Source organism: Wolffia australiana, chromosome 1, assembly GCF_029677425.1.
Source record: "Wolffia australiana isolate 7733 chromosome 1, ASM2967742v1".
In the NCBI taxonomy this organism is placed as follows: Eukaryota; Viridiplantae; Streptophyta; class Magnoliopsida; order Alismatales; family Araceae; genus Wolffia; species Wolffia australiana.
The window spans coordinates 26,080,599-26,143,451 of record NC_135835.1 but is presented as its reverse complement, the minus strand read 5'-3'; the positions used below and the strand labels follow the sequence as shown (position 1 = coordinate 26,143,451).

Sequence of the window (62,853 nt, the reverse complement as noted above, 5' to 3'; positions counted from 1 at the left end):
CTACGAACATGTGGATAAAAAATTTCACTTTGAATTCCAGACATGGTGTTTCACGATCAGTATTGGAAATGAACAGAGAAGTGGTCAATGTGTGAAACCAAATATTGGATTACTTCAGTGCAGCAAAGGCGCTGACATCGAGTAGGCTCCTATGCCGCTAGCTATGCCCAGCTCAGTCACCGGATAGGCGGAGGTTCTGAATCCTTTATAAAAGATGATGAGATTTTAATATGTCTAACTCTTGTTTGCATGCCCTTAGTTAAACGCCTTTTGAATGAAATTTTAACTCCTCGCATCCTCATAGTTTATCTAAGTTTATGCATTAAAGTTACTTGATATATGAGATTAGATGTGTTTCCAACCAGTTTTTATAATATTAAGACAATTCCTTGTGTTACTCATGCCAATCAAAACTGGGAATCCAAATCCTTTCCTAAGGATTAAGCAAAATTGTCTCACTCATGTTACTCATGACCTACTATGTGTCTCACTAATTTTCCACTTAACACCTGGAAAAGTTAGAAATACTTTCAAAATTGTTTAAGATAAATAAATATAATTTTATCTTCCCACGAGGATGAATGTTTTCGTATAGATAGAAAGCAGATTTAGAGACTAAAAATGAGTGCCAAATTCTATCTTCTCAAAGGAGTAGGTGATAAACCCAAAATGAGGCATGCAATTGTACATATTTTAAAGACATTTTGGCATCACTCTGCTAATATTACCTTCATCTTTACAAAACTTTTATCTCATACATTAAATGGAGCATTTGGTAAACAATACATTTTAATGTAATTTTTGCATGATTTGGAAGTCCAATTATTTTCATAGAAAAAATGTGTTAAAAATATATTTAATTGAATGAGTTTAATGTTCACTCTAGTATGTAGGTTTATTTTTTGCAGGAATGAAGTGAAAGTTGATGGAAGTAGTAAATGAGGGAATTTTTTAAAAATGGTTTTTCTGAAGTGCTAAACAGCCGAACCACACAGAGCACTAATTCTCAAGCCATCCGCATATGGACGAGTGATAACACCCAAAATTTGGTCTTTATTTCATGTTATTAGCACAATTTTATGCACTAAAAGAGCATAAAATGGGGTTGATATCATATATTTACATTAAAATATTGTGTTCAAGTGATTTTTGATTTTTCCCTAATTTTCTGTTAATTCTATGAATTTTAAAGGATTTATTGGAGCTCGAAATAACTATTTTTGAATGAAAATGGCAATTTTAATATTTAATTTCGAGATTTATCAGCATGGGGATGAATGAGTGAATTTTCTAGAATTTTCTAGAGTTTTTTACGAATTTTTAGGATTTTTCTGAGATTTATTTGAAGAGGAAATGTATTTATTCTAAGGAAAAAAAGTATATTTATAAGAGAAAAAAAAGTATTTATATCATTTTCGAACTTTGAAGGGCGATTTTTGCCAATGAGACGGAGGAGATTCGACGTGTCGAGGATTGCGTGGATACGTCTAGAGGTTTCATACTTGAGCAACTCGACTCGTCTCGCTCTGGGATCGAAGAAATCATGGATGTAATCTGTGCAAAGGTACTTCGTTTCAATAGTCTTAATGATGTCGTTTGATTCACAAATATCTTTCGCTGCATATTATTTCGATTTCTTCATCCACATCTAGGCCTCTAGAACCCAACAATATATAGCAGTTATTTATGTAGCATTTTTTGATATGGGATATATGTAACATTTGTTTTAAAGATTCGCACTGGATCGGCCGAACAAAAATTAGAAACAAGAATTAGAAATGAGATCTTCTTCGATCTATTATTTTTTCTTTATTTCTTTCTTTTAGGCTTTTGATTGGTCACGATCACTGATGAGGATGGCAGGACCCTCAACGAGCGAATAAAAATCACAGAAAGGGGTGACAAGGCCAACTGACGAGGATGCCAATGTAGTTGGGGGTACACCAAACTTCAAGGATTTAATTGCAGTTGTTGGACTCCATAAGATGTAGATCATATGACCAAGGGCAGTTCTGTCCATCTCTGCCCTTGGCCATCGACATCATCGGCCAGACAATGATTTTCGGCCATGGGGGACCTCGATAAGCTATCCAACGGCTCCTGGAGAACCCAAGGCCACTCCATCCTATCCACGACCGTTGAAGCTCATCTCAGAGACTAAAAAGGGGCCTCGACCCTAATTCTTTTATCGTCTCAGAGACTTAAAAGCTCATGACGAAAGAGACCCTTCCAACGGCGCAAGTGAGAGGAGTGTGGCACCCATCTAATTGTTTACAATGATTGGGATGGCACTAGAAGAGCTCTAGGACACACTAAACACGTACCAGCACGGAGAAGAGTGACAGAGATATACACCAAAGTCAGGGGGCGGTGAATGGTGCCCCATCGTCCACCGCTCAAATCAGAGCATTATGGTACAAGTTTCTCCGTGAATCTTTGTCTTAATCCTATATAAGTTCTCTTAACCTTCCGCTCTATATCCAATTAAATAAACTCTTATAAACTACATAGTACATACTCTCAAACCTACCTCTCTTACTCCAAAAGTCTAACATATATATATATATGCTTTGACTTTCTCTCCTCCATTAGTTTATATCTTAATAAATAATCCTTCATTTTCCCTATCTATCATAATTCTTATCCCTTTCTTCTTAATTCTTCTCCTTACTTTTTAATAAAATAAATACTCCTATTAATTAACTTCTCACATCTTTCTAAAAGAAAACAATCTCATTCCCTATTTAACTAAATATTAACATCCATAATTATTATATACATGTATTATCTTACATATAACTTTCTATTAATTAGATAAATAGTCTTCCTATCTTCTATGAAGAGTAGCATTTTATTATTATCTCTATCTTACTCATCTTATACACTTATTCCAGTACCTACATTAACATCATCCTTAATTATAACACCATCAATTCTATTCATTACCCTACTTTCTTTTCTCTAATATCTATAAATAGATATAAATTATATCCTATATTATCTCTTTCTTTCTCTAGTTCTTCGTCTTACCATTTACTATTCCTTATTATTGCATTCTTCATTATCATCCATTTAATACTTCCTCCCACATATTTATTACTTTTATTCTGCTATTTTCACTATCTTTATTGGTATTACTTCCATTACTCAACTAAAACTAATATATTTAACTACCCTTAATTATCATCTAAAATTCTCCATCACCCTAACTCAAATATTAGATCAACTTCTAAAAGATAGTCTCTGGGGAGATGACCACAAACTCATTATAAAAATTTACTTTAGTTTTTGTTTTAGCAAATTTTTTTGATTTAGTCAAATTAAAATTACAATGATAGTAACATTAACGTTGTACTTTTATCAGTAAGGAGATAAAGTGAGGAAAAGATAGACTATTGTGAATAATTTTTTTGATAATCCCATTTTCAATTATTCATCATACTAAAAAATTATATATAAGATAAGAAATTACTATTTTGGTAAAAAATTTCTCTCTCACAAGGGTCGTGAAACATGTAAGATTTAGAACCATTCTTATTGATCAATAAGAATGTTGAAAGCAAGTGCATGAGTTCTCTTTGCCAAAATTTTTTCAACATATGATAAAATGGTTCTAGACGAGTGTACCTAACACAATGGAGAAAAAAAGTCATTTTGATAACTTGATTAGAGGCACACAATTTTCTTGGAAATTTCCATGCCATTAAATGGTTAGGTCAACTCTAGGTCATCATATTTTGACTTGGTCAACACATCCAATGTGTCATTGTTTACCTTCAATGTCAGAGTCTAAAAATCAATGGATAAGTTTGAACTTGAATTGATAATATTATTGATGGAAATATATGTCGCCATCAAGTCAAGCACACATTCCATATCTCGTTCCATGTTTATTTGTAGAACATATTCATTATAGTATGAATATGTGTGATGCTTATAATGAAGTACATGAATACATGATCAGACTTAGTGAATTATGATGAGATCGTAATACGGAGATCACTAGTCTTTAAGCACGTACTATGAATATTCTTATTCAAAGGATAATTGAGAAGGACATCAACGTACATGTTGCTTATGTGCCTCGATTCATCCATGGAAAGCATGATTTCATGGATGCGTAAGTGTGTTAATCGATCTTTGAAAACATACATCAAATGTACCTTGTGGGGAACTTGTTTCACCCTTGACTTTGTCGCTCTGAGATTGCTCTGAAGCTGTTCACGTTCCCCACTTCTAGAAGTTTCCACACAGTCACTTGGCGCTTAGATCTCCACCTCTTATTCTTCAACTCTCTTTGAAACTCTTTAAGATGTTCTCACCATGAAGACATTCTCCTCACTTGAGTGGAGAAGATAGCGGAGAAAGGGGAGGGGCTCTCAAATCTGGCTTGCCAAGCTGCTTGAAATGAGAGCCCTTTCCCTAGCTATATTTTATTTAAGTTTTTATCAAAACCCTACAAAGTAAAATACATCCACCAATGCCCTTATGACCTTATGTGTGTGACCCTCTAGGCCCATGTATCATTCTAGTTAATAACTTTAGTAACCCAATAACAGCTATTGTCGAACCTTATTAATTAACTATAAAAACATAAAGATTAATTAACTAAGAATTGATTCAATCCAGTTGATAGGTTAAGTTTCCAACCCTTGGGGTGCCATGCTACACCTCGTGCTCTAGAAGATACCCAGTAGTGTTTGAACTCTTTCATGTAACTTTTACCACCGTCGATTACTGTTGGGGTTCCAGACTCTTGAACAACTTAGGATATGGTTTATCTCAAACCCTAATCCATCATTCAATTAGTATCGATGAGTAACATGCATTACTAGTAAAAATATTCTGCTATATACTCACTACCCAGGCATGGATTAGCTTGAGTCAATCTCCTCTTATACCGAGGGTGGATGATCCTGTCTTGACTACTCAATCGTCTCTGTAAGCTTCTTACTGCATCCGAGATATGACTTGTTTCAATCCCATGATTAGAGACTCGTAAGTTATAGTCAAAATGTAGTTGTCCATTCATGAGGTCATTGGTGTCTCAAGTCAGTGGGTCACTTATACAACCGGGACATGAATCAAATGTTGGGTTCTAGAAGCCTAGATGTGGATGAAGAAATCGAAACAATATGCAGCGAAAGACATTTGTGAATCAAACGATATCATTAATAATATTGAAACGAAGTACCTTTGCACGGATTACATCCATGATTTCTTCGATCCCAGAGTGAGACGAGTCGAGTTGCTCAAGTATGAAACCTCTAGACGTATCCACGCAATCCTCGACACGTCGAATCTCCTCCGTCTCATTGACGAGGCCCGTTCTACCTCTGTCATTGTCGTTATGCTGTTCTGATCGCGTCGTGCATGGAGAGGGGTGTGGGGAGAGCGGAGAAGAAGGGGACCGCCCATGAACAATTCTGGCCTGGGTGAATTTCGTTCATGGCCTTCCCCTATTTATACTAAGTGGGTATTTTTTCATAAAAAATTCCAAAACTTAAGCATATCTTCCGACGTCAAAAGACCATTTATGTGTCACCTTCTAGGCCCATGTGTCAGTTTAGTTAACAACTCTACCGTCCCGTTAACCTTTATTGGCCTTCCAAATTAATTAACTAAATCATCATATAGATTAATTAACGTCAGATCGGATTTAACCCAATCGATAGGTCGAGTCTCGAACATGTGGGGTGCCAAGCTACACTTCGTGTTCTAGAAGATACAAAGGAGTGTATATCAACTCACTCATGGAACATGTTCGTCATCAGTTACCCTGTCCGTATAGTCCCCTACACACTCCTAGGATGACTTAGGATATGGTTAACTGTCAAACCCTGATCGATCATCCGAGTTAATATTGATGCATTCGGAAATCATCGGAGAACTCTCCTACGATATTTCACTGCCTTAGCCAACGACTTCATCGCATCGCCTTCCTTGAGCTGTCACCTCTTATACCGAGGGTGGACGATCCCATCTTGACCACTCAATTGTCTTCTTGAACTTCTTGATACACCCGAACTAAGAGTATTTAAAATACCATGATTAGGGACGCGTAGGTCATATTCAAAGTACCATTGTCCGTCCACAAGACCCATTTGGTGTCTCAGGTCTAAGGACCACTTACACAACCATGACGTGAATCAACCTGATTGACAGTTCGGTATAATATCATTCAGGGATTCGTACGGATCAATTCAGTGAACTCCTTCCACTAAAGAGCACCCACTATCTATCCTTAGTGTCTCCACACTAATGACTACGGGACCGGCCATACTCATCATACGAGTGAGGCTAGATAGTAATATTCTATCTGTATACTTTGATGTCCTTCTCGCGTATTCTTTGAATAGGAATGTTTATAACATATGCTTAAAGACTATTCATCTCTGTATTACGATCTCATAATAATTCACTAAGTCTGATCATGTATTCACGGACTTCATTATAAGCATCACACGTGCACTATAATGAATACGATGTATCAATGAAAATGGAACGAGATATGGAATGGGTGATTGGCTTTCCAGCCACATATATTTCCATCACTACATGCGTACTTCGCGCAGTTGGCGCACATGCCTCTATGGAAAATGCCAAATACTAAAGGGCCTTACAGCACCCTTAAGTATGTGGCATTTTCCATAGAGGCATGTGCGCCAATTGCGTGAAGTACGCAGGTACTAAGTCAGATATCGCTCACTAGATATTCGTATTCGCCCCAACCAGTGCCAGAACAAGCGGTTTAGGCAAAGATTAACATCAATTGTCATAAAAATTCAAAAAAATATGTAAAAAACTTTGATCCCATAAAACCAAAGAACCTGGAAGATCAAACGACAAGACTGGAACTTTCTCTCTCTCACTCTCTCACCCTTATCTATCTATCTTGATTTCTCCACATCTCTCTCCATATATCTCTCAATCTATATCTCAATTTATCTTTACATACATGTATATATCTCTCTCTATCTATATATGTACATATATATCTTTCTCGACATATTTCTCCATCTATCTAGATATATATCTCTCTATCTTTCTTTCTACCTATTCATCAAATTCTCTATACATCTATCTGTCTATATATAGATAGATCTTTCTCGACATATATCTCCATCTATCTAGATATCTATCTCTCTATGTTTATATCTATTAATCTATATGTCTATACATAACTATCTATATTTATTTCTCTCTATCTATTATATATTTATCTACGTTTCTCTCTCTCTTTATCTATCTATATATATCAGGATATCTTGATACCTCTCTCTATCCCTATTTCTATCCCCTTTTCTCTAGATCAAAGTTTTTTAAGTTCAAGAAAATGACATGGAAATAGATTTAAAGAAAGAGAGAGAGGAGGCAGATGGGTGATTATGATTTGACTTCTCAGACCCATAAAAAGATGGTCGATACAGAGGGAGACAAGTAGAGATAGTCTCCCAAATTTAGAAAAAACTTCTACCTAGAAAAGAGAGATATATATATATATATATTGAAAGAGATAGACACAAAGAAAGAGAGAGACATGTAGATATCTAAATAGGTAGATAGATACAAAAAAGAGAGATATATTAAGATATAGATATATAGATAGAGAGAAAGATAAATAGATAGATAGACAAATACATATCTGATAGAGAGAGATAGATAAATAGACAGATAGATAGATAGTGGGATAGATAGATAGATAAATATATAGATAGATAGACAAATACAGATCTGATAGAGAGAGATAGATAAATAGACAGATAGATAGATAGAGGGATAGACATATAGACAGATAGACAGACAAATATCTGATAGGGAGAGATAGATAAATAGACAGATAGATAGACAGATTGAGAGATAGATAAACATATAGATATAAATAGAGAGAGATAAACAGATAGATAAATAGATAGAGAGAGATTGATAAACAGATAGATACATAGACAGAGAGATAGATATACAGAGATAGCGATCTATCAATTTATGTATCCTGTCTAACTAGATATCTGTGTATTTCTCTCTCTCTCTCTCTCTCTCTCTCTCTCTCTCTCTAGGTAGAAGTTTTTCATAAGTTGAGCAGACTCTCTATTTCTCCCTCTACATCGAGTCATCGACCAAGTTTTTCCGGGTCCGAAGACTGAAAACATACAGACCCTTCTGCCTTCTCTCTCTCTCTCTCTCTCTCTCTCTCTCTCTCTCTTCTTTCTCTCTCTAGGAGGGTGAGGGTGGGTAAGGGCGATGGGGGTGGCGAGGGCGCTGTACAGGAGGCTGTCGGCGCTGGGGGGCGCGCCGGCGGGGAGCGTGGGGGGGGCCATGGACGAATGGGTTAATCAGGGCATGCGCCTCCGACCCGTCAATCTCCTCAACTACGTCCGAGAGCTCCGCAACTACAAGCGCTTCGCCCAGGCCCTCGAGGTCCCCTTCTCTCTCTTCTTTCTCGCTCTTATTCCTTCATTCTCTCTCTCTCTCTTTCTTATTCCTCTCTCCCTCTCTTATTCCTCTCTTCTCCCTCTCTCTCTCTCTTATTCCGGCCTATCTCTCTTCTTTATTTCTCTCCCTCTCTCTCTATCTTTCCCCTCTCTTCTCCCTCTCTTATTCCGGCCTATCTCTCTCTTCTTTCTTTGTCTCCCTCTCTCTCTTATCTTTTCCCTCTCCTATTCCTCTCTTCTCCCTCTCGCTCTTATTCCGGCCTATCTCTCTCTTCTTTCTTTCTCTCCCTCTCTCTCTTATCTTTTCCCTCTCCTATTCCTCTCTTCTCCCTCTCCCTCGCTCTTATTCCGGCCTATCTCTCTCTTCTTTCTTTCTCTCCCTCTCTCTCCACCTTTTCCCTCTCTTCTCCCTCTCCTATTCCTCTTTTCTCCCTCTCTCTTTCTCTCTCTTATTCCGGCCTATCTCTCTCTTCTTTCTTTCTCTCCCCCTCTCTCTCTATCTTTTCCCCCTCTTCTCCCTCTCTCTCTTATTCCGGCCTATCTCTCTCTTCTTTCTTTCTCTCCCTCTCTCTCTAACTTTTCCCTCTTTTATTCCTCTTTTCTCCCTCTCTCTCTCTCTCTTATTCCGGCCTATCTCTCCCTCTCTCTCTATCTTTCCCCTCTCTTCTCCCTCTCTTATTCCTCTCTTCTCCCTCTCTCTCTATCTTTCCCCTCTCTTCTCCCTCTCTCTCTATCTTTTCCCTCTTTTATTCCTCTTTTCTCCCTCTCTCTCTCTCTCTCTTATTCCGGCCTATCTCTCCCTCTCTCTCTATCTTTCCCCTCTCTTCTCCCTCTCTCTCTATCTTTTCCCTCTCTTCTCCCTCTCTCTCTTTCTTATTCCGGCCTATCTCTCTCTTCTTTCTTTCTCTCCCTCTCTCTCTATCTTTTCCCTCTCTTCTCCCTCTCTCTCTCTCTTATTCCGGCCTATCTCTCCCTCTCCCTCTATCTTCTCCCTCTCTTATTCCTCTTTTCTCCCTCTCTTATTCCTCTCGTCTCCCTCTCTCTCTCTCTTATTCCGGCCTATCTCTCTTCTTTATTTCTCTCCCTCTCTCTCTATCTTTTTCCTCTCTCTTCTTTCGCTCTCTTTTTTCTCCCTTCTTTCCCTCCTCTTCTCTCTCTCTCTCTATCTACTTCCTCTCCCTTCTTTCCCTCTCTATCTTCTTCCCCTATCTTCTCTCTCTGTCCTATTCCTCTCTCTTCTTTCTCTCTCTCTATCTTCTTCACCTATCTTCTTTCTCTCCATCCTATTCCTCTCTCTATCTTCTTCCTCTCTCCTTTTTCTCTCTGTCCTATTTCTCTCTCTGCTTCCTCTCTCTATCTTCTTTCTCTCTCTCCTTTTCTCTCTATCTTCTTCCTCCCTCTTCTTTTTCTCCATCCTCTTCCTCTCTATCTTCTTTCTCTCTCCTTGTCTCTATCTTCCTCCCTCATCTTTCTCTCTATCCAACTTCCTCTCTCTATCTTCAATTTTTTTCTTTCTCTGTCTCTATCCTCTCTCTATCTTCACTTTCTTTCTTTCTTTCTCTCTCCCTATCCTCTTCCTCTCTCTATCTTCAATTTCTTTCTCTCTCTCTCTCTCTATTCTCTTCCTCTCTCTATCTTCAATTTCTTTCTCTCTCTCTCTCTATCCTCTTCCTCTCTCTATCTTCAATTTCTTTCTTTCTTTCTCTCTCTCTCTCTCTCTATCCTCTTCCTCTCTCTTTATCCTCTACCTTTCTCTATCTTCAATTTCTTTCTTTCTCTCTCTCTATCCTCTTCCTCTCTTTATCTTCAATTTCTTTCTTTCTTTCTCTCTCTCTACTCTCTTCCTCTCTCTATCTTCAATTTCTTTCTTTCTTTCTCTATCTCTACTCTCTTCCTCTCTCTCTTTCTTATCCTTTCCCTCTTCCATTTTCCTCTCCCTCTCCTCTCTCACTCCATCTGGGTATTCTGAAAATTCGACCTTTCGACCCTGGTTCTCTTCTACTGGTCTAATCATTTTGAAAAGGGAATTTAGCACCCTGCAGGCTAGAACTTTCAAAGTTTGGCAGATACATGCCAAACTTTGAATTTGACATCCTACAGTCCAGATATTTTTAAACTGTCAGATCTAGGACGCGCCCGCTTACGTGGACACCGCCTGCCTGCCAGGTGGAATCCGGAGAGTCCACGTAAGACGGGATTCCACCTGGAAGCCAGGCGGTGTCCACGTCAGATACCCGATTTCTTACGGGGATCGAAGGGAGAAGGGAAAGGGGAAGGGGAAAGGCCTCCGGCGGGGAAGATTTCTGAGGCTGCCGGATTCGGGCGAAGATTTCGGGCGAGGATTCAATAGCTTTAACCGGAAGAGGGGTCGATGGGGAGCCGAAGGTTGGTTTTTTTCTTTATTTTTAGGTTTTTTTCTTCAGATTTTGAGGTAGGCTGTCCGGGGGGCCGTCGGAGGCCACGCAGGACGCCGGGAGACCTCCGGCGGCCACCGGAGACCACCTCTAGGTGATCTCCCGGCAGCATGGCCTCCGATGGCCTCCGGAGGCCATGCAAGGAGGCCCCCGGTGGCCGTCGGCTGCCTGCATGGCCTCCTACGGTTAAAGCTCAATCCTCTCCTCTCCAATCCTCAACCTTTCTTCTTATTCTCTTCTCGTCTTCCCATTTCTTCTTCTCTTCTGTTTTCAATTTTTCTCCTCTTTTTCTTCTTGCTTCGTCTTCTTCTCTTTTCTTCTAAATTTCTGCTCTCCTCTAATCTTCTTCCCTCCTCTTCATTCCTGGTGTGGGACGTCTCCGGAAAGGCCTCCGGCAGCCTCAGAAATCTTCCCCGCCGGAGGCCTTTCCCCTTCCCCTTTCCCTTCTCCCTTCGATCCCCGTAAGAAATTGGGTATCTGACGTGGACACCGCCTGGCTTCCAGGTGGAATCCCGTCTTACGTGGACTCTCCGGATTCCACCTGGCAGGCAGGCGGTGTCCACGTAAGCGGGCGCGTCCTAGATCTGACAGTTTAAAAATATCTGGACTGTAGGATGTCAAATTCAAAGTTTGGCATGTATCTGCCAAACTTTGAAAGTTCTAGCCTGCAGGGTGCTAAATTCCCTTTTGAAAATGAGAAAATTACCTTGTCAAATATTTTTTTAACAAAAATTATTTCTAAATATTCTGAAAACTCGATTTTTGAACCCTTGTTCTTTTCTACTTCTCTAATCATTTTTAAAAATGAGAAAAGAAACTTGACAAATATTAAACAAACTCTTTCTGAATATTCTGGAAAATCGACTTTCGAATCCGGATTCTATTCTACTTCTCTCATCATTTTTTAAAATGAGCAAAATAACTTGACAAACATTTAAAAAAAAACTCTTTCTGAATGTCCTGAAAATTCGACATTTGAATCCAGATTCTTTTCTACTTCTCGAATCATTTTTAAAAATGAGAAAATAAAATAGAAAAATAGTATAAAAAAGTATTTCTGAGTATTCTGAAAAGTCGACTTTTGAACTCGGATCCTTTTCTACTTCTCTAATCATTTTTTAAAATGAGAAAAGTAACTTGAGAAATATTAAAAAAACTTTTTGAATATTCTGAAAATTCGACTTTTAGATCCGGATTCTTTTCTACTTCTCACATCATTTTTTAAAATGAGCAAAATAACTTGACAAACATTTTTTTTGAAACTCTTTCTGAATAGTCTGAAATTTCGACTTTTGGACCTGGGTATCCTGAAAATCTGAATATTCTAATATAAAAAATCATAGATGAGAAAATAAACCTAACAAATATTAAAAAAAACAATCTTTTATGGGAATACTGAAAATTTTGACCCCTGTTCTTCCTCTTCCTGCAGTTGATGGAATGGATGGACACCAAAGGCATCCACATGACACAGAGCAACCATGCAATTCGCATTGATCTACTGTCAAAAACAACAGGCATAGATTCTGCAGAAGGGTACTTCTCCAATTTGCCAGAATCAGCAAAAAACTATCTCACCTATGGATCCCTTCTCAACTGCTACTGCAAACAAAAAAAGGTAGAAAAAGCAACAAATCTCTATGAAAACATGAAAATTCTAGGATTTGATTCCAACACTTTAGTCTATAACAACCTTGGGAGCCTCTATCTGAAGTTGGAACAGCCACAGAAGATCCCCCCACTCATAGAACAGATGAAAGCCAAGAACATCCCTCTTGACACTTTCACCCACTGCATCTTGATGAATGCTTTCGCTCGTCTCGGAGACGTCGGCGCCGCGGAAAACGTAGTCTCCGAGATGGGCCGGGACACTGGGGGAGCTCCGCTTCCCTGGCCTGTTTACAGCAACTTGGCTTCCATTTACATCTCAGCTGGGCTGACCCTGAAGGCTGAGTCAGCCCTAAAAATGCTGGAGATGGCTATTGATAGAAAAGATAGAAATTCCTTGCATTTCCTCATCAGCTTGCATGCCCAAATGGGAAATGTTTCAGAAGTCAATAGAGTGTGGAGGTTGATGAAGGGCATCTTCCCAAAGACTACAAACTTGAGTTATTTAGTTGTGTTGCAGGCTCTGGATAGGCTTGATGATGTGGGATCCATGAAAATATGTTATGAAGAATGGCAAGATCAGACTATGCATCATGATATAAGGCTGACCAATGTGATGATTGGGGTGTATCTTAGGAAGAACATGGTTGGAGATGCGTTGTATTTATGGGAAGCTGCATCTAGAAAAGGGTCAGAGCCAAATATCAAAACTTTTGACTTGTTTGTTGATTACTACCTGAAGAATCAGGAGATGGAGCAGGCTGTGAAGTGCGTGTTGACCGCTGCGAAGAAGACCAAAATGGAGTGGAGAATGGATGAGAAAAAAGTTGGTATTTTTCTAAAATACTTTGAGGATAAGAAGGATCTGGAAGGTTATAGAAGATTTCAGGATGCCTTGAGGAAGCTTACCCATAGTTGACATTGATCCAAGTTTGTCTGAGAATGGCTGAAGTTCTTCAATATAGTTGTGTATTCTCATCTCCCAGACATGTTTAATGCCCAAATGAAAGTATATTTAATGCCCAAATGAAAGGTAATCTCTGCTGTCATTGACCTGAATCCGACTGTTTGAGAGAGGAACAGTGATAGCTAGAGATCTGGTTTAATGAGGTCGAATCATAAAACTTTGACTGACTAGTTTTATTTTATTGAGTTATTTTTTTTCACTTTAATTGTGATACAAATCTCAAGAATGTTGCTTAGAAAAACAAAAAACGAGTAGCTTGAATAGATGCCAATGTCTCCAAAGAAGATTACAATACTCTCGAAATCCCAGAAGATTCAGAAGAACTAAAGAAAAAGAAAGTCGATGGAAGGTGACTTCGGCCGCATCGGCTCCCTCCCCGCCCCCGGTGGAGAATCTCTCGCCAGTCTCTCGTCTGTTTTCTGCTTCCTTCCTTTCTGCTTAAACGCCTTTATTTATATGGCGTTTTTTCCCGCCCAAAGTTTGTTACGCCTTTCTCCCTTGTTTCTTGTAGACGCGAGGGAGATTCGTAACATTACTCCCCTCCTCGACAGCCCAATTGTCCTCAATTAGAAAATTTGGAAATTGTTTTTGAATTACTTGTAGGTCTTCCCATGTAGCTTCATGATGAGGTAGATTCTTCCACTTGATTAAGAGTTGCATGCCATCCTGGTTGAAGCGGTAGGATTTGACTGATTCTGGATATACCTGCCATTCCCACTCGTCAGTTAGATTAGTTGGAATTTGTCAACGGGAGGACCTTTTGTTTAAATTCTCTTGTATTGTCTATCTATGTAATAGGCCCCACTGTGGGCCCATAAGCCCAATGTATGTTGTCTTCCCGTGGACCCATGTTATAAAGGGTACACAGGAAAAAACCCTAAGTGAAAGTGAATCTCGTTTTTCCTTCTCCTCTCTTTTCTCTCTTCCTCGACCTAGGGTTTGGTCAAAGGAAGTTCCACATGGTATCAGAGCTAAGGTTGTGAGATCGAGCAGGCAGTGTCTGGGCTCTAGCTCGGGTCGTGAGGTCGTGGGATCGAGGAGAACGAGGACCTGGGGTCGTGGTGCTTCTGTGGCCGCTCGGTGTGAGAGAAGCGTCTTGGTGTGGCCTCTTCACATGCAGAAGTGCACAGTAGGCGTGGAGCGTTCCTCTGGTGTGGTGTGAGCATTCTTCTGGAGCAGTGAACATCAGGCGTGGTGTGGTGTGGTTCCAGTGAGCGTGAACCGGAATCTTCTCGTTCAGAAGTGCTGTGCATTGCTGTGGAGTCCTCCTTGGCTTGCTTGTGAAGTGCGGTGGTGACCTATTGGTCAGTTGAAGATGACTAATGAAGCGGTGTCGACAGCAGCAAGTGGAGCTCATGGCGATTTGAGGGATTCTCACAGTCTTTTGCCCTCTGTAATTCCTCCTGTGGCAGAGTCGCTGAGATATAATGGGAGGAATTTTGCACAGTGGGGCCAGTTGGTGGAGCTCACCCTGATTGGGCGAGAGTTGAATGATCATCTAAGTGCAGAAATGGATCCATCAAATCCTTCGTATAAGTCCTGGAAGCGAGATGATGCTATCGTCCATGTGTTGCTGCTCAGCAGTATGACCAAAGATCAACTCCCCAGGATGGCATTCTTGAAGACCGCCAAGCAAATTTGGGAGTATGTTGAGAAGAATGCTCTAAAGAAGAGTAATCTTTGGAGGACGTATGAACTTGTGATTAGAGCTTGGAATCTGCGGCAGGGAGATAGAAGTGTAACTGACTATGTTAATGAGCTGCAGACCATTTGGTTGGAGTTGGATCACTATCGTCCAATTCGTAATCCAGACGAATGGGAATATACTCTTCGAGATAGAATGTTCAAGTTTCTGATGGGTCTCAACCCTGAGTATGAGTCGGTACGAAGCCAAATTCTAAATCGAGAAAAGATTCCTGATCTGGAACAGGCTATCTACCTTATATTGGAAGAAGAAGGTCGTCTGCAAGTTGTTAGCAGTACCCTTAAGGAGGAGGCAAGTTTGGGAATGATAGCCAAGGTGAAGAACCAGAGGACTGGAGAAGCAGATCTTCAAAGTGCAGATAAGGTTACTGGGCAAGATGCACATGAGACATATCAAAATCGTAAAAGTCAAGGAAGTAGAGACAATAAAAGCTCCATTGTGTGTCATTATTGTAAACGGCGAGGCCACACCAAGGACAAGTGCTGGGATTTGTATGGGCGACCTCCCAGAGCTCAAGCTCACTCTGCACATACTGGAGTAAGTGATCCAGAAGAAGCTGAACCCGTTGAACAAGGGAATGTAAAATGCATGGGGAAGTCCAACACGGAGGAGGTTATTCATCTCAGAGAGGAGCTGGAGAAGCTGAAGGCCCTACTCAGCTCCTCGGCCATGACCAGTACTCTCACCAGGCCAGGTAATTCATTTTCTCCATAAAATTTAATTTACAGAGATTGGATCCTTGATTCTGGAGCAACGGACCATATGACTCCGTACAAGGCCAAATTCTGCACATACTCCCCTTGTGACAGAGGAAAGAAGGTATTCACTGCAGGAGGAGCAGCGTTACCCGTCATCGGTGTTGGTAATGTGAAATTTGAAAGTGTGGGAATCATTCGAGATGTGCTTCATGTGCCTGATTTAAGGGCTCAATTAATGTCACCCCAGCGTTTAGCTCACGATACTGGATGCACACTATTTTTTGATAATACTGGGTGTTTTGTTTATGATAAGGCAAGGAACCGGAGGATTTCACCCTTTGAAGAACGAAATGGACTCATCTACGTCAAGGACGGGTGGAAGGCAGCGATGACGGTGGATGCTCAGATACTTGAAGAGAAGCGGAGCAAACAACTTGAAGAATTTAAATTGTTGCACTTTCGATTGGGACATCCAACTTTTATATTGATGGAAAAAATGTTTCCTTACTTTGCTAAAGACCTTGAAATATCTACAATTGTGTGTGACTCTTGTCAATGTGCTACGCACAAGCGATCATCTTATAACAGAACCAGTGAAAGAAGTGGAGTGGCTTTCTCTCTTATTCATTGTGATGTGTGGGGGCCATCACCTGTTGTATCTTTGACAGGAGCAAGATGGTTTCTTATCCTGGTCGATGACTATACCAGGTTGACTTGGGAGCATCTCCTTAAACAGAAGTCAGATGTGACTAAAGTTGTTAAAGACTTCTACATGCGCATTCAAACTCAGTTCGGTGTGTGTGCAGAAATTCAGGACAGATAATGCGACAGATTTCTTCAACACTACTTTGTCGTCTTTCTTTTCAGAACATGGAATTGTACATGAGTCATCGTGTGTATATACACCACAGCAAAATGGAGTTGCAGAGAGAAAGATTGGCCATGTGGTGAGTACAGCTCGCACACTCCTCCATCAAAATATGCCCAAACACTACTGGGGTGAAGCTATACTGACTGCAGTACACTTAATTAATCGGCTACCATCGAGGATACTGAACTATGATAGTCCGGTGGAGATTCTTTCTCAACATGTCCCACATGTTGATTTAAAGACAAAACTAAAACCCAGAGTATTTGGCTGCACAGCCTTCGTTCATGTACACAGTCCGGTGGATAAGCTCAGTCCACGGGCAGTTAGGTGTGTATTTGTTGGATACTCTCAAGAAAAGAAGGGGTATAAATGCTACGATCCTAAGTCAAGGAGGTTTTATATATCAGCAGATGTTACATTTGATGAGAAGCATGCATTTTTTCTTGGTGAAACACCAGAAAATATTCAAGCTGTGTTTCCTGCAGATGTGCCTGCTACAATCGCCAGCACTGTCCCAGCATTATGAAGTACTAGAGTCTAGATGTCCATCAAATGATACGAATTTGAATGACGCTGGTGATGACAATAGAGCATCTGGGGAAGAGGCAAGGCCAAGTGAAGATGAAGAAGCTTACCAAGGTGAACAAGGAGTAATCTCACAGAACGAAGAAGCAACTCATGATGATGAGCACCGTATAACCGAAGAAGTGATTTCACCAATCCAAGATGATGAGTTTGGGTGGCCTATTGCACTCAGGAAAGGGAAGCGGCCATGTACTCAGGGGGTGAAATATCCCATGTCCAACTTTGTGACATATGACCATACCTCTAATGAGTATCAAACTTTCCTAACTAAGATTGACTCTATCACTATTCCAAAGAATGTTAGAGAAGCCCTAGCAGATGACAGATGGGTGGAAGCAATGAACATTGAAATGGAAGCTCTTATGAAGAATTGTACGTGGGACATTGTTAATCTACCAAAAGGTAAAAAACCAGTTGGATGCCGATGGGTGTACACTGTGAAGTTTAAAGCTGATGGATCTGTTGAAAGATATAAAGCAAGGTTAGTGGCCAAGGGGTATACACAATGCTATGGAATTGATTATGAAGAAACATTTGCACCGGTGGCCAAGTTGACCACGGTACGTATACTGACTGCAGTGTCGGCAAGTCTGGGATGGAAATTACATCAGTATGATGTTAAAAATGCATTTCTACATGGGGAGTTGGAGGAGGAAATTTACATGCAGCTACCTCCTGGATACTATTCTAATGTATCTTGTGACAAAGTCTGCAGGTTGAAGAAAACATTGTATGGTCTTAAGCAGTCTCCACGGGCGTGGTTTGGCAAATTTTCACAAAGCTTGAAGCACATGGGCTATTTTCAAAGTCACGGTGACCACACTCTATTTGTGAAGCAATCATCTTCTGGGCAGGTAGCAATTTTATTGGTGTATGTGGACGATATCATTATTACAGGTGATGATGTTGAAGAAATTAAGTCACTGGGTATACGTTTGGCTGAGGTGTTTGAAATTAAGGCTTTAGGGCAGCTAAGGTATTTCCTGGGCATTGAAGTGGGCTTACTCGAAGGAGGGAATATTTATCTCACAACGCAAGTATATTATGGATCTTCTACATGAAACAGGAATGAGCAATTGTAAGACGGCTGCAACACCTCTTGAACCTAATATTAAATTGGGTTTGTGTGAAGAGTCTGCCCCAGTCAGTAAAGAGAGATATCAGCGCTTGATTGGAAGACTTATATATCTCAACCATACCAGGCCAGATGTTGCTTTTGCAGTCGGTCTCCTCAGTCAGTTTATGCATAGTCCTCGTGAGCCTCACATGCAAGCTGCTTACAGGGTGCTGTCATATTTGAAAGGCACAGCAGGCCATGGCTTATTGTACACAAGGGGTAGTGACCTTAGTTTGTCTATTTATACAGACTCAGACTATGGCGGATCACTTTCTGATCGTCGGTCAACAACAGCGTATTGTACATTCCTTGGAGGAAATCTAGTCACATGGAAGAGTAAGAAACAACATGTGATTGCACTATCCAGTGCAGAAGCCGAATTCAAGGCCCTTGCTAAAGGTATCTGTGAAGGTATATGGCTCCAGATTATCCTTGAGGACCTTCGGTTACGAAAACGCACAGCAGATCCTCCAATTCTACTCTACTGTGACAGTCAATCAGTGATTAATATTGCTCACAATCCAGTTCAACATGATAGAACGAAGCATGTCGAGATTAATCGTCACTTTATCAGAGAGAAGATTGACCAGAAGCTAATCAAGCTGGAGTATGTGCCAACAGCCGATCAAGTGGCGGACCTCCTTACAAAAAGTGTCCCAGGAAGAATTTTTCAAAAGCTCCTATCCAAGCTGGGTGTTAGAAGTATCTACCTACCAGCTTGAGGCGGGGTGTCAACGGGAGGACCTTTTGTTTAAATTCTCTTGTATTGTCTATCTATGTAATGGGCCCCACTGTGGGCCCATAAGCCCAATGTATGTTGTCTTCCCGTGGACCCATGTTATAAAGGGTACACAGGAAAAAACTTTAAGTGAAAGTGAATCTCGTTTTTCATTCTCCTCTCTTTTCTCTCTTCCTCGACCTAGGGTTTGGTCAAAGGAAGTTCCACAGAATTAAGGGAGAAACGAGATTGTCACCAATTGCTTTGCGGAGGTTTGAGACATGAAACACATGATGAATTGTAGTAGTAGAGGGTAAATCCAATTTGTAAGCGACGGGGCCTATTTTTGCAGTTATAGTGAAGGGACTGAAGAATTTTGGAGCTAATTTTTCGGAAGTTCTTTTTGCAATTGACTTCATGCGATAAGGGTGTATTTTGATGTAGACTTTGTCACTGATTTCAAACTCAACATCACGGCGATGTTTGTCCGCATTTTCCTTCATGATAGATTGAGACTTGTATAAATTTATCTTGATGCAGTCTAAGATCATATCACGTTCTGATAGTAATCTGTCCAGAGAGTCGTTGGGTGAAGGTTCAGTGCCATATCTGACTAATGGTGGCGGGTCTCTGCCATATACCACATTGAAAGGAGTGGTCTTGATAGATGAGTGAAATGAGGAATTATAGCTAAACTCTGCCCATGGTAGCCACTTGGACCATTGTTTTGGGCATTCAGAAGAAAAACAACGGAGATAACACTCCAATCCCCTGTTGGAGACTTCTGTTTGGCCATCAGTTTCTGGATGATATGACGAACTCATCTTCAATTTTGTCCCTTGTGCTTTATGTAATTCCTTCCAAAATGAGCTTGTGAAAACACTTCCTCGATCTGAAACTATAGATCTTGGAATGCCATGAAGTCGGACGATTTCTCTGATAAAAACTTCTACAATTCCCTGAGCTGAAAAGGGATGTTTCAGTGCAATATAATGACAATATTTACTCAAACGGTCGACCACTACCATGATTGCAATGTAACCGTTTGAAGTAGGTAGTCCTTCGATAAAATCTAGAGATATATCTTCCCAGATTTTGTCTGGTAGAGGTTGTAAGAGTCCTGCAGGGCTGAGATTAGATGCCTTGTTTCGTTGGCAAATCTGACATTTAGAGACATACTTCTTGATCTGTTTCTTCATCCCTGCCCAGATGAGTTGCAATGAAGTTCTTTTATATGTTTTCTGAAAACCTCCATGGCCCCCTATCTTAGCATCATGGAATTCATTTAAGATAAGAGGGATGAGAATTGAATTTCCGGGAATGACCAGCTCCTTTTTGTAGAAAAGGAGATCTTGTTGTAGAGTATAATGTTGATGTGTGGATTTATTCAGGCAAATATCTTCTATAATTTTGCTAAACTGAGTGTCAGCTGAGACTTCGCTTACGAGGATTGGTTTGTCCAACCAGTGAAGAGTGGATAGAGAGTAGCAATTGGAATCTTCAGGCTTAGTTGCTTGGGCTTCAATATCATTCATGGAGCGAGATAAGGAGTCAGCGACAATGTTGTTCTTCCCTGCCTTATACTTGATGTCAAAATCATACCCCAAAAGCTTGGCCATCCATTTGTGATATTGCTGAGGGATCTCCTGCTGCTCATTTAGAAATTTAAGACTGAATTGATCAGTGAAAATCGTAAATTTTTGAAAAAGAAGATAATGCTTCCACTTCTGAACAGAAAGTACGACGGCCATCATTTCTCTTTCATAAGCTGACTTTAATCTTCCTTGGTATGATAGTGTTTTGCTGAAGTACGCTATAGGATGTCCCTCTTGAGATAGTATAGCTCCTATGCCAAGATTTGAAGCATCTGTCTCCACTGTGAATGGTTTGGAGAAATTTGGTAGTTTAAGGATTGGAGTTGTGGACATAGCTTGTTTTAGTACTTCAAATGCTTTAGTGGCTTCTTCAGTCCATCTGAAAGAATTTTTCTTGAGTAATGAAGTAAGAGGTTGGGCTTTAGAAGCATACTGAGCAACGAATCGTCGATAGTAATTTGTGAGGCCAAGAAATCCCCGAAGCTGTTTTGGAGTTTTTGGAATTGGCCATTGAATAATACTCTGTATCTTGTCATTATCGGTTGCGACCCCTCTTTCTGATATTTGATGTCCAAGATAACTGATTTGACGTTGGCTCATGTGGCATTTCTTTGAGTTGACCCAGAGTTGGTGTTGTTTAAGAGTTTGAATGATCATGTGTAAATGTTGCACATGCTGTTGTCGTGTCTGACTGAATATCAGAATATCATCAAAGAAAACGAGAACAAATTTACGCATATAGGGTTGAAAAATAGAATTCATGAGTGCCTGGAACGTGGCTGGTGCATTAGTCAACCCAAATGGCATTACCGTAAACTCATAATGACCCTGATGAGTCTTAAAGCAGTTTTGTGAATGTCCTCCTCGTGCATACGAATTTGGTAGTATCCCGATTTGAGATCTAATTTGGTAAAGATAGTTGCTCCATGTAACTCCTCTAGTAGTTCTTCCACAATGGGAATTGGGTATCTATTGGGAATCGTCATCTTATTTAAGGCCCTGTAGTCCACACACATTCTCCACCCTCCCTCTTTCTTTTTAACCATCAGTGCTGGACTCGAAAAAGGACTGCTGGATGGACAAATGAATTCCGAGTCAAGTAATTCCTGGGTCAGGTGTTCTATTTCGTTTTTGTGGAGATGTGAATATCGATAAGGCCTCAAATTTATGGGTTTTGAGTGAGGAAATAGGAAAATCTTGTGATCAAACGAACGTTTCGGTGGTAAATTTAATGTGGGTGTAAAAACAGAAGGATATAAAATGGAAAAATTATGATCCGCAAAGTTGAGTTGAAGTTGAAATACCATAGGATTGTCTGGATTGGAAGCTCTGTAGAGTTCTCTAAATTGTCTCTTGCTTTGCAACAAGACCTGTGCTGAAGGTGCATATGAATCAACCTTTGCGGTAAGATCTGAATCTGCCTTAAGCGTGTGCAGCCGTCCTTGATACAAAATTTTGAGAGCTAGTAAGTTGAAATTTCCGTAAAACCACTCCAATGATTTCAGCCATGGTATTCCCAAAATCATTTCAACACTCCTCATAGGAATGGGGATGAAATCCTGGACAAATTCTAGTCCTTGAATATATATAGGGACGAGGTCACATATTCCTGGAGATGGTTGCATTGCCCCGTTAGCTAGCATAATGGCAAATTTACTTCTTCCCGCAATAGGAATGGCAAGTTTTGTAGTCAAATCTTGATGAATGAAATTATGTGTAGCTCCCGTATCTATAAGGATTCTTACTTGATGACCGAAAGTACTACCCCATAGTTTAAGAATATCCTGAGCGTTGTTGTTGTCAATGAGATTTTGAGAAGCTTGAGCCGAGAAATTTTCCCCTTCGATAATAATATCATCATCTGTTTGCATAAAGTCCCCTTCAGTTTCTGCAGCTTCGTTGTCTTGGTCCCCTTCTTGTACCATAATGAGATTGAGATCTCTCTTACACCGATGTCCTGGTGTAATCTCTCGTTACAATAAAAACAGAGGCCTTTAGATTTACGTAACTGAAACTCTCCTTCTGTAAGCCTGAGATTGCGCCTTTTGTTGAGTTGATTCTGATTTGATGATTGCGCACCCTGATTGGAAAGATTCATCTGTAAACTTTGATTTCTTGATGTCATATTCAGACGATTTGTGGGAGCCGTTTCCGCTTGTCTTACATAAGGTGGTGTTACTCTCTGATTTATATTCCCAGACGTGTGTGTAATTGGGTAAATATTGACGTCCTGCCGTGTATTCCATAATACGTCGAGATCTTTTTCAGCCTGAATCGATAAATCCATCATTTCTTGAAGACAAAAGGGTCGATATCTTCGTACTTCTGTGTAGATATCCGGTTTTAATCCCTGTAGATATGCCATTTCTTTGATCTTGGGCTCAATGTACGGTAGCTGTGCCAGTAGACGTTCAAATTCTGCTCTATAATCATGGACAGACCCACTTTGGGTCACTTCCATTAATTCTTGATACAAACTATCATCTGAAAGTCCATATCTATTAGAGAACTTTTGTTTGAAATCTCCCCAATCCCAAAATCCTACTTCTTTCTCCGTGTATATGAACCAATTTTGGGCTGAATTATCCAGATGTATAGAGATAAGCTGCAAGTTATCATGCGGAAAAATCGCTCTACGCATGTAATCCATCCGTCCGCGTTTTCCCCCTGGAAATAAGGTAGATCTCCTCGTTTGTAAGGGGGGTCTTCTAACCTCATTTCTGGATGATGAATTCCTGGTTGCCTCCGAGGTTGTCTGGCAGCTGCTTCTTCCTCCTTTGCTCCAGAACGTTGGTGGTCCTCCTTTGAAACTCCAGATCCGGTTGATCCGCCCTAAGATCTTGATCCATACTTCAGCAATTAGGTCGAGAATCGAGTGCTCTGATACCAGTGATACAAATCTCAAGAATGTTGCTTAGAAAAACAAAAAACGAGTAGCTTGAATAGATGCCAATGTCTCCAAAGAAGATTACAATACTCTCGAAATCCCAGAAGATTCAGAAGAACTAAAGAAAAATAAAATCGATGGAAGGTGACTTCGGCCGCATCGGCTCCCTCCCCGCCCCTGGTGGAGAATCTCTCGCCAGTCTCTCGTCTGTTTTCTGCTTCCTTCCTTTCTGCTTAAACGCCTTTATTTATATGGCGTTTTTTCCCGCCCAAAGTTTGTTACGCCTTTCTTCCTCGTTTCTTGTAGACGCGAGGGAGATTCGTAACAAATTGATAGTTTAGAGTTCTCTTGATCCATACAAATACAGTCCATCGTTTTTGCATTGAATACGGATGCTGTTGTGAACTAATCCTCATGATCGAAAAAATCATTTTTAGTAATTTACCGTGGAGTTTCTACTATTTTCGACAACATGGTAAGAAAAAAGAAAAAAAAACATGAGATGTTCAAAGAAAAATAACAAATAATAGCCATGCATGAAGAATGGAATTGAATGACAGTCGCTTCATTGATCAAACCAATTGAAACTGTCAAATTAACTTTTACAACAGAGTTTGCAGATTCTACGAAATACGCATTTTCCTTCACAACATTGTATGAAGAAAAGAAAATAAGAACTAACTAGATCATCCCCATAGCTTATAACAGCCCTCAAATGCTCCAAAAGAGCTCTTGTACCAGCATTGGGGCCATAAAAAACTGGAGGAAAAATTTAGGCGATGGGCAAGGAAGAACACCAAAGCAATTTGCAGATCAGAAGATGAACAGGACCCGGATTCTGTTTCTCCTGATAAAAACTATTTTATTTCAGGAGCGTGAAGCCATGTCTGAAAAAATTTGAAGATTGAAGTCAATTTTATTTCTTAAAGAAGATGGATGTTGCCCCCAAATGGTCAAAATATTTAGGAACTCAATCAGCAAGCTAAGGACAAGGATTCAGAGGCGGGGACGTAGATCAACTGAAGAAATTCAAGATCAACACGTTTCTTCAAGTATTTGTCGGCGATGAAGCTTATAAAAGTCAATAAACGAGGTCACAATAAAAATTGCCTCAAAAAACCCATCTGCGATCGCCAAATTGTGCAGAAAAATTCGGGATCTTATTACAAATCAAGAAGAATTCGCGCGAAATCAAATCCACCGAACAATTCGACAATTGAAACAAGAAACTTACCGGCAAAACCGTCCGACGCAGGAATCAGCTTCGAGCGCCGGGAAAAAAAAAGGATTAGGCATACGACTTCCCCTAGCCCAAAGCCTAACCACAAACCAGAGCCTTCTCAAGAGAATCACCGTCGCAGCAATCAACACTATCCATAGCAACAAATTCATCAATCTGACCGCATAATCGTTCTCAAACGAGAAATTATGAAACTTCGCCCCCGTCATCTTCTTGCAATCCAATTCCCAGAGCAGAATCCTCCCATAGAAATCTAGAGAGAGAAAGAGCAACGACTGAATGAGCATCGTTCATCTGGAACAGGATGAAATCTTATATTTATACGGTTGAGTTTTTAAAATTATAATTATTATTATGGTTATTATTCATTGCGATGCAAATCATAAAAAATAATTTATGAGAGCCTTCCATAAGTAGACTAATTAAACCCTTGAAAATGATGTAATTTACTTAAATAATAATGATGGGCACAGAAAGTGAGAGAGAAGAGCTTTTTTAAAAGGGTTAATAGCACTGTATGTCCTAAACTTTTTCGAAAATCTGAGATATAACCCAAACTTTTTTTGGCACGGTATATCCCAAACCCTCTAAGTGGATTTCGACATATCCCGTTTATGATGTGGAATCCACCGTGGCTGCCAGGTGGATTTCTGGCGGAATCCACCTGGTAGCCACGGTGGATTTCACGTCATAAACGGGATATGTCGAAATCCACTTAGAGGGTTCGGGATATGCCATGCCAAAAAAAATGTTTGCGTTATATCTCAGATTTTCGAAAAAGTTTGGGACATACCGTGCTATTAACCCTTTTTAAAATACAAGCATTTGCGTTTACTGAGAAATGTAATATCTCCTAAATTAATTATTTTACTATCGAGATTTAATCAAACAGTGGATTGGATACAAAGAAAGATACGCATTTTATTTATTTTTATAATGTTGAGTTATCAAAATTTTAAATCATATTATGGTTATTATCCATCGCGATATAAGTAAAATAAATAAATTTAGGAGATCCTGTCAGAAGCTGATCAATTAAACCCTTGAAAATGATGTAGCTCTAGTGATTAATGTTATCAAAATTTAATCAATAAGTTAAAAAAGAATTTGCTTAAATAATAATTATGGACTGAGAGAGAGGGGAAATTATAATTAAATACTGTTGCATTTTTCGAAATAGCCGTATAGGTTTACTGAAAGAGGTAATTTTAATGATTTAAAATATTTAATCAATAACTTAATAAAGAGTGAAAATAGATTTATTTTTATCTGATTGGGTTTTTGAAAAAATTAGGTTTGCTGAAAGAGGTAATATTCTGGTTTATAATAAGTGATCTTAGTGATTATATTTATTTCCATATGGTCGAGTTTTATGCTGGTTAATATTCTGGTATTATTATTAGGTGATAAGGTTAATTCTGGTTATTATTTATTGCGATATTTTATTTTCTAACTATTATTTCAGTAGTCCTTATAAAGTCAACGCTAGACATCTGTAGGCCCAATCGTATCTGTGGAAGCCTGTTTGAAGGTGACACGTGTAAATATTTTCCCTTTATAATAAATGCTAGAATCTTAAAAATTGAATGGTTGGGAATTTATAGGCATATGTGTTGACTGGTGAATTAATGTCCCTGAAAATGGTTAATGACACCCTGAAACTTAATTTTCACTTAAAAACATCTCACTGTGGTTCAAATCATTGGGGATGATTTTTAATTAATAAATGATAGCGAAATTTGAGTAGTTGGCTCTAGAAAATTTGAAACAGTGGCAAAATATCTATTGTACTTTATAGTGAATAGGTTATTTTCAATTTTTCTTCTTTTCTACAAAATATCTTAAAAAACAAAAAAGTGCAAATAACAGTGCGCATTGTAACTGCATTCCAAGTGGAACTTTATTCCGTATTTGAATATGTTTTATTTGAGGACAACCATATTATTGGAGTCCAACTGAATATTTTTAATTATTTTAAACTGTTAAAATAATATATTGTGAATCGAGTTGATTTAGAATCTAAAGGAAAATAACTTATAGTTTGAGTTTTTTAAAATATTTCGTTTTATTTCTTATAATGCTTGAATGTATTTATGCGTACAATAATCAGTTGTGTATCTTATGTTATTTATAAATAAAAACTAAGTTAAAAATATCAGTGGACATTTATACAAATGTTATATGTGGACATTCAAATTATTGAGCATGTTTGGGGGACCAATTTTCAACAAGAAAAAAAATTCAAGTTGAGTCAGCAACTACAAAAAATGAAAGTGACATCAATAATTTTGAGTTACTGTGCTGCTTATTATCCATTTTTCACTAATTCAGTTTCTATTTTTAATATAGTAGCTGAAATACATTTATAAAGCACATTCATACACCGTGATTCTTGTTTTTTGACTCAGTGTATGCATAAATTAGATCAACGTTGCATGACATATGGGTATGAAAGTAACAACTTTTGAAAGAAAAAATCAGCCGAGCCAAGCACAATAATTCTGAGAAAATGATATTATGCTGACAATTTATCAGCACGTTCAATTTATGGTCTCGGTTATTTTCCTCAATGTGGCCAGATGAAGATAATAATAGTTTGAGGTAAAAAACAGGTTTTTATACCAACTTAGAGGATTTCAGTCATTTACCAAAAACATATAAATTGATTTGTGTCACTCAAACTTTTGAGCGTCAATGTTATTTTCCATGTTTTTTTATCCTGCACAATAAACTGTAATTGTAAAAGTTATTCCCAAATGGAGGTTCGCATACCACATAAAAACGTTCTTACCTATAATTAATAAGATTAGTGAAATGCTGTCTGCTGGACTGATAACTCTGAGCAGATTATACACATTATGGTTTTTATCATACTATTGAAGTATAATGTTATGTAGTCAACAAATGTCTTACGTTATGGTTTCATTTTATTGTTAACATTACATAGTAAGTTAGTCTCAGCCTTTTGTTGTTACAAAATAATTTATGGGATAACCAGAAAATAACCTTGTGAACTCTTTCAAGGGCCGAAATATTTCAGTATTAAAAATATACTAATTAAGGTAACAAAATTTAAAATTTGGCAATTAAATTGAACTTACAGCATTAAATTTGTTTTCCATGTTTTTATCTTGTCGAAAATGAATTTTTATGCTGCATGACAAATTAACGATCTTTTTCCATGTAAAGAGAAACGGATCACAAACAGCTACTCATAGATGATTATTTATTCCAGAGTTTTAGAAAAGGAGGAAATTAACTAATCTACTTCATTCTGATTCACGTCATACTTTTATCAGCGACAGCTTTATGATACGTCATATTAAAATATAAGTTGGGTTCAAGTATTTAAACTTGAAGCGTCGTAATCACTTCCTATATTTTTCTACTGAGAACCTGGCAGTTCAAGGAGTCTAAATATAATAAAAACGTCTAAATTTATGATTTTTTTTTAAAATTATTTGTCTTTTTAAAAATTTACAGGCTGACTTAAATCATCCTGATACTTTTCATCGCATGAAAGTTCATACACATTAGAAAGGCGTCGTATGCTTCTTTTCCGAAATATTCTAATTTCATGCGTTCTAAAAAAAATAATAGACACCATGAATCATAAAATTTAAAGTGAATTACTATTCGTTTAATTTATGACGTGGGGGGATTAACTCTATTTTTTCAGGCCATGGAATTCAAATATTAGTCTTTTAAACTGACCAGACAAGGTAAATCTGCTGAATATCCTATTTCCATGTGGAAGTTTACACCACATAATTTTTTTTAGGGTATAGAACTTCGCACCCCAGAATTCTAAAATAATAAAACATTCTAAATTTAGTTTTGTTAATATTAGTTTTTTATTTTTGTTTTCAAAAAAAGGTTTTTATATTTACTCGTCATTTAAATCAGACTACTAACCTAATTGTCACAAGGAATTCATACACCTCATAAAAACATCTTATCATAGACAATGATATAAACGATATATTTTTAAATTAACTATTAGTCGTTTAATTTATGACGGGTGTTAACTCTCTAGTTTAATTTTTTAAAGGACGTGAAATTCAAGAGTTTCATCCAAATTTGATAATTTCCTCTCAAAAGCTAAAGAAGCTGCTGAAAATCCCATTACCACGTGGAAATTCTTACACCACACAAAAAAACCCGAGAGAACAAATATTACTGTTCCTCTATTTTAGGAGCTCTTAATAAAGATAGAAACACGTATCACAATTTTTTTAAAATTTAATATCTGTCCGTTAATATATGACGTGGGTTAACTCTCGATTTCAACTTTTTTTTCAGGACTTAAAATTAAAAGTTTCGAGCCAAATCTTCATTGCAAAAAACTCATTAAATCTACGGAAAATCCCACTTACCACGCAGAAATTCCTAGAAACACTAAAAATATTAAACACGAAAAACACATATTATTAATTCTCAATTTCAGGAACTCTAAACATTGCTAGAACACTAATAATGTATTCTTAAATTAATTACCCGTCATTTAATTCGTGCTCTCGATTTTGATTTTTTTTCATGACGTAACGTTGAAAGTTTGATCCAAATTTCATTCCGTCCTCCCAAAAAAAACTCAGTAAATGTGCTGAAAATCCAATTTAACACGTGGAAATTCCCCGGCCACAAAAAAAATTAAAACCCGACTGAACGTATATTAATTCTCGATTTCAGGAACTCTAAACAATGATACAAACCTCGTATCATGTATTTCCAAATTAATAATCAGGAACTAAATTTATGCTCTATATTTTGAGTTTTTTCAGGACGTAAAATTCAAAGTTTTATTCTGCATTGCGTTTCAATTTTTTTAGGACGTAAAATCTGCTGAAAACCCCATTTAACACCTAGAAATTCACATACCACAAAAAAATAAAACCCGAGAGTAAATATATCATCAATTCTCGTATTATGTATTTTGAAATTAATTGTCAGTCGCTCTATTTATGCTCTCGATTTAATTTTTTTCCAGTTCGTAAGAACTCGTTAAATCTGCTGAAAATCACATTTAACACCTGGCAATTCCCTGACCACACAAAAAAATTAAACCCGACAGTAAATGTATCATGCATTTGTAAATTAATTATCAGTTATTAACTTTATGCTCTCGATTAAAATTTTTGTTTTCCAGTTCGTAAACTCTCACTAAATCTGCCGAAAATCCCATTGAACACGTCGAAATTCCCAGACCACAAAAAACATATAAACGCGATAGTAAATGTATCGTTAATTCTCGCATCATGTATTTTTAAATTAATAATCTATCATTTTGTTTATGCTCTCGATTTTATTTTTTTCCTCAGTTCGTAAAATCTCATTAAATCTGCTGAAAATCCCCTTTAACACCTGGAAATTCCCAGACCACACAAAAAGATAAACACTATCAGTAAATGTATCAGACATTATAAAATTAATTATCAGACATTTTACGTACGCTCTCATTTTAATTTTTTTTCCATTTCGTTAAACCTCATTAAATCTGCCGAAAATTCTATTAAACACCTCGAAATTCCCAGACCACAAAAAACATATAACCCGAGAGTAAATGTGCCATCAATTCTCGCATCATGTATTTTTTAATTAATAATTTTGTTTTCCAGTTCGTAAAAACTCATTAAATCTGCTGAAAATCCCATTTAACACCTGGAAATTTCCAGACCACAATAAAATTAAAATTTTAAAATTTTAAATTAATTATCAGTCATCTAATTTATGCCCTCGATTTTAAATTTTTTTCCAGTTCGTAAAACCTCATTAAATCTGCCGAAAATCCCATTAAACACCTGGAAATTCCCAGACCACAAAAAAATAAACCCCGAGAGTAAATCTAGTTTAATATAACCACAAAACTTTGAATTTTTCTGTTAGAGGAAAAAATCCACGTGTCGGGAGGGGATTGGCTGGACGATGCCACGTGGTGAGCCGTTGGGGGTAATGATAGATAAGGAGAACTCGAGCTCGAGCTCGACCTCGGAGGGGGAGAGCAGTCATGGCGACGTCGTCTTCGCTCACTCCTCTGCAGACTCCTTCGTTGTCGTCGGTTTTTAGGTCTAGATCTCTCTTCTCGGCTTCGAAATGCAGGCGTTTGCAGTGCAAGACGACGCGAAGGCTGGCTGTGGTGGCGACGGCGACGGTGGAGTCCAATGGCGCTGTCGCAGCGACGGAGAAGCCGGCTGGATCTGAAAGCTTCGGGCGGAAGTTCTTCCCCCTGGCTGCTGTTGTCGGTCAGGTTAGGGATCTGCCTTTTTTTTTGTTTGAAGCCTTTTTTTTCGATGTTTGAGGTGATTAATTTCGTGGAATTGAGTCTTTGGATGAGATTTTTGGTGTCGTTCTGTGTTTTTTTTATGTTTAGAAGGAATTTTGGAAGGGACAGCGTGTTTCTTTGTTCGCGCAATCACAGTGTCGCTTGTTTAGGTGTGATTTAAAATAATTTAGGCTTTGGACATGTTTTCACCAGAATTTTAGGTTTCGATGCAATAAAATGGATAAGAAATCTATTGATACGGTCAATCAGGTTAGAAATGTGTGTTTGTTCATGTTTGAAGCTGTTTTTCGCCTTTCGGGCTGGTGAATTGGGAGGTACCGAGTATTTGGATGAGATTTTTCGGTCTCATTTGATGTTTCTTTTTGGTCCGATGATATTTAGGGGAAAAAACAAGTTTCTTGGCTCGCGCAATCATAGTGTCGCATGTTTCTCAGTTTATTTGGTGTGGTCTCTAGATGTGATTTTCACCATCATTTTATGTCTCAATGCGATAGAATGAAATGTCGAAGTAAAAGAAAGATCTCTCGGTATGCTCAATCAGGTTAGGGATCTGCATTCTTTTCATTTTTGAAGCTTCTTTTCGCCGTTTGGGTTGGTAAATTGCGAGGAACCGAGTCGTAAGATGAGTTTTTCACTTTCATTTTATATTTCATTCTGTTCTGATAGAATTTTGGAAGGAAGAAAATGTTTCTTGGTTCGCGCAATCATACCGTCTCTTATGTTTTTGAAATAATTTGGTGTAGAATGGGAAGGAAGAGGGGGCCGTGTTTAGATGTGATTGTCACCATCATTTTATGTTTCTATGCAATATAATGAAAGTTTCAAATAAAACAAATATCTTGGCAGATTGGCTGCGCCTGAAATAGTGTCGCAAATGATTTTCGCTTTTTGAACGGATAAAGTGTCTCTTAAGACAAGGTCATGTTTAATTTGGGGTAAGAGGTAGGGGGGAAGATTGGGTTTATTTTAGCTGGATAAATGTTTTCCTCCTGCTCCAGAGTTGTTTTTCCCTGCTACGGACTGCATGGCGTTTTGGGTGATGAAATTTTGTTTTTCACATTTTATTTATTTTTCGTTATCAAATAATGAAATTTCATAAAAAGGAGAGATCAAGAGATACGCCCAATCCTAAATTCCTGATGGCTTACGTCTGATTTTGTTTCTGTAACAAAATCAGCTTTAATATAGACGCCATATGGTCTGGTTGGTAGAGAAAACTATCATGGCGGATCGACTTCTCATCTCTGGGCTTTTCTATAAACAATATTTGGAAGTGTCAATCATTTTATTTGAACCATAATATTTCTTGACTGCCCTCCCAAGGGGACGCTTACAACAACCAAATGATCAAAGTGCCCCTAATAGGCTAAAGATTAGAAGATAGCACTGGGGTTTATGTTATTTGACCAGGATCGATTTGTTTTACAGGATGCAATAAAGACTGCGTTATTGCTTGGAGCTATTGACCGAGAGATTGGTGGCATTGCCATCTCTGGCAAGCGGGGGACAGCAAAAACAGTAATGGCTCGTGGATTGCATGCTATGCTTCCACCTATTGAAGTGGTTTTAGGATCCACATCTAACGCAGACCCGTTAAAGCCTGAAGAGTAAGGTTATCTGAGACCCATTTTCTCATTTACATTCAAAGTTTCTACGTAAAATTACTCTGTTTTGAATGTCTTGTTCTAAAAATTCGTCTTCTAATGGTTCGATGACATCTGGGCCTAATTTACCACCCCAAACTAGAGTATGGTACTGCACATCTGACAGAAGTCTAATGGTTGGCTATCAAGACTCAAGAACGTGTAGTGATAGGTAGGGAAGAGGGAATAAACGAGGGAAGAAGAGAGGGAAGAGGACAATCAAGAATGTGAACCCCAAGATTCCAAAAAAATCTCAAGATCTCATCTTTCCTTACAAACTTATTACAACATTGGGTATTTATAAACCTATGACATCGAAAAAGTTAGGGAACGGTTTCCCCCACAAATGTTAAATGGCCCTTATGAGGTCTTTTTCAGCATTGAGTGATATGTCATTAGCAAAAATCATTCAGTTTCCCATTTCGAGAATGTGATAGGATTTTTTGTTGGGGATTGTATCAGAATGAAACTAATCCCTTCATTAGGAACACTGGAATTAAGTAATCTTCGAAAAAATTCTATGCTCTTCTGTAACTTTAGAGTTTAATGGTGAAGCAAGGAGAGACGCCAAGGCCTGAAGTCCTTTTTGACGTGTGACTGGAATCTCATCACAGGGGAAGGGAAGATTAACAAAATCATTACATGAGAGACCATCCTTCAACCCCTATCATAAACATGCTTGCTTGATGGTAGAAAATTAGGGGCCCAAGAACATTTGTATGTGCCGTTTAGCAGTTGATTCCACATTTAACCAGTAGTCTTTCAGAAGAGGGTAGGTCATTTTTCCCTTTTGTTTTTTTGTTGTGACGACTTTTCACCACTAATTTCATGATTTACTATATTAATCAATAATATCAGTTTTTTGGTGCCTCAATTAATTACATTTAACTATTCTGGAAAATGGACTAAATTAATTACCAAAGATCATTAACCCTTTTAGAGCTTTGAATTATAGGTCTTGACGGTAATATATTTAATTTGGTGAAACCATTGTTATAAAACGATCCATTTCAAAGGAAATGATGGTGCGACTCAAATAGATACCAATCAGAAGCATTGGTCCATTTCATTCCCCGATAGTTTTCTTTGTTACATAACTCATGTTTAAATATAATCACTTTCTTGTTGTGTGGATTTCTTTTTTTAGTGACTTAAACAGTCCTGGATTTTTTTTTTAAATTTTCTAAAGAGAAACTCATCAAATGTCGACAGGAGGATAATAGTTTCTCTTAACTCTCTTTTATTTAAGCCGTTTTGTTGTAAAATGCTGAGCGGCCGGTGACATGTGAAATTTATATGACCTCAGATAAGAAGTTTGCACGGTGCAAGTTTCCTATATTTTATCTAAGTGTCCTGGACAGAGGAAATTACTTTTTTAGATGCATTCTTTCAAAAAAAAAGTTGCTTGCCATAAGTTTATATATTTGCCTGTTGGAAAAGTAATGTCAGAGATACCGTCTGAATGTTGGGTTTGATGCATTCTCTAGATGGGAAGATGGGCTGGCTGATCGAGTAGAATATGATGCCGAAGGAAAAATCAAGACAGAGATAGTGAAGACGCCTTTTATTCAGGTGCAAATATCTATTAGACATCTCAGTCAATGTGTTGATTTCTCATTATTTCTGTTTGGAGTTTGTTCCAGATCCCCCTTGGTGTTACAGAAGATAGACTAATTGGGTCTGTTGATGTTGAAGAATCTGTGAAATCTGGGACCACAGTTTTCCAACCTGGACTTCTTGCTGAGGCGCACAGAGGCGTCTTATATGTCGACGAGATAAACCTTCTCGATGAAGGCATTAGCAATCTGCTTCTGAACGTTCTTACAGAGGGTGTTAATATCATTGAGAGGGAAGGAATAAGTTATCGTCATCCCTGCAAGCCTCTTCTGATTGCCACCTACAATCCTGAAGAAGGTTCAGTAAGGGAGCACTTACTGGATCGTATTGCAATTAATTTAAGGTACTTTACTCCTCCGCATTGTTATTTTTAGGAAATTTCACATGATGCTAGAATCTTCTAATTCATTCTAGACTAATGTTTGCGGATAATTAAAAATCGTCACTTCAGATCCCTTCATCTTGAGTGGTGCTGAAAAATTTGTCATTGACATCATCCTGGATGCAGACAAGAATGATGATGACAATGCAATCACAATTTGTCATCATTATTCGTCATCTGAGCAAGGTTAACAGAATGAGAGCGATGAGACTCGATGATGAGACAGAATCATCATCGTCTTCCTAATTGCAAACAAGAAACAATTTCGATTTTGTCAATGCCATCATCATCATGGCATGGATGAATAAGAGGGACTGTGACGACTTGGATTGTGGTCTCTAATCCCCATTGGTTATGGCAAACTTGTTCTAGACTATCCATTTAACTTTTTTACATGTCAATATAGTCAGATAGAAGATTGGGAATTAATAGGGATTTTATTGATGGAGAGGATTTTATTGCCTGCTATCCTGGCGATGCCTTCTCTAAAATTGATGAATCTGTCAAGGCAACACAAATCTATAGATCTAAATCATTGATTCATTTTTTCAGTGCAGATATTCCGATGGGATTTGATGATCGGGTTGCTGCTGTTGGCATTGCCACACAATTTCAAGAATCTAGCAACGAAGTTTTGAAAATGGTCGAGGAAGAGACAGAATTTGTAAAGACTCAGGTACTGTAGAACTCAAAATTTTTCATGTGGTATTGCGTTCTTTTACACATAAATCTAGTCGAGGCTTTCATCCTTGTCCGCTAACTTTAATCTTTATTCTGTATGATATAGGGGAGTATCAAAGCACTTTTTAATTGTTGATTTCGTTTTTTCAGATTATTCTTTCCAGAGAATATTTGAAAGAAGTCACAGTCACAAGAGAACAGCTAAAATACCTAGTAATTGAAGCCATGCGAGGCGGCTGCCAGGTTTGCAATGGAGTGTTGATTTTTTTTGTTTTTTCTCTCTGGAATTTGATTCCCAGTTTGTAGTTATTTAATGCGTAATATCTAGCCATCATGTTGTTCAGATCCTGTTGGAAAATAGTTTACAACTTGCACCTGCTGTAAAACCTTTTGTTTGTTCTTCTTGGTCATATAGATATGTCGCAGAATGGAACTAAGTCAGAGTCGCATGAGAGGGGATGTTCTAGATTCAAAACATCGCATCTGAATACCTCTTGTTTTATTGATGCGGTTTTGGGTTTCGATGATGATTAATGAGTACTAAACTGGAATGTCTCAGTTTTATGCAGTTTGATTTTTGATGGAAAATATCTGGAATTCATACATCATATGAATATACATGTATCCACTATTTTTGGCATTTAAATGGCTTCAAAACCTAGTTATCCGTGTTGATACTTTCCTGATTCATGCTCTCCTCTATCATTTACACTCTCTCTCTTCCAGTTAGGTCTTTCTCTCTCAGATGGTTGACGGCATCTGTCAATGTTAGCCATCAAGTTAGTAAACTTTTAGTTAAAAAATATCTACCCCATCAACATCAACATTGTCGGCAATGTCAACCAACCAAGTTGATAATGAAGATGAGGTTGACGAAGATTTCCTTAAGTATGGATGATTGATACCGGCAACAACCTTGACAGCCATTCACATTGACAACATCATCATCAAGCTTTCTACCAAATCAACGACACATAATTGTTGACCTTAATCTGAACTGGGGGAGTGGCTTTGTTGAGGACATTTTCAATTTTCTTGTAGTTTATTAAAATTCTATTATAATGGTCTTTAGAGGATATCATTAGTTTGTTCATATATTTTGAAATCTTTGGCAAACTTATGATAAAATAATTGTTGCTGAGACAGGGTCATCGCGCTGAGCTTTATGCGGCACGAGTTGCGAAATGTCTGGCTGCATTTGAGGGACGGGAAAAGCTGACTGCTGACGACCTCAAGAAGGCAGTTAAGTAAACTTCTGACACAAAATCATCATCAGTGGCTTAAGTTTATTCCATTTATCATAATAATTTTACAGCTTTAGCCAACTTACGATGGGAGAGAAGCTCTAATGCATTCTGTTGGCTCTTTAACCTTTGAGTGCGCTAAATTTAATCTGGAATATTTTCCACCATACAGCGTAGCTTGTAGTTTGTTGGGTCCTCAGTCGTTTTTCAATTCTTTGGCTGAGAAAAAAATATAAATAATATTTATTTTCCCTAAAATTATAATACGCGTCAAGCGTTTACCCTGATGGAGCCCCATGTGCAAGTGGTTTTAACCTTATTTCTGACTGCAGGTTGAGCTAGTCATCTTACCGCGTTCAGTAATCAATGAAAACCCACAAGACCAACAAAACCAACCACCTCCACCGCCGCCACCCCCTCCGCAGAGCCAGGATTCTCCAGAGGACGAGAACCAAGAACAAGAAGATAAGGAAGAGGTCCCCGAATTGCATGAAAAATATCTTTGTTATATTATCAGTCTTTTCAAAAATAAAAGATTGATCTATAATTTTGTTGGATGGTATAATAGGAAGATGAAGAAAACAACGAAGAGCAGGAAGAACAAGAACCGCAGATACCCGAGGAGTTCATATTTGATGCTGAAGGCGGTTTAATAGATGAGAAACTTCTGTTCTTTGCTCAACAAGCGCAGAGACGACGTGGCAAGGCTGGGAGAGCCAAAAATGTAATATTCTCAGAAGACAGGGGACGGTACATAAAGCCTATGCTTCCCAAGGTCTGACACTTCTGACTTTTCCACTTGAGCAATTAATATTTTCTATATTCTCTCTTAATCAACTTTTTTAGGGTTACTGCTTGTGGAAACCTTTTCAATAGGCGTTTGCTGAGGTTGCCCTCCTTGCTGATGTAGGGACCGGTGAAAAGGCTAGCAGTAGACGCCACTCTCAGGGCGGCAGCGCCATATCAGAAGCTCCGCCGGGAGAAGGACATTAACAAGACCAGGAAGGTTTTTGTTGAAAAAAATGACATGAGAGCAAAGAGAATGGCCAGGAAAGCTGGTGCACTGGTTAGTTTGCTGTACCTTTCGGAGAAATTTTATTTTTCCTTTTTGAGTAATTGTAGATTCTTGTTGGAAGGAACTACTGTTTGCAGATGCTGACGAAATTTGTCTGCACCTAGGGAAAAGGAAAAAAAAGCCTTATTCATTGTCATCTTGGCGGACGACAAATGACAATGACGATTTTGTTATTGTCTCTCATTCATATGAGTGAGGTTAACAGAGGGAGAGTGATGAACAGCGCTTAGGAGACACTTTTTGTCATCATCATCGTTGTCCTCCGGTATAAGATACAGATAATGAAATCAGGATCTTCATCGTCATCCTGGCGAGGATGAATGATGGGGACAATGATGATTTTTGTCATTATCATTGTTGTCCTCCGGTATAAGATACAGATAATGAAATCAGGGTCGTCATCGTCATCCTGGCGAGGATGAATGATGGGACAATGATGATTTGTCATGATCCTCTAGTCATCGTCAGGGTGACAGCGAACACTAGCAGCAACTGTACGCTCAATCTAGATCAGTTTGACCTCTAGGCTTCATTATTTTTGAAGTAAACAAATTTCAGTTATATGTTTCAGTTTTGTTGAACTAGCGTTTCTTGATAAGTGGTAAATTTTATGGGGTCATCTTTGCTCATTATTTCCTTTTTTAATCACCTTTCAAGAAGTTATTTTTGAGCAATTTGCATTTTACTGACCCAAGTTTCTAAATAGGTGATCTTTGTGGTTGATGCAAGTGGAAGCATGGCGCTAAACCGCATGCAGAACGCAAAAGGTGCAGCCCTCAAGTTACTTGCAGAAAGTTACACGAGCAGAGACCAGGTTGATATTAGCGAATTGTACTATTTATTGTTTTATTGCCATCGCTCAATTTGATATGTTGCTAGATTTGCACCCACCTGGATTGCATTTCTGTCTTTTGTCTTTCAAGATCAAAGATTCCTGGTTACTGGCTTTGTTGTTGGTGTGTTGGATTATTGCTTCTGATTACCTTTTCCATTATTTTTACTGATGCGATGATTATTCGGAAAAAAATCATTTCGACTGATATTTGCATTTTCTTACCAAAGTAAATTAGGATAATTTTAGACTGAACAAATCTTCCATAAATTTAAGAATTTTGAGTTCCTGGCTGAGAGGTGATTGTTATCATTGTCACGCGTGATTTTATTCACTGGATGGGCGATATGTTGTCTTTTTTATGCTTCCAATTTGATTTTGTACTTCAACTGTACGTCGTTTGTATTTCATGCAAAATAATTTTCTATCTTGAGCACAAAGAAATCAGACTTCTATTTATTTGACGTGATGTTAGGAGAGAAGACTCGCTGATTGTTAGGGAGTCTATTTCGAAAATGAATTGGTTTTGACCAACTCACTTCCTTAATTCGGATCATCTAACCAAGAACCACAGTACCGAAAACATACGATCTTTGCATCTCTGTACCCATGGTTGATTAGTTAGATGCCATTACGTGGTACTCAATGCACAATTTCCGGACGTCATCCGAGATTTCTTTTTCTTCCTCGTATATAGCAATATGTATACGCCGTGGAGAAAATATGTTTTTCGTTGAAACTTCAGCTACTTCATCACCTACGTGAATAATGACATCATATTATTATGTGACTACTTAATTTGAGAAACTAAATTTAAATAGTGGTCTTTCTGTGGACATTATAGCTCCTACCATTATCAGTATTATATTCCCTAATTAGCTCATTAAGGGTATTTTCCTTCATTAGCCCATTAGGGCTCCTATATCAACAATTGTAATCTGTCTTTTTGGGTTAATCAAGTTTTCCTTCTTGTTCACATGGTATCAGAGCTGAAATCCTATCCCTAACCCTAGAATTTTTTCGGCCTTGGTCGTGCGCTCGGCGGTTTCCGACAGTCATCCAACGCTCCGGCCGTCCTCCTCCTTTGCGCGGCCTTTCCCCGCGCGCGGATTCTTCCCCTCGCGCGGTCTCCTCCCGCGCGCGGATTCTTTTCCCTCGCGCAGTATTCTCCACGGGCAGAGCCCCTCCGTCGCGCGGTCTCCTCGGCGCACAGGTCTTCCCTCCGCGTGGCTTCTTCCTGCGCGCGGAGCCATTCCTGTGCACAGTCCTCTCTGTGCGCAGGCCTTCTGTTGTGCAGCGGTCTCCTTCGCGCGCGCCCGAATCTCTCCTTCGCGCGCGCCCGGATCTCTTCTTCGCACGGCCTTCTCTTTGTCTGCACTACAGACGTCTATGAAATCCTGAGACTGCAGACCTTCCAGAGGCTCAGACTTCTAATGTTACACCGGCATCCACTCCATCTAGTATGGGTCGGACGCCTCCTGCACAGGTGTCGTCTCTTGATCCAGGGAATTGGTCTACTTCGCCTGGACCTTTCTCTCTGCCCAAGATGCCTCTGGATGGGATGTTTTCTGGCTTCAACCTGCTTCAATGGTGCCAGTATGTTCAGATCACTCTTAAAGGTCGTCTAATGCGCCATTTGCTTGAAGATGGGCCACCCAGGACGGATCCCAAATATTACGACTGGCTGGATGTTGAAGGGGTAGTCCACCGATGGCTATTAGACAGCATTTCACCTAACATCAAGGGTGAATTCTTATCTCTTGAGTCGGCCCGAGCAGTGTGGGAAGCTGCTCTTGAAAGTCACTCCAAGAAGCATAATATTGCTACGTTGTATGAGCTAGTACATCGGGCCGCCAACCTGCGTCAAGGAGACAGATCTGTTATGGAGTATAGCACGGAGCTTATTTCCCTTTGGAATGAGATTGATCATTACATGCCACCAGATCCTCATTCCGTGGACCGAAAGTACACTCTCCAGCTTCGGGTTTTCCAGTTCCTTATGGGACTTAACCCGGAGTATGAATCTCTACGGGCTCAGCTTATTCACCGGGAGAAAGAGCTTACTTTCAAGGATGCGCTTCGTAGTGTCCGGATTGAAGAATCCCGTTTCCAGCAGACTCAGATTCCGGCTTCGGCACTTGTCGTACAGTCATCTGCCTCCACTCGTCTTCTGACGACGACTACACCGACTGGAGCTTCGCCTCGTGGTGCCTCTACTCGGACTGAGGAATCTCCTAAAGGGGGGGACCCTTTGCTCTTCTGCAATTATTGCAAGAAGCGAGGTCATTCGAAGGAGACCTGCTTTAAGCTTCAATGGAAACGAGCACAACAGAGCAATCTTGCTACTGTCGCACCTTCTGTCAGCCAAGTGCCTCTGCCGTATGGTCTTCTTCCAACCAATGCCTCACCTACCAGCTTTACTCCCGAGGAAATGGAACATCTTCGGCGTTTGCTTGACCCTCCAGTCGTGGGCTCGTGCTCCTTAGCCCACGCAGGTATGTCCACCAGTCTTCCTACACTTTCTTCAAATTATGGGAATTCCACTCCATCCTCCACTTGGCTTCTTGATTCGGGTGCCACTGCTCACATGACACCTAATCCGCGAGCTTTTGTGACTTATGAACCTGTTTCCGGCTCTTCCAAAGTAAAAACTGCATCTGGCGATCTCCTTACTGTCGCCGGAATCGGTCGTGTTGCCCTTTCCTCTTCTATGCACCTTCCTAAAGTTCTTCACGTGCCTCGTCTTACTCATCATCTTCTCTCTTTATCCCGTCTTGTTCGCGATCTAAACCAGGACCTTACTTTCACTCCTAATACCTGTTTTTATCGTGATAAGGTGTCGGGGAGGACGATTTCCATTGCTGAGGAGCATGAGGGCCTCTATCTTGTTTGACCTCCTTCGTCCTCTCTCGCTGTTGCTGCTGCTGCTGTTTCCCTTTCGGTGTCTCATGAGCGTTTGTGACTTCTCCATCGACGTCTCGGCCATGCATCTTTTGATACTCTCTATCGTTTATTTCCAAAACTCTTTCAAGGTCATTCTGTTGACCGCTTTGTTTGTGACGCTTGTCGAATTTCCAAACATCATCGTACGACGTATCCTATTTCTTCTTCTCATTCAACAACCCCCTTCTCTCTCATTCACACCGACGTGTGGGGACCAGCTCCTGTTCACAGCACTTCTGGCGCTCGATGGTTTTGCATTTTCATTGATGACGCTACTCGCTTCACGTGGGCTTACCTATCGAAACATAAATCAGATATCTCCCTTGTCATTCCCCAGTTTTATTCTCTCATTCAAACCCAATTCTCCACCTCCATTCGTCGCTTTCGCTCCGACAATGCCCGAGACTATGTCAACTCCACGTTAACCACTTTCTTCCACCAAAAAGGCATTATCCATGAAACCACTTGTCCATACACACCCCAGCAGAATGGTGTTGCAGAACGAAAATTCCGTCACATCTTTGATACAACTCGGAGCCTTTTATTTCACATGCATGTGCCCAAGTATTTTTGGGGTGAACCGTTCTTACTGCTATTCATCTCCTCAACCGCCTTCCGTCTCGGGTGCTTGATTATTCTACTCCCATTGACTGTCTCCAGCATTCTTTTCCAAACATTTCTCTACGAACCAATCTTCACCCTCGTGTTTTTGGGTGTGTTTGCTTTGTTCCTAACCACCATCTTGGTCGCGACAAGCTTGACCCTCGTGCTCTCCAATGTGTATTCGTCGGTTATTCTCCCACCCGAAAGGGTTATCGGTGTTACCATCCGCCATCTCGTCGATTTATCGTCACAAAGGATGCCACATTTGACGAATTCACTCCTTATTATCCTTCTTCTTCTCCAGTCTCATCCTCTTTACCTCCTCAATCGGATCCTCTTGAATTCCTTATTCTCCCTCCGTCACCCACATCTCCACCAGCATCTATTCCTTCCCCGTCTGTTCCTTCCGAAGAGTCTCCACCAGCCCTTCCCGTGGATATCTCATCCTCCGTTCTTCAGCCAACACCAGTCTCAGATCCTTATGTCTCTTCCCCGGATTCCCCACCTGCCCTTACCAAGGATCCATCTTCCGCTCCTTTGACTCATTCCGAGAATACTCCATCCGATTCATCTATTCCTCCCTCTGGTGCTCCCTTACCTATACGCCGTTGCCCCCCAGAAAAACATTATGGACTCACCCTCGCTCGTCGAAAACCACGTGTTCCTCCCACTCCTGCAGCCCCCTCATCCTCCTCAACCAATCCTCCAGAAAATTCTTCCTCAGCCCTGGTGTCTTGTCCTCGCCCATCACCATTATATCCATTAACAGCTTCTATCTCATCTCATCGCCTCTCCCCATCATTCCATGCTCTTCTCACCTCCCTTGACTCCATCTCTCTTCCCAAGACGGTGGACGTTGCCTTATCGCTTACTCATTGGCGTCGGGCTATGGAGGAGGAGCTTCACGCACTTGATCTGAATGATACATGGGATCTGGTTTATCTCCCACCGGGCAAGCACTTGGTTGGCAGTCGTTGGGTTTATGCTGTAAAGCAGAATTCTGATGGCTCTATTGAACGGCACAAGGTACGTGTTGTGGCGCAGGGTTTTACCCAGCAGTATGGCATTGATTACCAGGAAACGTTTGCTCCTGTGGCCAAGATGAACACCGTCAGGATCCTCTTGGCCTTGGCTGCAGACCGTGGCTGGACATTGCAGCAGTATGATGTCAAGAATGCCTTTCTTCATGGTGATTTGACTGAGGAGATCTATATGGCTCTACCTCCTGGGTATCTCTCCTTAGTTCCATCTACTCCGAGCTCGGTTGTGTGTCGCTTGAAGAAAGCATTGTATGGTCTGAAGCAATCTCCCCGTGCTTGGTTTGGCCGTTTTACGATGGCCATGAAGCACCGTGGCTATCGCCAGTGTAATGGAGATCACACCCTCTTCTACCGTCATTCCACGTCAGGGGGTGTTGCTATCCTTCTCGTCTACGTGGATGACATTATTATCACGGGTGATGATACAGAAACTATCGCCCAGCTGGCTGTTTATCTGTCTTCGGAGTTTGCTATTCGTCATCTTGGTCTGTTACGGTATTTCCTTGGTATTTGTTAGTGAGATAGTCAGCCTTATGGGCTAATGGGCCCTATTCTATAAGCCCATTAGCCCTCTTATCATTCTCTCTCCTAGGGTATATGTATATGTTAGTGAGATAGTCAGCCTTGTGGGCTAATGGGCCCTATTCTATAAGCCCATTAGCCCTCTTATCATTCTCTCTCTCCTAGGGTATATGTATACCCAGCCATGTACTCTATTGAGTTATGTCATTATCTTCTTCCTTCCTCTCTTGACATGGTATCAGAGCTCCAGAGCTCTTCCATCTAGGGTTTGACATCACCCTCTCGCTGTCTAGCGAATCCGGAGCGTGACCGACGGATCAGCCACAGCGCGAGCTGTAGCCAGCCCGCGGAGCTTCCGGAGAACCAGCGCCGCGGCCGCAGCCTGGCGGAACGCAGCCGCGGCGAGTGCCAGCCACAGCGCGCGCCAGCGCAGTCGCGCTGGCGCGGCCCGCGCGCATCCGCAGCCGCGCAGCCGCAGCGCAACCGCGCACAGCGCGGCAGCGCGCAGCGCAGCGCGCAGCGCCGCGCGCGCACAGCCGCGGCAGCGCGCAGCGCAGCCGCGCGGCGCGCGCAGCGCGCCAGCCGCGGCCGCACAGCGCGCAGCCGTGCACAGCCGCGGCAGCGCAGCCGCAGCGCGCAGCGGCAGCGCCAGCGAAGTCGCCGCGCAGCCGCGGCGGCCTCAGCAACCGCGAAGCAGCAGCAGAAGCCGCAGTAACCGCCCGAAGCAACGCGCGCCGCCCGAAGCAGCAGCAACGCGCGGAAGCCGCCGCGCGCCGCAACTTGCAGCCACAGCCGCCGCGGGCGCGCAACCTCAGTCACAACAGCCCGTCTCCGTAGAGACCACGGCTCTGATGTCGGAGGAACTTTACTCCACGGGCCAGGCGCGTCAACGGCCGTCCCAGATGATGGCTTCACCGATGCAGACTTTCAGAGAACCCTTGTCACACAAGGTTACTCATTCTCTGCCGGCGGTTCCCGACGGCAGCGTCTCCAGGGCCCGAATTTGTTACAGTGGCGTCACTTTGTCGAGACTACTCTCAAGGCTCGCCAACTGTTCAAGCATTGCACACAAGCCCCGCTTCCATCGACCCATCCACACTATGCGGCGTGGGAAGCCGAGGAACACTTCGTCCTTGGATGGCTCTACACAACCTCCCTGGCACCCTCGTTCCGTGAAAGGTTCCCTCGCTGCTCCACCGTGAAGGGTTTTTGGGACCAGGCCAACAAATTTTGCGGCCGCGAAGGGGACAACTGGCGTCTCTTTATGCTCGTTGCCAAAGCCAGCAACTTTTGCCAAGGCGCACTGTCCATCTCGGACTATGCGCTGGAACACAAGAAGCTGTGGGACGAGGTGGACTACTACTTGCCGACGGATGATCCGACGTGCAAGTCATTCCAGAACACTCTTCGCCAACGCCTCTTGGGGTTTCTTTATGGCCTAAACAAGGAATATGACGACACTCGGCGCCGTGCCCTCCATCGCAAGGAAGGCCTTCCTTCCATTGATAACTTGGTGAAGGAACTCCAGGAAGAGGAGAGTCATTTTCATGTCATTGGCACTCTCTCCTCGGAGACAGCTCGTGACTCGACTGCCCTCTTCGCCCGGCCTCCCTCGCCCGCTCCTGCTCCCCCGCGGAGGCGGCCTCCTCCAGGCTGATTTGCTCCTACTGCAGCAAGCCTGGACATCTTCGCAAGTGGTGCAAGAAGCGTCAGTACGACAACCGGAAAAAGAAGGAGGCTACCGAAGGGAAAGCTATGGTTACCTCCTCCTCTACCTCTTCTACCAGCCCGGCGACTATTGAGCAGCTCCAAGCCGACTTGGCCCGTCTCCGTGACCAAGTGGCTACTATGCAGACTCCGACTCAGTCGACGGCACATTATGGTGGATTTGGTGGGTTCTCTATCCCTCAGTCTGAACAGTGGTATTGTGGTACGGCTTCTTACTCGCCTCTCGTATCGGATACGAGCTGGGTTCTTGATTCGGGGGCAACCGAACACATGACCCCGTTCAATGACCGGTTTGTATCCTACGAAAGGCATAGTGGGAACCGTACAGTTATTACAGCCGGTGGTGGACGGTTGCGTGTTGCTGGAATTGGGGCAGTGTTTGTAGACGGCCTCGGAGTGGTCAGCAATGTTCTTCATGTCCCCGCCCTGCGAGCTATACTTATGTCTCCTCAGCGTTTGGTTGACAGTTTGTCCTGTTCTTTTCACCTCCAGCCTGACGGGATGTTTCTGTCTGACAAGGTGGGTCGGACTACACCGATTAGGCGGGAGAACGGGTTGCTGTTGTTGGACGATGGGGGACGCTCTCGGTGCTTCCTGCTTCACCGCCAACTCCGATCGGCGGATGTGCAGCGTATGGGACGTCTCCAGTTGGCTCACCAACGGTTGGGTCACCCGCCATTTTCAGTTTTACAGTGTCTCTTTCCTTCGATGTGTACTGGATTGGACCTTCAGACTATCGTGTGTGATGCCTGTCAACTGGCAAAGCACCGTCGTTCATCATTCTCTCCGTCCACCTCGCACTCCTCCACTCCATTATTTCGCATCCATAGTGATGTTTGGGGGACCCGCCCCACAGGCTAGCCTAAAGGGCCACCAATACTTTCAGATCTTTGTTGACGAGGCCACCCGCTACACATGGGTCTACTTGTTGACCGCCAAATCTGAGGTTGCTCCGACGGTCCGTCACTTCTGCACCATGGTTCATACTCAGTTTGGCCGAGGTATTCAGCGCTTCCGCTCCGATAACGCCCGGGACTTCGTCAACACCAAGCTGGCCACGTACTTTGCTGACCATGGGATTCTCCACGAGTCCTCTTGTGTGGCCACCCCGGAACAGAACGGTATGGCAGAACGTCGGATCGGGTATGTCACGTCGACCGCCCGTACCCTTCTGCTGAACTATTTTGTTCCGTGGGCGTATTGGGGTGAGGCGGTCTTAACGAGTACCCATCTCGTAAACCGTCTCCCCTCCCAGCCCCTCGGGTTTGTCAGCCCACTGGATCGTCTCTCCACGGCGTTCCCCCATCTCTCACTGCGGACTGGACTCCTCCCTCGCATCTTCGGGTGCCGGCGTCGTCCACGATCGGCTCCCACTCGCCTGGCTCGATGCTCGAGCTCTCCGGTGCGTCTTCGTCGAATGCGCTTCTCTCCAGAAAGGTTACCATTGCTACCACCCTCCGTCTCGGAGATTTTTCATCTCGGCAAACGTCACCTTTGCCGAGCATGAGTCTTACTTCGGTGATTCTACCTCGCCACGCCTTCCGCTGGCTGAGGCGTCTTCGACTCCTTCCTTTGAACCCTTTTCGTTTGTGGGACCCATTCCTCCACCGTCGCCGTCCCCAGCCACCTTCTCTCCCTTGCCTCCTACCGTCTCACCTCCCGGTGCACCGTATCCTCCCCCTAGTGCACCTCCTAACCCCGGGCAGTCCACCTCTCACCCGGGAGCTACCTCCTACTCTTGGTGCACGTATCCTTCTCCTAGTGCACCATCTTCCCGAGAGCCTCCCCTACCCCGGGAGCTATCTTCTTCTCCCTCCTTTGCTTCCGCTCCTCCGTCAGGCGATCGTCACCTCGTCTACTGATGATGATGCTCAGTTGGGATGGCCTATCGCCCTTCGGAAAAGGGTTCGTCAGTGCACTCGCACACCTCTCTACCCCTTATCTCACTATCTCTCTTTTGATCGGCTAAGCCCTTCCTACCGGTCCTTTCTCTCTCACATCGAGTCGCATCCCCTCCCTCATCGCCTATCCGATGCTCTTGCTTCTCCTCATTGGAAGCGACGGATGAGGAGATGCAGTCCTTGCTCAAGAACCACACTTGGGAAGTCGTCCACTTCCTCCTGGCAAGAGGCGGTGGATTGCAAGTGGATTCATGCCAAGCATCATGCTGATGGTACTCTCGGCGCCTCAAGTCTCGACTTGTGGCTCGGGGTTTACTCAGTCGTATGGTGTGGACTACTTGAGACCTTCTCTCCTGTGGCGAAGATGAAACAGTCCGTCTCCTCTTGGCGCTTACGGCTCATTCCGACTGGCGTCGACAGTTCGATGTGAAGAATGCTTTTCTCCACGGTGACTTGACGGAGGAGGTGTACATGCAGCCACCTCCCGGGTATACCCTTGGCCCTCCGGGCACCGTTTGCCGGCTACGGAAGTCTCTCTATGGACTGAAATAGTCGCCGCGGATGTGGTTCGGTCGGTTCTCTTCGGTCATGAAGACCGAGGGCTACACTCAGAGCAATGGGGATGCCTCCCTATTCTTCCGTCACAGTTCCGCGGGTGTCTCCATCTTGGCCGTGTACGTCGACGACATCCTCATCACGGGGTCCGATTCTGCATAGGCCGGCTGCCTCAGCTCTGCGTTGGCCAAGGAGTTCGAAATCAAGGCCCTCGGGCCTCTTCGCTACTTCCTCGGCCTTGAGGTGGCCTATTCCCCCCGGGGGATCTTTGTGTCACAGCAGAAGTATGCCGTTGACCTACTGGCCTTGACCGGAATGACTGAGTGTGCACCGGTTACTACTCCCATCGACCCTAACGTCAACTTGGGTAAGGGGGAGGACTCAGCACCGATGAACGCATATCAGTACCAGCAGGTGGTGGGGAAACTCCTGTACTTGACCCACACCCGCCCCGACATCAGTTTCGCCGTCAACCTCCTCAGTCAGTTCATGCACTCTCCGCGGGAGATCCATTGTCAGGCGGCCAACCGGGTACTTGCGTACCTAAAGGGCTGCCCGGGGAAGGGCTTGTTCTTTCCTCGGAGTATGGAGCGGACCGTGAAGGTGTACACGGATGCGGACTTTGCCGGCTCAGTTGTGGACTGTCGTTCCACCACGGGGTACTGCACTTTTGTCTTCGGCAGTCTTGTCAGTTGGAAGAGCAGCAAGCAGGACAAAGTGTCCCGCTCCAGTGCTGAAGCCGAATACCGGGCACTTGCCGATGGGGCCTCTGAAGGCCAGTGGATATACAGAATTCTCCATGACCTTCGTGTGGAGTATTCCGGCCCAATCCACTTCTACTGCGACAACAAGTCGGCAATCGCCTTGGCAAAGAACCCTGGCCAACAGGGACGGATCAAGCATATGGAACTCCACCGCTACTTCTTCAAGGAGCGCGTGGACGAGGGCATCTTTGACTTGAAATTTGTTCCATCCGCTGATCAAGCTGCTGATGTCCTTACCAAAGGACTATCTCGACCTCTCCTGCAACGTGCAGTGTCCAATCTCGGCATGGATGACATCCATACTTTGCTTGCGGGGGGGTGTTAGTGAGATAGTCAGCCTTATGGGTTAATGGGCCCTATTCTATAAGCCCATTAGCCCTCTTATCATTCTCTCTCTCCTAGGGTATATGTATACCCAGCCATGTACTCTATTGAGTGATGTTATTATCTTCTTCCTTCCTCTTGAAGTGGCTTACTCGTCCAGTGGGATTTTTATCTGTCAACGTAAGTATACGATGGATCTTCTTTCTGAGCTTGGCAAGGAGGACTCCAAGCCCATTTCGACTCCAATTGATGCAAATCATCGACTTGGCGCTGATGAGAATGAAGATCTTGCTGAGCCCAAACAGTATCGAAGACTTGTGGGTAAACTGATTTATCTCACCCACACTCGTCCTGACATCGCATATTCGGTGGGTGTTCTTAGTCAGTTTATGCAAAATCCTCGAATGAGCCATCTTCATGCGGCCCACCGGCTTCTTCGGTTTCTGAAGGGCACAATTGGCCGTGGGCTTCTGTTTCGTCGTCAAAGTGGCCTTCGACTCGAGGTATATACTGATGCGGATTATGCAGGGTCCGTGGCTGATCGCCGGTCTACCTCTGGGTACTGCACCTTCTTGGGAGGTAATCTTATCACTTGGAGGAGTAAGAAGCAAAAGGTGGTATCCTGATCAAGTGCTGAAGCCGAGTTCCGTGCACTTGCACATGGCCTATGTGAAGCACTTTGGATCACCAAGATTCTTAGTGAGCTACGGTGTCCGGTTCCTTCTCCTGTTCAACTGTTCTGTGACAACAAATCGGCTATTACCATTGCTCATGATCGCGTCCAGCATGATCGCACGAAGCACATCGAGATCGACCGACACTTTATTAAAGAGAAGCTGGAGTCGGGAAAATTCTGCTTGCCATATGTACCGTCAGCAGATCAGATTGCCGACATCTTCACCAATGGGCTTCATGCCCCTAGGTTTGAGGAGCTGTGTCAAGCTGGGTGTGGAAAACATCCCCCTCCAGCTTGAGGGGGAGTGTGGACATTATAGCTCCTACCATTATCAGTATTATATTCCCTAATTAGCTCGTTAAGGGCATTTTCCTTCATTAGCCCATTAGGGCTCCTATATCAACAATTGTAATCTGTCTTTTTGGGTTAATCAAGTTTTCCTTCTTGTTCACACTTTCAGTTATTATCAACAGAGTAACCACTCAATTCATTATTTTAGTAATCCTCTGATCCTTTTTTTTTTTGAAAGAAGCAATCCTCTGATCTGAGTCTAATGTGTCATTATGTTTACTCCACTTTTGCTGAAGTCATAATTTAAGTTGTTTTCTGTGATTTATTCAGGGAATGTGCGCTTACCTGTAATGTTGGAACTCCTATTTTTATGATCATAAACCATTAATGTCTGAAGTTTCTCTTGTCTTAATGGTGAATTAGGTTCCATCTTCTTTCCGACATGATAAGTTTTGATAGATTTATGTCACGGCGGTAATTTGTTTTCTTGGCAAACCATAATGATACTGTTCCCTGTTAATGGCTTAAGGATGAGGATTAATCATTAATGAGAAAATCTATGCTGCTGATAAATGGCTATGGGTGCATGAATTTATTATGATTCAAAGATATCGTTCCATTTTCTATACAGGTATGAATTTATTATGATCTCCCCTATCCTTATTTCAAAATTTTTTTTTTTTTTCTATACAGGTAGCCATCATCCCATTCCGAGGTGATGCAGCGGAAGTACTTCTTCCCCCTTCAAGATCAATTGCGATGGCTCGTAATCGGCTTGAAAAGCTACCATGTGGTGGTGGATCTCCCTTAGCCCATGGGCTTAGCATGGTATTATTATGTTCTCCTTGCGATAGCTCTTTTTCTAATTAATTTTTATCCTTTTCTTTTTCAAAAACCATGAACTCTGCACAAATCATCCTATTTTTCCAAGGCGATGTCTTTCTGCTTAAGTCACTCTGAGATCTTTTCCTTGAAATTAATGAGCAATTTTATCCTTGTCAGGAGATGAATAATGTTCCCTCGTTTTTCCCAAAAAATTATATCCGTGTGAGATCTTCCCTAGTCAAAAATAATTTCATGGTTTTTGGGACCTTTTTAGGATTTACTCTCTCACTTAACTCGTGTTCCTGATCCCTTCAAGATTTTTATTTTCTCTTTAATGATTTCGTGTTGCTTCCTGCGTTGAATAATGTGGGATCATAACTAGGCTGTACGAGTTGGGCTGAATGCCGAGAAGAGTGGTGACGTGGGCCGGATCATGATAGTTGCAATTACAGATGGAAGAGCCAACATTTCATTGAAGAAATCCAACGATCCTGAAGCCGAAGTACCCGATACACCTAGACCCTCCGCTCAAGAGCTAAAGGTAATTTCATAACTCATCCTCATTCTCCCACTTTCCTCTAGGTTTAAAGAAATTATCGCTTTGAATTTCAAAATGTAGAATTTTCCTCTTTCTTGTAATTATTCCTCTCCCTTTGTCGCAATGGATGGTACCATCGACTACGGTCTGAAAGAAAACAGAAAAGCGTTTTTCAAACCAATTTGTTTTATTTTCTTTACTATCTAATTCCCAAAAATGGATGCAATGACAAAAATTATTATTTTTAATTAAAAAAAACTATGTAATTCCCAAAAATATTCTATGAGGATTAGAAACTTCTTCAAAAAGAGTTTGAGTCTATAATTCTCTCTCTCTCTGTCACTTCCACATCCTAACTCCTTGTAGAGTTCTATAACCAGTTTTCTAGATTTCTGATCACGCTTTCTGGTAACAAGCAGTTTTTCAAACCAGAAGAGATTTTGAATTTCCTTTTTATCTCATTTCTAAAGTTCTTCTGTAAGGGTTGGAAACTTCTAGTGTCATTGCGTCTTTAAATAGAATTTGAATTTGAGTTTGAGTCTTTGTCGTTCATTTCTCTCATGAAAATATACTCGAAATATCCACTTATTTTTGAAGCCTACTTCCCACGAGCTTCGAGGAAATTATCCTGAAAAAATCTGTTAGATCATCACGGCCCAGTTAGGGCTAATTTTACTAACTTATGGGCCTGAGGCCATGTACGTGTAATAGACTAATCCTAGGGATCTAATGAAAAAAATAACCTAAAATGGATTTAAATAAAGGCCCAATAAGGGCCCATTAACGGCCCACTAAGGACCCATTAAGGGCCCAATAGTGAGGGGCCCATTTAGGGAATATATTAGGTCCATTAAGGACCTAATATATGCTGGGCCTGATTTATATCAGGCCCAGCCTCCAACAGCTATAAATATAGCTGTTGGAAGTTCTTTTTTGAAAAAGGAATCTTTTCTGCAGCTTTTTCCAACGGTCAGTTTTTGACCGTTGGACAAAAGCTTTAATCTCTCTCTCTCTCTCTCTGTGAAAAATTTGTATAAAAGGGGCATCTGTTCAGTAATAAAGTCAGTTCATTTTGCCCCAATTTTTCTGTCTCTTCTCCACATTCTCAGAAATTCTCTCTGCAGTCCACTATCTCATCCTTTTCTTTCAATTTATTACATCATCCATTTTTTGCTAAGGGCTTGCCAATATTGTGCATTTTTTGATGTCAAACCAATAATAATGATGTCTGATGCATCATTATTTTAGAAATACTAATGATGCATGATGGACATTTGTAGCTTATTAGAGTTATTTAAATTCGTATTCTGATTTTCCCTACTTTTTGCTGCCGCCTCCCTCGATCATTGATGACATTGTCCTGAAAAGTACATGTCTCTGTAAAGACTTTGTAACTTTGAACTTTTTCGATATGCATCCGGAATGTCTCTAGATTTTCTGATATTTTATCAATAGTTGAAGTGTTGCGAATCGAACTTTCAGTTCATCAATCTTATTCGAATTTCTCTAGATTTTGGAGTTTTTCAATATGCATCTGGAATTTCTTTAGATTTTCTGATATTGAATCAATAATTTCCTGCTAATATTTTGCACCCTCTTCCACAACAAACTTTGGAGTTTTTCATTGCATAATCGAGATTTCTACTGGATTTTCTTGTGTGATTCATATATGATTTGCTACGATTTAAATTTGTGCTTGATTTCCATTATTTCAAACCTTTTTCGCAGAAATTTATTGCTCCAATTTCCCACGAGCTTTGCTTCATTTATCCTGAAAACTTACCCTTTCGTTAGAATGTGCTTGAAAATTTGAACCTAAAAATAAATCGAGAATTTCACATTTAAACGTTTTCATAAAATGTGGTCAGCTATCATACAAATCTGCAATCAGAATTTCTATAAGTTTTTGCTCCAAAACAATACCTTAAGTTATTGTTAAATTCTCCTGAAAATCTGTTTTTATTTGAAATCTAATTTTGGGTCCTTTTTTTTTCGAAGGATGAAATTCTTGACGTGGCAGCAAAAATATACAAGGCTGGAATGTCCCTCCTAGTCATTGACACTGAAAACAAATTTGTGTCGACCGGGTTCGCGAAAGAGATTGCCAGAGTAGCCCAAGGCAAGAAATTCTTTATTTCCTATAATAATCCTAATTTTCCATATTTAGAAATAATCTCTATTGATTCTGCTTAACCACTGTAAATATAGTTCTGGATCGTCCAGGACGTGGACGATGGACGGGATGGGACGAATTTTGTCCCGTCCGACGTCCAGATTAAGTTCAGGGACGAAGGACGGGATGGTTTTTCGTCCAACGATAAAAAAAATTGTCCCATCCAATCATACCGGGACGGTTTTTCGTCCCGTCCAGTCCTCCCGGAACGAATTTTCGTCCCGAAACTCGTCCCGGATGAAAAAAACCCATTTTATATTTTAATACGTTAATATAGATTTTTATAAGTTTTTTTAGGGAAATATGGAGGAGAGAGAATGCAAATGGACATATGTACAATTAATTCTGAGCGCGTCAGTTTGCATGCATGAAAAAATACAGGGACCTTGATGCAAATTGTCATAACGAGGCAACGTGACGAGATCTCAACCGTTGGATGTGAATCGGGGGGTTTTTCGTCCACGTCTGTCCGTCCATCGTCTGAGACGTCCGGACGAACGGTTTTTTCGTCCTACGGGACGAAAACCGTCCCGTCCGGTGGTCCCCGGGACGAATTTTCGTCCCAGAATTCGTCCGTAACCTCAGACGGGACGATTTTTTCGTCCAGGGACGAAAAAATCGTCCCGTCTGCCTCCCTGAACCATTCATTTTTTCTTCTGCTTCATTTTTACAGATTAAAATTCATTTTTAGTATTAAACCAAGGACAAGTATAAAAGTTTCTGTTTTTTTTTTCTGACAGGGAAATATTACTATCTCCCGAATGCCTCTGACGCCGTCATATCTGCGGCCACCAAAGACGCATTATCGTCCTTGAAGAATTCCTAATCGCCTGCTGCAACGCTCGCGAGAGAAGTTTCAATCTTAGGAAGTTTAGAGAGATGACGGCGGTCAATGGTACAAACTGGAACTCTTTAAACTTTGTATATGATTGGCATTTTGCTGGTTCTCTATCTAACGTTATTACTATCAGTTTTGGAAAATAAATTCATAATCACCAGTTTTGAAACTAATGATTGTACAATTTCTCATATTTATCTCATTGCTGATGAATTATCTTTTCGAAAGAAATTTCTATTTTAGGAATGTCAGTGCGAAGTTGGGTCGGCGGCCAATGGTGCTAACTGGTGTTTATTAATATGTGGTTTATGACTGGCATTTTGCTTGGTTTCTAGAATTCTTATCATTATTTTTGGAGAAATGTTTCATAAATTTTTTGATGTTTATCACATTGTTGATGAATGATCATTATCATGGGTAGGGACAGAAAAATTCCAATTTTAATAGTCTTTTGATTATTATGTAATTCAATTATGCTTTTCTGTATTCTTTTCTTGCAATGCTTGAGAGAGAAAATTATAATTTTAATTGTACAAACTGTTGTACCTTTCATTCAGTTAGGATACATCGGTTTGTTCATGAAAGTTCTCAATGAAATGAACATGAATACGAACATAAATTTTGCTTTTCCTCTGCACAAACAGTGTTTGTTCGGCATTGAAAATTGAATTTCCCATACCTACATCAGAATATCTGGAACATTAGAGGCTGGACAAAAGACTAATTAAAAAAAAAAGAACTTTGGGGTAAACCTAATATAATTTTTGGGCATTTAATATATCCAAACATAAGAATTTGTATCTAAAATGTGAAATTTTTTGAAAACTGTAATCAAGTTGAACAATTAAGTAAGTATTAAAGCAATGCTGTTAAATTTGAAGCTAAAAGATATTTAAAGTAAAATAATGTGTAGAGAAACTAAGTTTTATCCAAGTTTCAAGTACTATACAAATATTTTCTACTACAAAACACGATTATAAAAACATACTATTTATTATGTCAAAATGCTAGATTAAGTGCTTTTCAAGAGGATTAAAAGAATTTTGGTGTATTTTTATTAGATTATAGTGTATAAATTTCAAGTTATGTGTTATTAATCTTATATTATTGTGTAAAAAATCTAAAACCATTTACATATTAAAACATCTATTTTATTCGCCTGTTCTTCTAAATAACTATAAATATAATATATAAATATATTAGATAAAAACCCTGTCAAGATGCATCTTATATGAAGAAAGTAATGAACTGAAAAATGGTGGCATATAACAAGCCACATATTCCAAACCAGCCATGGAAAAATATTCTACATTAGTGATCTCCCTAATACAGTTTCTCATTGGTAGATGCCTCATTATTATGAATTCACTCATTTGAAAAACCCGATCATTATAAATGCAATATTTTTATTATATTCTTTAATTTGAATACCCATTGATTTTCTCTATCATGACTAATTTTTTAACATATGAAAAAAAGCTTTCAAAATACAGCCCCAAGAGCATGCCTTTTCTCTTCCCAACCTGTCATTTTTCTCTCCAGATAATATTTCTGTAAACCTTGTCTCTGATGAATTTGAGATTATTCTCCTGTTAGGCATAATATTTGAGAAATATTATAAAAAATCTGAAACCTCCAGATAGGCACATGCTTACAATATGACAACCAACTTCAAGTTGAAAAATCACTTTGTGCTCCATTGTGTAGGCCCATCAATTTTCCCTCTTTGTGCTTTAGAATCAAGGTAAATTGTTGTATTATTTTTAATGTTTACTACTCGTTTGGCTGGGTGAAAAAATTAACGAATGCACCTCACTTTTATAGGTTTGGAGATCTTAACTTTTTTTCTATTTTTCACAGATATGATACATTACAGGAAACAAATTATAACTATGCACAAGTTATAATCACAACCATCATGCCAGTATACCGACCTCTGGTTTCTTGGGATTTTCTAAATTATCAGTTCTAATGCCAACAGATTATGAATTTCAAATCAGCAATAATTAGTTCTTAGATTCTAAAATCCATTTTGAAAATATCTTTAAATTCCCTATTTTTAAACAATGTAGTTCAATAATCTAAATCATTTGAAATAAAATTCTTGAAAATAAAAATCAAATCCAACACTTCTGTATTTGCAAGTAAGCATGATAATTTTTGAGTTCATGCTATAAAGTGATGAGAAATTTAACGTTCATGAGTAATGTGTGATATTTGTCAATGAATTAGTCTTCAACGTTAAATAATCCCTCTAAATGTTTTTTTGAAAAATATATACTAAATTTAGTTTTTCCTTTTAAAATTAGATGTTTCATCAATAAGATTCAATTTGTGTCATTAGTGAAATTTGTGAGTTAATATGAGTTTGCTAAATTTGCAACATGGCCATTGATGTTTATGAAAGTAATGTCATTTTTTTTCATAAGTGATCATTTTTTTAGCCAAAATCATGTGAGAAAGGTATATCTTTGTTGATGCAGGTATTGCCAGATCGAGTGGGTATGGGATGAGGGGCGACATTGATTCATAACGGATAATTTTTTTGATCTGATCATTTTCATGAAAAATATCATAATTACCAGATCATTTTAATTTGATGTCACAATTCATATGATAAGGTTTCTCTCTCTCTCTCTCTCTCTCCCTCTTTAGAAAAATCATTTATCTCTCTCTAATAATGTATAGTATCTTTCTTCCAACTCCAAACCACACTACTGATTCTCTATTCTTCAGCGCACTCTTGCTCATGATTCAGAATCTAAATATCTAGCTGCCGATTGAAAATTTCTTACTGTTTGCTGAAAGATCCGTTCTGCTAATCCATCAAGAAACGATATCTCAAAGGGGATTTTCAAAATTGGTGCTCTCCAAGATCTTCAAAAAAACTCTCTCTCCCTCAACATCTCATTCAAGGTAAATCATGCACACTCTCTCATCTTCTCTTTGACCGAAGCTACCTCTATTCAACGATTGAAAAAAGTTGTTCTCTCCAACAGTGGTTTGTGCGATTCATCAGTCCAGGTTGCTTTATGTTACAACCTGTTCTTGAAATAGGTTGATTGAAAGTTTTTTTAAGAAGTGTTTTAATCTTGAATTCATTTTGTTTTTTTTTCGATTGGATGAATTTCTGTGTTTTGTTTTAATATTTTGATTCCTCATTCTGATATCAAACCCATAATTCTCCCGTTTGAATCCTGATTCTCCATTTTTTGATTTTGAAAACAAGTACGCATTAAACTTCTGATTTTCAGATAACTGATTTTAAAATCAAATGTTTGATCAGATCTTTTAGAGTTAATCTCTATTTATCATTTGCAATTTCTATTAATCAATTTTAACTTCCATTATCTGATTTTCAGATTTTGATTTTATAATTCTCAAGTTGGTTAATAAGGTTTTAAAAAAACAAAAGTATAAAGATTCCAATTACTAACATAATATTTTTTTCTTGAATACTGATTTTGATTGCACTGTTTCCCGAGTTAAATTTGATCGATCTTCTGCTTATTCTGAAATCAAAAGTTTCCAAATATAAATCTCCTTAAGGTGATTGATAATAGGATTGAATTGGACCAAAGTGGAAGTTACTGTGATAAAGATATAAGTCAAATAAGTGAAATATCTTGTTGTGGGATAGATTGTGAGAAATATTATTACATAAGAATATTTTCTTTTTAGAACTAACATTTTAGGTTTTATTGAAAAAAACACTTGGAAATAAGTTCATGGATAAGCCAGTAAGCCAAAGTCAGCTCATTGGTTGAACAGGGAAAATTGGTTTGATATTAAGTACTTTATATTCCATTTATTACAATTTGAAGTTTATCTTCTATTCTGATTATTATCAAGTTTTTGTGACATCTTAAAAAAAATTAGGAATATGTAAGAAACATACACCTTTCATACTTGTTTGACTCTGGGCGAGTCGTACTTCTGAGGGTAAGGGGTAGACTATTAGTGAGTCTGCACTAGACTAAGGGGGAGTTTAGGAGGTTGACCTAGTAGTCAATCGTTGCTGTGAATCTTCTAAACTTTGCAGGATCATGCTGGATCTAAGCTAGCAGACCTTCTTGGAGCTTGCGTGAATTGGGGATGTAGCTTGACGACTTCAGAAAGGCAAGTCAGCCTGAAGGAAGGCGGGAACGGCTATCTAAGCTCTTGGAATCAATCCATGGAAGGAACGAGCAGAGGCATACCAAAGGATGATGATGAAGTGAGGTTGCTAACCTAGAGCTTGAGTGGATTAGTTCATCAGTTAGTGTTCAACTGTGATCTGATCACCTGTCCAGATAGTACCAGCTCTTGGGGGTTGACCAAGTGTGAGAGAGAATCTGAGAGGATTGTCTCCTTCTGGGACTGGCGCAGGACTTTGGATCTTGTCCACGATAAAAAAATCTGGTGTGCGAGTGGCATGAGCAATTGAGAGAATAAAAAAATGAATACATAAAGAATTAGAAAACATAAATAAATGCAAAAATAACTAATTCACCCCCTCTTAGTTATTTCACTATTAAGTAGGAAGTTAAAAAATTATGATTTTAATTATGATATTATTTTGAAAGTCTATGATTTAAAATTTCACATAATATCATTTTATTACTTTTACCAAGTTTCTATCACTTATTATAAAGTTAACCTTTAAAAATAAATAATTATATACAGCACCTAATATGCAGTCCTTAGCTTCGATGGCCCTATAAGCTTTATTGGGCTGGGATTACTAATTACATAAATCACATATAAATTAATCAAGGAGCGATTTAACCAAATCAATTGATTTAGCCACACTTCATGCCCTAGAAGATACAAATGAGTGTATGAACTCTCTCATGGAACCTTTACTTTTTATCGCTTATCACACATGTATAATATTTCATCTTCGTGAGACTACTAAATAACTTAGGATATGGTTAGCTATCAAACCCTAATTGGTTGTTTTGGTTAATACTGATGCAATCAAAATCATCAAAGTACACCTTCTCCAATGTATTTCTTGATCAGAGATTTTCTTACATTATCTTACTTTGGTCAGTATACTCTAATACTAAGGCTAATGATCCCATCATAACCACAAAATTACCTTCAAGGACTTGTTGCTGCATCTAAGCTAGGACAATTTGGAATTCCCTAGCTAGAGACTCATAAGTTATAGTCAAAACACAAACATCCATGCATAATTAATTTTTTCTCTCTCAGGTATAAGGATCACTTACACATCCCCACATGAATGAACCTGATTGAATTAGGTATAATAGCATTCAATGATTGATATAAATCAATTCAGTGAAATCTTATTCCAAAGAGCACCCACTATCTATCTTTAGTTTTCCCACCATAATGGCTATTTGATAGATCATACTTATCATGAGTGGGACTAGACAATGCTATGTAATCTGGACATTTTGATGTCCTTATTGAATACCCTTCAAATATGAATGTTTATAACACATGCCAAAGATTCATGTTCACTGTATTATGATATCATCATAATTCATTTATCCATTGCATGTATTCATGGAGATTCAATAATTACCATCACACATGCATCTTACTTAATACATATTGTATAAATGAATTTGGAGTGATACTTATAATGTGTGATTGGGTTGCATGCCACAAATATTTAAAAAATATTATCCATACAAACTTATGAATAGTAGTTTATTGTTATTTATCATATTTATTGTGCTTATCATACTTAGGATGCGATTTTATGATGGTTGCATATTCATGAGGGCTTCATGTTTGATTCTCTACCAAATTGGCAATGATAAGGTTAGTATTCATTTAAATATCAGGCGTCAATAAAATGTAATAAGATAATTGCAAAAGACAACTCTATATTTTAAAAACTAAGATATGGTTTTATAAAATGGATGATCAATCAAGCCAATTTTCTATTCATCTCTTATTTATATCAATGAATTTTAGTTTTAGTTTGAAAGATCATCTAGGAAGAGAAGAAATTAGTTCAAAAATATAAATATAGAATTGTTTAGTGACATGTAATATTTATGTGTTGATTTAAAACTATTTGGGAAATTAAAATTTTTTTGTTGGATATTACTCCAGAGCTAGGAAAGGTGACTTGTTAATTAGATTCTCAAAATTGGATTATTAATGTTGATATCCATATGAGATTCTGTCAACACATTCAACTTGGTAGTTTGGAGTATAACTGATATTGACACACATCACAATCTTATCATTTAGTGGGTTGAGACAGTTGATATGTGTATGTTTATAAAGATAAGCTCTTAAATTTTTTAGGAAAGGCTAAAACATGCTAAGATTCTCAAATATTTAATGGTCTTATGGAAGATAATTTATGCAAATTAATATGAAGTGGCATTATGTTTGTGATCATCTATTACGAAAGAAGAAAGATGAGATTTTGTGGATGTGTGAGTAATATAATAATATTATTTATGATTATGTTTGTTACTATAATGATGAGAACAGAGAGATACAAAGTAGTACAATTTATAAATAAAAAAATCCATCTTATATTGTGATGATGTTGGCTACTAAGTTATGACCTTGTTCTTGGTGTATCTGTATGTTTGTTTAGGAATATGAGAGAAGAATAGCAATAGACTATATCATTATATCTTTGTTTAAGTATAATTTAAACATTAATGATATTTTTGTTGTTGAATTGTTTATGCAAAAAATAGATTATTGTGTAACAATGTATCCTAGATCAAACGTGGGAAATTTGGATTTGAATCATTTTTTCAAATCTTTTAGACGGAAATAAATGTAAGTGAGGTTTGAAAAGGATACGACCAAAAAATAAATTTAAAAGGATATTATGGGTCTTTTTATTCCCCTAAAATCAAGAATCTCAGAATGATATGTCATTGGCCAAATCGTAAGATTTTCTTCAAAATCTGTATCCACTTCTTCCGCATTGTAGCATGCAAAATTACTCAAGAAGAAATTCATTATCAAGAATGTTTTTCATCACCATATTTAGAATTAATCAGAAACATATTTTATTAGTTTATATAGGGTATGAACATTGTAAGGTTTTTAATTAAATAATTACAATTCATTACAAAAAGTGATGGAAGGGGTAATATTTAGGGTTTAGATTCAAGACTCAAGTTATTTTTTAAAAAACTAGTATTTTAAGAATATTACGTGATTCTAATCTATACCTATTTTTAAGTATAAATAAATATATCTTTGAGACGGCTCGGACAATAGTTCTGCTAATTCCTCAGTTTAGAACCACATCCATGCATGACTCTGATAGTCATCTTTTCAATATAAGATAATTTCCTAGGATTAATGTCGGAACAAGGTAGGGCTGTAAGTTGTGTGTTGGATTTTTTACTTTAATTCATCTGATTTACCTTTTATAATTTCAATTCATTCATATCCTTGGATTTTGATGGATTAATGCTTTGTTTTTGCCATTATAGCTTCATGAAAAATCCAAACATTAGTTTTGAACGCAAATCAATCTATTTTCTAATTGTTATCTATCTTTGAAGTGGAAAGATGCCTAAATGAGTAGAGAAAAAAATGACCAAGACATTAATAAAAATGAATTATTGAAGTGATTTCAATCGCTAAAATAATTGAAAAAAGAGAATGGTGAAACCCAAACTGGAGCTTTAATATTTTATTATAAATAGTTTTCTAGTAATATTAGTTATAAAAATAGATATTAAGTGAAAGATGTACCAATGGATAACCTGATTCATGCTTTATCAATTCAATTCAGACCATATTTGCAGCTCAAAATGAAAGATCCCTTGGTTTTGATAATAATATTTTTTGGATTCTAGTGCCGTGATTGATGACACACAAATATATTATAGCAGCATATGAAACAAGTAAAAAAGACAGTGTCAAATCTGAGATGAAACGATTCCTTTATGGAGTCTCTTTAAACCGTTCAAATATTTGGCCTTTAGATGTATCCACATAGTCATTGGTATATTGAATCTCTTCCTCTGCATCTTGAATAGTGCTGTTGGAGATATATGAAGATCTTCTCACCATACCACTCATACAGAGTAAAGGGGAGACTACTCTATTAGAGAGATAATAAGGATGGGTCCCAAGATAATAATGACTTCTTTGATATCCACTTCCCTAGCAAAGGTTTATACTACATCTTATGCCTTGAGTCAATGTCCTCTTATATTGAGGACAAATAATCACATCTTGACCACACCATCATTTTCTTGGACTTGTTAATGCATCCAAGACTTATTTTAATTCCTTGTGTAGTATTCGTTGAATACAAATATTTAGAACACATATTTGAAGACTAATGATCATTATATTATGATATCATCATAATTCACTCATTCATTTCATTTATTCTTGACTTGGATGATAAGCATCACACGTGCATTGTAATGAATATCAATAAACATTCAATGAGATGTAGAATTACTGATTGGCTTGCGGGTAAAATACAATATCAAAATATGAATATGATACACTAAAAAGGACTAAACAATGATTCCAGCACTAATCACAAATGGGTTGACGACATGAGACTTGATTAGAATAAGC

At 39.7% G+C, this 62,853-nt stretch overlaps 3 protein-coding genes and 2 long non-coding RNA genes across 7 annotated transcripts; 3 read left to right on the top strand and 2 right to left on the bottom strand.

The window, feature by feature from the left end:
• Positions 1-8,000: 8,000 nt before the first annotated feature.
• On the top strand, positions 8,001-13,491 carry LOC144712648 (large ribosomal subunit protein mL101 (rPPR4)-like). 3 transcript variants are annotated; one of them, XM_078586928.1, is made up of 3 exons: positions 8,001-8,418; positions 12,279-12,464; positions 12,975-13,491. In XM_078586928.1, the coding sequence occupies exons 1-3, from the start codon at positions 8,242-8,244 to the stop codon at positions 13,371-13,373; spliced, it is 762 nt and encodes a 253-aa protein (XP_078443054.1). In that variant the 5' UTR covers positions 8,001-8,241; the 3' UTR covers positions 13,374-13,491. The 3 variants fall into 3 exon arrangements, with proteins under 3 accessions (XP_078443054.1, XP_078443044.1, XP_078443048.1); XM_078586918.1 differs by having other exon boundaries at positions 8,007-8,418; positions 12,279-13,491; XM_078586922.1 differs by lacking the exon at positions 8,001-8,418 and adding an exon at positions 9,402-10,817 and having other exon boundaries at positions 12,279-13,491.
• A 162-nt stretch (positions 13,492-13,653) lies between these two features.
• Positions 13,654-23,417, bottom strand: LOC144712672 (uncharacterized). Its single transcript, XR_013583862.1, has 2 exons — positions 22,015-23,417; positions 13,654-14,126 (listed from the first exon to the last, which is right to left on the bottom strand). It is a non-coding gene; the product is annotated as an uncharacterized LOC144712672 (long non-coding RNA).
• LOC144712663 (uncharacterized) lies at positions 14,126-17,216 on the top strand. The gene is made up of 2 exons (XM_078586932.1): positions 14,126-15,820; positions 16,138-17,216. The coding sequence occupies exons 1-2, from the start codon at positions 14,737-14,739 to the stop codon at positions 16,164-16,166; spliced, it is 1,113 nt and encodes a 370-aa protein (XP_078443058.1). The 5' UTR covers positions 14,126-14,736; the 3' UTR covers positions 16,167-17,216.
• A 697-nt stretch (positions 23,418-24,114) lies between the features above and the next one.
• LOC144712669 (uncharacterized) lies at positions 24,115-25,144 on the bottom strand. Its single transcript, XR_013583861.1, has 2 exons — positions 24,832-25,144; positions 24,115-24,484 (listed from the first exon to the last, which is right to left on the bottom strand). It is a non-coding gene; the product is annotated as an uncharacterized LOC144712669 (long non-coding RNA).
• Positions 25,145-30,807: 5,663 nt separating this feature from the next.
• On the top strand, positions 30,808-54,485 carry ALB1 (ALBINA 1). The gene is made up of 15 exons (XM_078586914.1): positions 30,808-31,081; positions 32,546-32,724; positions 34,248-34,332; positions 34,404-34,720; positions 35,312-35,435; positions 35,591-35,683; positions 36,587-36,682; positions 37,017-37,160; positions 37,253-37,459; positions 37,595-37,750; positions 38,466-38,573; positions 50,632-50,766; positions 51,146-51,304; positions 53,300-53,420; positions 54,215-54,485. Exons 1-15 carry the CDS (start codon positions 30,842-30,844, stop codon positions 54,298-54,300), a joined length of 2,250 nt encoding a protein of 749 aa, XP_078443040.1. The 5' UTR covers positions 30,808-30,841; the 3' UTR covers positions 54,301-54,485.
• Positions 54,486-62,853: the final 8,368 nt, after the last annotated feature.

What these genes read in the sequence shown, in the direction of transcription:
- LOC144712648 (XM_078586918.1), top strand. Translation starts at nt 8,242, where the DNA reads ATGGGGGTGGCGAGGGCGCTGTACAGGAGGCTGTCGGCGCTGGGGGGC. An exon ending in GCTTCGCCCAGGCCCTCGAG is followed by an intron (nt 8,419 to 12,278) that starts GTCCCCTTCTCT and finishes CTCTTCCTGCAG; the next exon opens with TTGATGGAATGGATGGACAC.
- LOC144712663 (XM_078586932.1), top strand. Translation starts at nt 14,737, where the DNA reads ATGACTAATGAAGCGGTGTCGACAGCAGCAAGTGGAGCTCATGGCGAT. An exon ending in CAGTACTCTCACCAGGCCAG is followed by an intron (nt 15,821 to 16,137) that starts GTAATTCATTTT and finishes GTTTATGATAAG; the next exon opens with GCAAGGAACCGGAGGATTTC.
- ALB1 (XM_078586914.1), top strand. Translation starts at nt 30,842, where the DNA reads ATGGCGACGTCGTCTTCGCTCACTCCTCTGCAGACTCCTTCGTTGTCG. An exon ending in TGAAGACGCCTTTTATTCAG is followed by an intron (nt 34,333 to 34,403) that starts GTGCAAATATCT and finishes AGTTTGTTCCAG; the next exon opens with ATCCCCCTTGGTGTTACAGA. An exon ending in GATTGCCAGAGTAGCCCAAG is followed by an intron (nt 53,421 to 54,214) that starts GCAAGAAATTCT and finishes TTTTTCTGACAG; the next exon opens with GGAAATATTACTATCTCCCG.